Source organism: Carassius carassius, chromosome 50 (genome assembly GCF_963082965.1).
Source record: "Carassius carassius chromosome 50, fCarCar2.1, whole genome shotgun sequence".
In the NCBI taxonomy this organism is placed as follows: domain Eukaryota; kingdom Metazoa; phylum Chordata; class Actinopteri; order Cypriniformes; family Cyprinidae; genus Carassius; species Carassius carassius.
The window spans coordinates 6,847,295-6,910,706 of NC_081804.1; the positions used below are offsets into that span (position 1 = coordinate 6,847,295).

Consider the following 63,412-nt stretch of genomic DNA (forward strand, 5'->3'; position numbering starts at 1 on the left):
AAGCGGTTACGAGGGCAAGATAGCCGGCCTATATGACCTAGACCGCACCTTGGGCAAAGGCCATTTCGCTGTGGTCAAACTAGCCCGTCATGTATTCACAGGCCAGTTAGTAGCAGTCAAAGTCATCGACAAAACAAAGCTTGATGACTTGGCGACTGGCCACTTGCTTCAAGAAGTCCGCTGCATGAAACTCGTCCAGCACCCCAATGTAGTGCGACTGTATGAGGTCATCGATACACAGACCAAGCTGTACCTTATCCTAGAGCTGGGCGACGGAGGTGACATGTACGATTACATCTTGCGTCATGAAGGAGGGGTGGCCGAAGACACGGCGAAAGTGCACTTTGCGCAGATCATACGAGCAATAGCCTACTGCCATCGTCTGCACGTTGTCCACAGAGATTTAAAGCCAGAGAATGTTGTGTTCTTCAGGCAGCAGGGGACGGTGAAGCTGACAGATTTCGGCTTCAGTAACCACTTTCAGCCTGGGACCATGTTGATGACCAGCTGTGGTTCACTGGCATACTCTGCCCCAGAAATACTGCTGGGTGAAGAGTATGATGCTCCAGCAGTGGGTAAGTGATAAAACTCTCTTTTTTTCTGCATTTAGAATACCTGAAGATCACATTTGATTTCTCATTCAACTTCCCATTCAGAATCAGCCAAAAGATTGCAAGATTCATAGATTCCGAAGGTTAATAGCTCTAAAGACTCATAGATTTATTTTTTTATCTTTAGAAGATTCATATATTGTAAGATTTCAAATATTGAAAGATTCGTGAATTTAAGATTCTAATAATGAAAAAAAAACATTTGAAAGATTCATAGACTCAAAAGAGATTCCTAAGATTCGTAGTTTCAAAGATTTGTAGGTTTTACAGTTTCAAAGATTGAAATTTGATTTGAAAAGATTGAAGATTGTTTCTCTTCTATCTGTTTGTCATTTTATTCAGTCAATCAGTCTTCAGTAGATGCTAAATTGTGTCCGTTCAGGCTCTTAATTTGCATGCAGCGCAGTCAAACTAATCCACCAAGGGATTAAATCGTGAAGGGCGCAGGCCTGCACATCAAACTCTGTGTCTGTGTCACAAGAACACCGGGATGCTTCACTCTTCTCTCGTCGTTGATCCTACCCTCTCCCCACATGCCTCTTCTGAGTTTAATCGCTGTTTTGCCAAGCAGAAATCATCTACTGAATAAACAGCACATCTGTGCTCTAGCAGGGGTCAAGCTAGGAGATTTGTGTCAGGTCAGAACTACACGAGTCAATTCACTGCATTCAGAATCCCTGCAGTAAACTGGCATAAGAGCCAAATTCTCATTGAGTATCTAGAAAATTTAAGGGTAGTGAAATGGATTCCAAACATTGTTTACTTTTGACATTGACAAAAGACCATTAAAATCCATATCATCTAGCCACAGTGATGTATAGAATGTTTTTGCTGTCTGTTGTACATTTTTCTGTTGTGTCAGGTAGTGCTTTGATCTGGGACTATCTTGTGCAGTATGTGCTATAATGTTGTGTCTTTGAAAATTGTTTGGAGGATGAATGTGGCTAGCCGTGAACTCACGTTCCTTCTATCCATCATCCATTCCATTGTTCAAACCCAGTCACCTTATTAAGCTCTAGAGACTCATTGTATTGCAAAGAGAGAAGGAGAAATGAAAAGAAAGCAGATTTAGAGAGAGAGAGATAGATGTGTATGGAGAGAGACAGACAGATTCAATGAGAGGGAGACTGAGGCAAGAAGAGAGACAGAATTTAGTTTAGAGAACAGTACCATTGACTCAGACAGGAGGATGAAGTGTAACAGGACAAACAACAAATTGTTCTGTCTCTCTTTGTCTTTCCTGTTACTTGTCTTGATCCAGCTCAACAGAGCTTTCTAGAGCACAGACTTTAAACTACAGTATGTACTTTTCCATTTCACTGCTCTGAGATTCTAAGATTCAAACAATTCTAAAGATTATTAGGTTCTGAAGATCCTAGAATGCCAGTGATTCCAAATATTCCAAAGAATCTTTAGAATTCCAAGATTGTAAATATTTGAAGATTACAAATTTATGAAAATTCAGTTTCAAATAATTAATTATGTATAGATTAACAGATCTTGAACATTCAAATGATTATGCTTGATGATGCTTTTACGTGCTGCATAGATTTAACATAGATTCAAAGATTCTAAAGATTGATAGTTAAAAAGATTCACAGGTTTGAAAATTCCAAAGGCTGAAAGTTACATAGTTTCAAAGATTTTATAGCTTGATTAATAGATTTATGGATTAAAATATTAGATACATGGGTCTGAAGATTCTCATCTAAATATTCTAATTCTTCATAGATTTGGAATAGATTTTATAAGGGTTCATAGTTTGAAAGATTCACAGATTTTAAAATTCTAAAGATTTATAGATTCTAAATAGACTGAAAGATTATAGAGATGTGTAGTTGTAAAGATTAATAGATTATGAGATTCCAATAGGTTGAACAATTTACAGTTTCAAAGATTTTTAAAGATAATTTTATAGATTTTAAATGGATTCAAAGATTCTGAAGATTCATAGTTTCAAATAGTAGACGTGTAAAAACTACATATTTAAAAATATTCCAAAGTCATTAGGTTGCCCAAATGACTAATTGACTATTCCGTCTTGGGGAAACTTGAAATAATTAGGCCGTTTTTGGGTTTCCCTGATCTTGATCTGATGTGTTTCTTAGGGTGCATTCATACAAATCAAGTTCTTGTATTCAAAAATAGTTTTAGTGCAACAGAATAGAACAGAACATAGGGATCTAGGGATGTGTTTTGGAAGTTGGACTATTTTTAGCTTGACACACTGTCTTAAAAACGCAACACTCATGACAAACGCTGAAAAAATGTCCTGAAGCTGAAGACTCAGTGTATGACAAGTGAAGAGCCAGAGAGATAGACAGACTTTAGAGGACACTTAAGCTTCACGTTGTGACACAGACAGGAGGATGAAGACTATCAGGACTGACACTGAACCTGTCTGTCTCTCTTGCTGTCTTCCTCTCGTTCCAGTTCACTAGGGATTTCTAAAGCACAGATGTGTGCTGAGCTGCCATGTGTACCCTTCCGCTCCTCTGCTCTGACATTATTAATATCATATTTGTATGATATTTTCTGCCAGAGTGTCATGAGACGGAGGGACAGTAATTCTAACTGTGGCTGCATTTGCCAGGATTAGATCTGCACAAACTGGGTCAGTCTCTGCTGAGACCCAGCAAAGCGTGCAAAGGAGGCTATACTCACACATACATGCTAGGATGCTAGAAGCGTGTGAACCTGATGGCTTGTCTCACCTCTCTCCAAGCAAAATCTATCCATGATAGAACTAGAGCAGGTAGATAATGGCTGAGTAGTCATGATTTATAAATGTTTAACTTACTGGGCCAGTCAGAACGAACAGTAAACACGCATGTAAACACAATGGTGAAGCTTTCCTATAACTGTAATTTGACAGTTAGCATATTAACTCGAATACATTGAGCAATTCAGATCTCAGTGGTTCCTAATTCATGGTTTTTGAAGTTGAGAGCATGTCTCAGAACTTGCCCATTTTAGCATCTCGCTAATTTAGCTAGCTTCTACCAACTTCACAGGTGCATTTACGGTAAAATACTGTAGAATTGGACACATATCCTTTGCAGGGCTACACAATTAATCAAAATAAATCACAGCACTAACTAAGCTAAAGCTATAGCATAATTTTGCTTTCAAGTGCTATAAATATATGCACAGCATGTTTCAGAGTGAGGAATGGCAACTCGTGATCTGCAGTTTATAGTGTTTTGGTTCACAGTAAATGCTGCTTCACATGAACTTAAGATCCATCTGCTTTAAATCCCTTATAGTGTGCATTTGGGAGCACAACATGTGGCAACCATCTTGCTAAAATTCCTGAATCAATTGAGAAATGCTTATAAACTGACATTGCCTGTTGTCAGCAAAAGAGAAGCTTCAAGGTCTCCCTGTGGTTTTTCAGTCAAAATAAAAGCATTTTTGAAAATGAAGAAATTCATAAGAAAGCAGTAAATAATAGTATTGTATTGTATTTATATGTTGCAGGGTAAAATAAACCTATTATTATAAAGTAATATAATAATAAAAAAATATTTATTTTTAAAAACGTGTTTTCGTTTTAAAGTGAAATATTAAAATGGTAATATTAATTTGATCAATAATTATAAGCAAAAAAGGATATCAATATTCATAACAAATTATTAATAATAATAGGCCTGTATCTTTGACATCCATGACAACAGATATGAGAAGCTTTTTATCCTCCCTTTTGATACTTTATTTTCTATTATAAAATGCAAATGAGCTAGCTAACAATATAAATGTGCACTTCATAGTATTCTCTATTTTCATTTTAAAGATTTTTTGTACTTGAAGTGCCTATTTACATTTTATTAGCATCAAAAATAGAAATCTAATAACATAGGTGATCTGGATGTGTTTGTATTTCATGTACTAGTCTGTTCAATCCATCATCAGGACGGCAGTGCCCATCGGATGACCCTGTGGCCCACTGCCTGGTTGATTAATCGGCTACTGAAGTTTGCTGGGCACAGGCTGGCATCTGAAACCTCATCTGGAAAGCTTTCTTGTCTAGCAGTTCTAGGTCAAGCTGATGCCATTAACACCAGTAGCAGGAGAGAGAGATGGGAAGAGTAGAACATCTTTCTGGGAAGCTGATATCTATAGTTTGAACTTGTGAACAGCAAATGGTCTGTATGTTCATGTGCAATATTTTTTATTTTTTCAAGCCGGTCTATGTTTGTGCATGGCTGAATATTCATTAGCTCAGTGAGAGGTTTTATCCATAGTCAGTAATCAGCTGCTCTGCTCTAATCCACTCACAACAGTTCAGTCACTCAGTGCCAGCTCTCTCTGTGTAAGCTGCAATTGCCACTCAATGCAACATACAACATTTGAATGCATACAGGTTTTGTAGGTACCAAATGTTGCATTTCATGAGGAAAATGGCTTAATTAAAATAATGTACTGTATGCATAAGGGTTAGGGTTAGGGCTAGAAAATATATCTCTTTGTAAAAACAATAGAAATCAATGGAAAATCATCACTATGACTGAAATACCCCCCCCCCCCCCCCATCATCTATCTCTCTATCTGTGTGTGTGCGTGAAGCAGCTCAGTGTCATCAGTATTCAGGTTGCTGATCAGAGATGTTCTGAGATAGTTAAGCTGGGAGAGACTGACTCAGTAACATCTCACAAACTCACACACACAGTCAGGGCCCTATCATACATCCGGCGCAATGCGACGCAAGACAATAGACTTACTCGTTCACGTGAAAACATGCCAAATATTAAAAACAAAAGGATTAGTGTAAAAGAATATTATTGTGCAGACTACATAAATATAAAAATGTAATGATGGATAGTCATTGCGTGTATTTGAATTAGGCTACCTATTTGCAATTAAGCCTATTACTACTTATAATGATGAATGAAATTTTCTAATTAATTGAACATTCGTGCTAATACACACACATATATATTAAATGACTCATCGCGTGGAGCTCTGGTGGATTCCTGCTTGTCCCGTAGATGATCTGCTCGCGCGCTTTAACTTCGCGCACGAGCAGATTGGTTTCTTCGCTTTGAGAATCGTTCAGCTTCTCCGCCAACAAATTCAGCCATGTAAATAGCGAACCGCCATGGTGCGAGCGCATCTTGCTCTTAAAAGGGAATGGGAGATTCCAGATTTTCAGAGATTTTTAAACATTCTAAAGATTAGATGCAAGACAGTGATTCCAAACAGTGCATCTCTACTATAGATTTTATAAAGACAATTTGAGTTCTTAGAATCTGTTCAAGACCTCAAGTCCAGAGACATTCTGTTTCACACACAGTTGTCACATTATGTAATCTCAATGCAGATAAACACACACAGCAGTTCCTTGGTAGCCTTCATTGTGTGTAATGTGTACTGTGTAAACTACAGTCACATGGCACTCACACACAAGAGGTGTGCTACACTTAAAACTGAGCTCGCTCTGGGCCTCTAAGAGTCTTGCTGTGACTAATTTTATTTTAACAAGATACAACAAGAAAAACTTACAATAACTCATTATTTCTGCCACCTCCACACATAACATTTTTTGTCAAGGCAGATGTCTTCTTACTAAGAACAAACCTAAGAAACAACTGCATATCTTATATGTGTCAAAGTTTATGTCTGGCCATATATTAAGGCTGGCTCTTTATATTAAGAGCATTTGAGTGTGCTTAAAAAAAAATCTAATTTGGACCTTTCAATATAGGCATTAAATGACGTGCTGCATGTATGCGTGTGCCAGTGCGAGACATAGCGCTCATGTCTGTCTGTATCTGTGGAGGAACATGCAGAAGAGAGGGCTGATTGTTAGAGCAGTTAAAGACACTGTTTGGACAATGCTGTTTCTCTGGACTGTCTCTCAGGCTGATCCTTTGCTCTGATTCATGCTCTTTCACACAGAATTTGTACTCTCTTGCGTGCACACACACACACACACACACACACACACACACACACACACACACTGAAACCAGTATGCCAGATTTGAAGCTGTTGATTAAATGGAATAACACACAGATGGATTTACTTTAAAGGCTTTTTTGGGTGAATTGCTTTTTTCAAATACTAGGTGGGTCATCTGGGAACCAAGATAGGGTTATTTTCCTTAAACAAAATTAAACCATTAAAAAAAATAATAAACTAAGTGAAAATGATAAAAGTTTTTTTTATATATTTTATTTTACATTTAAGCACTAAAATTACTCAACCTAAAAAACTAACATCAGTGGGATGTAATGTTTGCATTCATCCTCTGGCCTTTTCTGAATTTCTATAAACGCCGTAATGGAGCTTCAAGAATACCACAGCCATATTTAACTGCCGGTTAGGTCAGTGCTACTAGACCAAAACTATGAATGAGCACATTCTCAGTACTCTTTCATTTTGTAATCAAAGGTTAAATGAAATGTTATGAATATGAAACAAGTAATCTATCTGAGAAAATCTAAACTGATCCTACTAAATCATTCCACTTAAAAGAGGAAAACCTAGACCTCTCACCCATATTTGTAAGTTTTTTTTTTCACATGCTCTATGCATGTCACACAGCTGAAAAAAATTAAAAGAGGAAGCTTGTTTTCTTGGAACGCCACCATGGAAAAGTACGCCACTAAAGCAAACACATCCCTTGTGGGACATACACTCCCCCTCTCTTACTTTTTTCTGTTTTTCTTGTCCGTTTCACTCTGTTCTTGGATTCATGATGTTCTGTAAGACTTCCTGGGATCCTTGGTTGACACAGAGTTGGATGGAGAAGCATTTCAGGGACAATTCAGTCAGAAACACATGTCTATAGGGCCCCATAGGCATAGCAATTGACGATTAATGATTGGTTAAAAGTTAATTATTGTCTGAGGACATACATTGACTCTGAAAAGGTTAAGGCTGGTTTTATTTGTGTATTAGTTTTGCTTAACCTCTCTTTGTGTATTGGTTGGTTTTAATAGTGTGAGTGTGTGTCACATGAGGACTTCTGTTTTGTTCTGTGTCCCCTTTTACACTTCTCTTTAGGGGTGTAAATATTTACTCTGACAACAATTTGATTTGGTTATGATTGCATCTTCAAATCATAGTGATGGATATTTTTTTCTAAAGTATGCTGACAAAACTAAATTTAATTTAATGGACATTTTTATATAAAGGCCTACTTAAAATTTGTGCAATATTTTACACAAACTAATGTTGCGAATAATAAGACATTTTTTAGATGAAGTTTGAGATGTTATTGTGTGTCTTTCAGATATCTGGTCACTGGGTGTGATCCTCTATATGCTAGTGTGTGGACACCCACCCTTTCAAGAGACCAATGACAGCGAGACCCTCATCATGATCATGGACTGTCGCTACAATGTGCCAAACCACATCTCTCCAGAATGCAAAGAGTACGTATGTCATCTGAGCTTTGATTTTTCTCAGACACACAACCAACTAAAAAACAGATTTCTTAGTTTTAATCCAGAAGGCTGGAGGCTATTATGTATTTATTTATGCACTGCAAAAATAAGTAAATAAAAATCCCTCTTTATCAGTATTTTTGTATTTTTTACTTGAAGCAAAATTGCATTACATATAAAGACTTGTTTTTCCTACAACATGCGCTTTATTAGTTCATTTTTCTTACGCCACTGGCATTTGTTATTTTCTTCTTTAAAGCATAAACCTCATTACATTTAAGCATAAAACAAGAGAAAATATTTGGGGTATGAATATAATTTAAGATGTATTCTTTGAAAACAAGTAATCATATGTTATCTTATGCAATTTTGCTTCTGACATAAATGAAACTTGTTTTAATGTTTTCACTGGAAAATATGTTTTTGCATTGTGTTGAAATCTCAATCATCTTCTCTTCGCCGTGATAGTAGTTAGCCATTATGTAACAAGTTTTATTAAATCTACATAGTGTTTTCTTCAGGGTCAGCAGATGTCATATATAAATAGTCTTTTGTTTCCATGCTGGCGCTGTCGAGTTCACTATTTCTGGAAAGCAGTATTACCAAGGACATGACCCTGGTAAAACCCTTTCCACAAAGATATTGCATGCTGATCTGATGCATGCCCACAAAAACATGCTTGAGTATTTGAAGACTAGTTTTTAAGATGTCCTGTGTGCCATTGTTGTTGTGTGCCATTGTTGTTGTTGTTGTTGTTTCTCTCTGAGAACTGGCAGGATGTAGTCTCAAACACCACACCCTTGCACTACAGTCTGTACCACTTTCATGCCAAACTTCATACCTATGTGTAGACCGGAGTTCATCTGAACATACTGTACTTTATCTGTTTACACCTACTTGTACCAGCCAATCACAGGTTGTGGCTCTCTAAATCATGCTTAAGCAAGCCAACTAGGCTTCTTTTTGAATGAGCAAATGTTCTTGGAGTTTGGATTTAGGAGCAAGTTATGACAGACACAGAATTTCCATCCTTGGACCAGGTGATGGATATTGAAACTAACAAGTCAAGACAACTCCCTATTTTTTTTTTTTATAAGGGCTTTAACTAGATATTCCAGCTCAATTAGATGCACTTCACTTCTTAAGCTTTATTATATTATTTGAATCATAACATTGTAATGCTCTTATGAAGGGTTGGTGATGATTTGGAATTTGGATTTGAATTGAAATTAAGTCACACAAATGTTTGCAACAATACATAATTACATGATTAATTGTTGACTAATTATGACTATTAATTCTCTTATATAGAAAACTTTTGTGCTCAGATGATGAGATTTATTTCTCAAAAATTTGTTCAGTATTTTATAAAAGATTTTACATTTAAGAACCACACAATTGATTAAATATTAAATATCTAAATGGTGCACAAGTCTGATTTTAATTGGGTTCACTGCAGCTCGATAGTGACCAGATTTTTACACAAGGCTGCCTTTTGTCAGAGTGAAGTTATTTTTAAGTGGGTTTATTCCAGGCTATTTGTAGTCAGAACATCCCCCGAGCAACAGCTCTCAGGCTTGAGTTTAGGTATGAATCAGTCAATTGTGCATGAGTGTGTGTACAAGTGTGTGTTAGACATCTCGGCTTGGCTGCACAGCCAAACATAGTGACTGGGTCACATGACCTTAACCACAATCAAAAGCTTCCTTTAATGGGAAGGGTTTTCTTAGAGGAGAACACTTGTGTCTTCAGGCATACTTTCATCTTGCTGTTCATCTGTAGTTCGCTTTTTTCCCCCGAACCTTCATCCTCACGGCTATTTAAGGTCTTGAGGTTAAACAAACCAAGAGACTCTGCTGATGTTCAAGGGCAATGGAGCACGTGGGATTATAAACACAAACACCCAGAGTCCTAAAAAATAACGCACTTCGAAAGGGAAAACATCTTCCCCTGCTGGTCATCTATGTGAGATGCACGTTTCATAAATGTGTGCCAGTACCGCAGTGAAATAAACACTCAAATGCCTTGAATAAACAAGCTGGGTGCTACAATTCTCTACAGGTGCTCATGAATATTAATCAGCAGAAAGATAAGCACTTCCTTTTCATTCCGTCTCCTCTGACGGCAAGATGCACCTGTGCAATCAACGCCTGTCAGCTAGGCAGAGAATATTTATTAAGAATGCTAGAAAAGGAAAGTATTGAAATTGCAAGTAGATGATACTGAAATTAAGTGAGATGGAGGCAAGAGTGATGAAGGGGGACAAAATCAAGTCTGTTTGAGAAGATGGGATTTTTCTTTTTTCTTTTCCCCCTGACAGAAGGTTATGTCTGATGTTCTCATTCTGCTTTGGTAAAAAAGCAATAACAATCTTTCATCATTCTCTCCTTCTTATTTTCCTTTTTTCCTCAGCTTGATTTCACATATGCTGCAGAGAGATCCTGCTAAACGAGCATCTCTCACAGAGATAGAGAGTCACCCTTGGTTGCAGGGTGTTGACCCTTCGCCTGCTGGGTACACAGTTGCCCCGCTTACCTCCCACCGCAGCTTGTTACCTGAGGAGCATGAGTTCATACTGCAGGCCATGATCAGTGGGAGCATTGCTGACCGAGATGCCATCCAGGAGTGGGTATCTCTTTATTCATTTTAGATAATTTCTTTTGGTCTCAGAATAGCCTAGCCTCTTTAGAGTTGCATTATGTAAGTTAACAATACAAATGTGTATTTTTTGATAGAGCACTGGAGGCTGACAAATACAACCACATCACAGCTACGTATTACTTGCTGGGAGAACGACTCCTTCGAGAAAAGCAAGAGCAGCCAAGTCTCTCTCCTGAACAAAGACATACACAGTAAGTTCCTGTAATCTTAAACATATACATAATTTTGGATCTGAAGGTATTTTATCACTTTATGTTGTAGAACTAATCTTACCACATAACCCTTGGTACATAAATTTTCCTAATACATTGTACTTAATATTGTTATTGGCTACGTTACAGGAGACCCATGTCAGAACCACTGGACTTGGTAAGCCAAGTGCCCCAGACTGATACACTAAAAGGAACACCTCTAGGTCCCTTAGCGCCTCTCGGTTCTGTGTCTGCCAGCTATGTACGACGTGGTGTGAGTGAGTCTGGGGACTTGCTTGCTCCCAAACCCAACCGTCATGACAACTCCTTCAGTGACTTTTGCAGCATGGCTCCATGCTTGAGCCTCAATCTGCGCCCTCCGGACCAACCTACTGTCAAGAGCCTTGGAGCCTTACAGCAGATCTGTGAGGAAGAAGAGGATGAGGATGATGAAAATGAGCAGAACAGGGATGAAGTGAAGATGGGGGCACCAGGTAAATTGGATCCTCTTCCTTCTACAGATCTCCTCTTAAAACCTTCTAGAACATCTTTGCAATCAGAGATTCAGAAGAGAACAGGGAAGCCGTCTTGTAAAGTGATGAGAAACTGTGAAACTCTGGCTGAGGAGGAGGAACTTGAGGAAGGGTCAGAAATCACAGAAGAGCAGAAGAAGCCTTTGGATTCAGTGTCTAACGTCACTTCTGGCACCATGGAACATCAAGTACAGATGCCCACAAACACTGAAGCCCATGTGGAAGAGTTAAACCACACAGAGCAACCAAGTAGAGGAAAGGACAAGAGTGTTTTCACACACCCTAGCTTGTCTTTAGTTGAGCAAGAAGGAGAACAGATTCAAGGTCCAAATATAGATGAACTTTCACCACCTCCCAGAATGGATGTTGTACAGTGCTGCTGGGGACAGAGTGAGCCTTCAAAGGACACTCTAGAAAACAACAATAACATTTTAGCCAAATCTCGACTGCTTGAAGTCGGGGTTGTGTCAACTGCTTGTGATTCCCCAAGGTCCCTGCCAAGGAACCACTGTGTGGACCTGGGTCCTGATGGGGTGGAGATGCGTAAGAATGCAGGTGAAGTTGAAAAACCTGAGGAGGTACAACCTAAACCTCAGAAAGGCCTCCAGGGAACCAGGGACACAAATATTGACCCTGCTGTCCGGGCTGATCCCAGCAAGGTTAAGAACGTAAACTTGCGAGAATGTCTGCTGCAGTTCCCACTCTGTGAGAAAGCCTTGTCCTTCAACATTCAGCCCACATCTAAAGAAAAGCTTCTCCCATTTGCACAGTACAACTGCTGCCATGTGTTGTAGAGGTTGTAATCTGAGTTCAAGGAACAAACTGATGTCAACAGAAACCATCCAACCTCTACAACCCTGCAACTCTCTGGAGTTGTTCAGACAAAAAAAATGTGTGTTCTCACCTCATACTGTAACCTCAGAGGTGCTTTTCCACACAATCTACTTATTCTATATCTTTATTTTCTTTCCCTACCCGGCATTCCTTGCTGCTTTCCTGTATAACAGTTATCCTCTTGGCAATGCTGTGTGTATGAACACCTGTATCTACTGACACTGCTCACTATATTCTGTGCTATCTCAGAGACTTTTATTAGAAATGGCGTATGTCTTGCTAGCGTAGGAGCTTTAATTCAATAACTTGTCATTTTGCACTGTAATATCTTTACCACAATAAGAGTTCCACCGAGTTTAGTCGTATCGCTGAGTGAGTTGGTGAAGACCATGCTTCAGAAAAACACATAAGAAGCCAACACAAAAACATATGATAAACAATCACAACAGTGGATGTTTAGATTCAAGAACTAGTGGCTAATTTAGTAGTCCTGACAAGTTTTTTGTTTTCATTTGGTTTGTTTTTGCAGGCAACTTTGAGGCAGTGGTCTTGCTCTGAACTTTTAAGAAGTTGCATGCTGTGGCATTGTTTAAGTTGTTCCCACACCACTGTCTCATGCTAGCATGTTTGCTAGCATCTGTACCCTCAGGCAGTGGGGCAGGAAGCAGAACTCATCGCCACATTGATACAGTGACAGTTTGGGAGCATGGTTATGAGAGCATGCTTAATCAGAACAGCTTAGCGTAGCATTAGTATTTTGTGAGCAGGGGACTGAAAAAGGAAAGATGCTAAATATATCTGTGATATATTTTCAAAAAAAACAAGAAGAGGGATCGAACAGAGATTATTCTGAGAGGTTATGACAAGAGACTTTTTGTGAAATGGACACAAAACAGAAGACTGGTCTTCCTGGAGCTATATTTTAGGGTTTGTTTTAGAACTGCTAATTCTTTTAATATGGATTAATATTATGAAGCTTTTATCAAGTATTAGAGAGTTATCAAGGGTTTTTTGGAAAGATGGTGACAGACATTTTTTCCTTTTCTTTCTTTTTTTTACATGAGATAATAGAGGGAGAATTATTACATAACATTCTGGGGGGTTTTTTATCGTCTGCCTCTGGGTGCATCTTTAACATGCATTGTAAGGTTATAAGCTGTTTGAAACATCCAGTCATGTACAGTGTATATAATCTTTTGGACATATTATGCTATTGGTAAGATGTTGTATTTTGACCATTGCACCATATACATACCAAGCATTTCAACCCTCCATTTTAGATCTTAATCAGTGAACGTAGCAGTTTGATTACAATAGTTGACTGACAAAAAGGTCATATAGTTTCTTGTGTCATAGTTGTAAATACATTTGAAAAGTTGTATGCAAACGTAACGCTAAATAGTGTATCTGAGTATCTTAAAATGTACATTGAAAATCCAGCCTTCGTATGATGCAATGGTATGAGTGAAGCTAGCGGTTACTGTTGTTTTTACCTCCTAAACAGCCTAAACACATCTTAAAAATTTAGATAGCAAATGTGACTGTGGTTACTGTTACTTTGGTACTCTAAAAGACATCAAAGCAATTCAGTCACTTCACATGTTCATAAGTTTCTGCGCACCTGTCACCGGTGAATTAAATTTTTTGGTCACATGTAGACAATGAAAGTGCAAATGTCAAATACACTTATTTTGTTGCAATATCATGGACCACAAATAAGCTTGACCAAATGCACAAGAATGGCACAATAATGTTAGCGGTGCTTTGGGGAGAGATAGCAAGAAATATAGACAAATTTCATCCCAGTAAGTTCTGAAATTTGAATTTTCATTCCCTCACTATGTTTAATCAAGAAACAGCCATCCTGACCTGGGATGATTTGTAAGTACAACCTTCTGGACCAATCAGAGGGCAGAATGATGTAAAGTTAGACATGCACTATATTTTCATAATCAGCATTTTATTTTCTACTTATTTTGAAGTTTCTCATTTGACATGGGTCTCAATCCATCAAACATCTGTAATCGCTTTACAGCGAAAGTTGGATTTGGGTTTGTCTATAGTCCCATTGACCCTTACTAAACTATGACTCAATGAGATTAATTTATTTTTATATTTATTTATTAAAACTGATTAAACTGCCTCTTGTGTTGTCGTTTTGTTTTTTTTAATAATTAGAGCACAACTCCCTAGTGAACTTCATGTATGGTTATTTATTGTATGATGTGGTTTTCTCAGTTTCGTCAAGCCCACTTACATCACTAAACTTTCACATAACATATTCAGTGAAGCAAGCATTGGGTATAGTTATTTATACCAGCAAACTCAGCCATAATAATACAGTCACTTTTGATGAAATGTAAAAATACAAAGGTTAAAATCATCACAATATATTAACAAAAAAATCAAGTAAAAGCAAATAAACAAAACAATATCAAGAAAAAATATAAATGAGCTACTCTATAGTGATTGTGGTGAACTTTTGTTTTAAAATCATTAATACAGCACGATATGTCTCCAAGTTTACCCACTATCATATTATCTTCCTTGACCTTAATTATCTCTTTTCAGTAGTTTTCAGAAAGATAACACGGATGCAAACAATTATTAACTCGGGCTTAAAAACCCTGTAAACTGAAGAAGCTATCTTTGGTACACTGAGCCATATGGTACATTGGCAAGCTAAATATGACTTTATAGCCAAGAGCCTCCCTTCTTGTGGTTGTCTCTATGGAAATAGTCTTTGGTCACTTTTCCATTTAGGCCTTCGAAGGGAGTTTATCATCCACACGAGAGCGCATGATCCTCTGTGAGGAAGAAAACTGTATTTAATGACATTTCCGGTTATGTAAACAGTCAATAACGTACATTAGATTTTAAATAATTTGTTGGTTAATCACATGAGGACTTCAGTCTTTGATAAGCCAAGAGAAACAGGATTAAATTTCATAATAAAGTAATAAAAACAGATTACATTTTACCAGCATTATTATCAAAGTTATAAAATATTTAAAAATGACAGGCCAGTTCTTTATGGTTAACTATATGCTAACAGCTAAATCTAGCGTAATGTTGACTACAGCACTTTTTTTCCCACCTTTGTATATAAATAAACAAAATACTAGCATGCTAAAATACTAACATTTAACATTAGTAGATCAATTTACCTGTTTCTTAAGTGCTTGCATAGAGTGATACTCAATTTGTTCTCTCTTGATTCGGACCCAGTCCGGTTCATCAGGGATCATGAAGGCCAAAATCATCTTCACCATGATCAGAACATGCTAGAGGATCCAACCAGCATTAAAAAATTTTTTACTTTTTCAGAACAGCTAAGCTTTAGTATTTTGTTTGCATGGGGAGCATACTTGTAATTACAACTTCGTGATGGCGTCCATGTGTGTTCACACAGTAAACAATCTTTCCAACACTACTTGAATGCACCATTAGTCACATTGAATTAAAGAGACAGTTCACCAAAAATGAAAATTCTATCTTTTTTTTACTCTCATTTTGTTCCTATGGAGCCCCGCACATGACATGCAGGAAAAAATAGTAGGCTAAAACGTACACACGATTACTATTGCATTCCCTCAATTTACTATTTCGTTCATTCGATTTATAAATTATGCGCACGATTTACTAATTCGACCACAATAGTAATCATGTGCATGTTTTAGTACATTGAGGGAACAAATTAGTAAATCGTGCGCACAATTTATTTATTTTTTCTTGCATGTCATCTGCGGGGCTCCGTATGTTCCAAATCTCTATGCTGATATTATCTGTTACACAAAAGGCAAATCTTGACATTTTTGTCGCAAATTAAGCATGTGGTCACTTTTTTGATCGGCTTTTCCCAAGGCTGTACCAAAATCTTCTCTAACCTCCACAATGATGGCAATGACGAGAACTTTGCTGCTGCTGAGACCGGCGTCCTCTGTGAGTTCCTTCACATGTGGGGACAGAAGCAGCAGCCAACAGTTAGACATGACCGAGATGAAACTCAGCACTTCAAATGCCGGCTATAAAAGAAGACAAAGACACACATTAGGACTCACAGTGTCATAAAGCATTTTAAACATCCATATATATACAGTACAAATTTCAGTGTGACCTGCCAAACGCCCATGTTGGCCACAGGGGCAGAAAATGGCTTGTTGAAGAGCTTGCAGAGCTTGTAGGCATCTGTGCGGATCTCTGTGAGGTTGTTGAGCAGTAACAGAGGCGCAGTGAGAGGATAGACGCAGGAGAAAAGACTCAAGTAGCCAAACTGAACCAGAAGCTCGATGTATTCAGCAAACAGTCCCTGAAGAGAAACAAGATTGAGAATTTATGGAAAATACAATTCCTGTGTTCTTGATATTTGAGCTCATTTGATTGCTCCTCACTGGGAAAGCTGGCAGACTGCCCTGAGCCTGGAGATGGTCCACCTCTGGATCATCTTCCTTCAGGGTCCTGTCTGCAGATGTGAGGAAACGGTCCACCAGGAAAGGGACCACCACCTCAGTGAACTGATTCACCACTTGGGTCACGATCAAAAGAGAGGACAGTCTCTGTGGAGGAAATCACGGATATTGTGTGAATGGAAATTTTAGGATTATATGCGAGAACGGTTTCTGAGAAAATTCCCACCTTGCGCAGAAGAGGCAAGTCCTCCTTGAAGAAGGCAATGTGGAACAGCACAGCAAAGTTATTGAAAAAGGTGAACTGAATGAGAAAAAGAGATAAATATGGAAAATGAGACATTTTTAATTTAGTATTATGAAAGAGCCATGCAGAACATTCTGGTCTAGACATATACAGCTATCAGCATTTAAAATACACTGGAGATCTCTGAGGTAAAACACCTGCTATGAAGCACACACTAACAGGTCATTGAGAAAATTAGGTTAAAAAAAACACATCATATGGATATGTAGGGAATTATAAAACTCACCACAAGGACTTTGGTGGTATGATGATAGTCAAAAGATGATTCCTCCCTATGATTTTCTGAAAGACGAGAGAGTCGGTTGTTTTTAATGTAGTATAATATGTGTGTGTTTTCTGATTTCTAAAACTGTTATTTAATTATTATTATTAGAAATAATTATTATTAGAAACATTTAAAACATTGATAAATTCCATATTTTATATATTTGTAATAAAATAACTGATTTAATAAAATTGTTATTGCATATTATTCTGTTATTGCATATATATATAATAAATTATATGCTAGATTATATAACATATGAAAGATATATAAAAAATATGACAAAATATGACAAAACATTTTCAGTAAAGGCGTTTCTTTTCTGTGAAAATAAGAAAGAATATTAAGTTAACTATAACCAGTTAAGAAGCAATCGTTAATCTGAACATCTAGTTAATCTGCAGTGTGCATTTTAATTATTTCTACAGAATACATATTCCAATTATTATATTATATAATTTAAATATTTTTTCTATTTTATTAAAAATATATATATTTTATTTCTTCATTTTTATTATTAATGGAATATTTTGCAAAATATGAAAAGACAATATCATCAATATATCATATTTATATTATAATTATGTGTAATAATGTGTTACTGTAGCTCAATTGGTAGAGCACTGCGTTATCAAGCGCAAGTTTGGGGGTTTGATTCCCCGGGAACACATGATATGTAAAAATTGATAGCCTGAATGCACTGTAAGTCGCTTGGGATTAAAGCATCTGCTAAATTTAATTTAATATATAATTACAGTTAAAATGATAATAATAAGCCATTTGAAATTAAAATTCACAATTTAATTTAGCAAAATAAGTTAAAAAATACACTTTCATTATATGCCGTTGTTTTGACAACTAGAATTGAGTAATATTGCCTCTATCAAAATTATAATCAGGTATTTTTGCCTGATCTTTTTCTTACCTGCTTCTGTTAGCTTCAAGGCCACGTTGCGATATATATTCCCAAGCACATTGGTGTAGAGAATATGGGCTATAGAAGGGAGATAAAGCAGGACTACTGTGAAGTGTGAACCAGATGATTTGTGCCAGCCTGAGACCAGGCATTCAAAGAAGTAGAAACCTGCCATCCCCATGACCACTAGACCCAAAAACACCCCAACCACGGGCACTGACACCAGACCTATCCAAAGCCTCCTCTTCCATTCAGGAAACAGTGGCTCCAGTCTGCCCGTGACCGGATTGGTGCTGAGTTCTCCATGGAAACCCGGTCGTGGCTCTTGATATTGGTCAGCTAAATTGAAAGTGCCCCAGTGATAGGATAAAGCCGCACTCCTCCTCTTCCACAGCTCCATGAACACCGTGGACCACAGCATGCTGAAGACTGCCTGAACCATGTAGGAGCTGACTGAAGGCTGGCCATCATCCTGCTTCAGCAGTGTCGGCTTGCTCTCAGTTTTATTTCCATTGGAGAAGTTTGCACTAGGGAGGAAAAAGGTGATGAAGAGGCCTAGGATGGCTGGAGGAAATAATGACAAAGTGTAGAAATCCAGGAAGCTGAAATAATAGGCTATAGTGCCACCAAAATAAGTGTGGATGGAGTCTGCAGAGAGAAATAATGATTTATTAGTGTAATAACAATCAAATAATTTAATATAATATTTAATTCAGTTATTATATTTTTATTATATATTTTATGTATTTTATTTTTTTATATTTTATAAATAAATAAATATATATATATATATATTTTATATATATATATATATATATATATATATATATATATATATATATATATATATATATATATATATATATATATATATATATATGTATGTATGGCCAATAATCGGTATCAGACGATAAAAGCAATTATTTGCATTATGATTCGCCGATTTTTTCTTGTGTCAAATTTCTCGCTGTCCAAATTAAAGTTATAACGCCGTTAATGCTGGTTCTGTTTGACCCTATGAATCACCCGTAGTTTCAGTTCAAACTGCAGAGCGGATCGCGAGTTTCTTTCAGTACTGTACAAGTTATCGCGCAAAAAAGAACATTAAGAAAAATCAAAAGGTATGTTGTAAGATATTACCGAAATGTCTCATGTAATCACTCAATTAGCGTTTCAACCGAAAGAAAGATGTCAAATGAAACAGCTTAAACAATGTCACTGAACGATGCATTTACCTCAGAAAAGTTATCTAGTGTTCACAGCTGGTTAAAAGTCAAGTTAGCTATAAAAACACTAGAGGAATTTTTTTTACTGTTATGCATGTTTAAATAAATCTGTCATGAAGATTTGAGTGTGATGTATTATTTTTGGAAAATATATTTGAATATAATTTTTTGTGGTAAGCTAACGTTAGGTTACCTAATGAAAGAGTGAACGTAAGTTAGTTTACATCATTAGTTGGGAGATATATATATATTTTTTTCAAAAAAAAAAAAATGAAACAACGGCAGATATTATGAGTTTTGCGGACTTTTAAATTTAATGTTCCCTCCTGGTGAAAATGAGTCCTTAGCCATCTTTAAGAATCATCTTAAAACCATACAGTCTATGCTTAAAACCCATCTCTTCCATCTTTATTTGACCCTCTAACTTTAGCACTCACTATTATAATTGTATTCTTAAAATATATATATATATCTAACTACCTTTCTAATCTTTTTGTATTCTATTTTCTTTTCACTTATTATAAAATTATAAAAAAGACCTCTAACACTAGCTTGCTCTATTCTTTTTCTAGTCTGTTTTCTTTTTATTTATTATTGTGATAGCACTTATGTATCATTGCTCTTTTGTTGTTTTTGATTGCTTCCACTGTCCTCATTTGTAAGTCGCTTTGCATAAATGTGTCTGCTAAATGACTAAATGTAAATGTAATATATATATATATATGTACATAAAGTTAGGCCTAAAAAGAATGAAGACCCCCAGCTTCACAGTGTGGGATATGAGGCTGTGAAATTAATTATAATTATATAATACATTTATGAGTTTTAGTCAAATTACTTCAGAAAGTTTTATTAGTGCCTCCATGATGGCCATTAAAATGAATTAAATGGTCCTGAACAAAAGATAATTGTGCATAATTTAAAATCTGATGGGGAGGCATACTAAAGTCACTTAATGTCTGTGTAGTTGAGTGATGAGAGTGTGTTTGTGTGTGTGTTTGTACCTAAAGGCTGTCCCCACAGACTCTTGTGAGAGTACCACTGCTTCCCCAGAGCCGACAGCAGCTTCTTGTCATGAAGAGGAGTGATGTTACGGATCACGCCTGCTTTCTCCAGCTTCTGTACTGCAGCAGAGAGAGAAACGGATAGATAGATAGATAGATAGATAGATAGATAGATAGATAGATAGATAGATAGATAGATAGATAGATAGATAGATAGATAGATAGATAAATAGAGGGACAGGACATTACCATATTAGGTCTTACTTTGGGAATACCCTTGGGAGTCTAGGCAGCATGCAGTGACTAAGCAGTTCAGAGAGAGAGGAGAGTGGAGCCTACTGGCTACTCATGGAACTGCATGATCTAAATAGTGTACTGGAAAACTGTTTACTGCATAGTGTGTATAATGCACAGTATAATGCCTGCTATTTTATAAAAGCACAATTTGAAAAACTGTATGTAACCTTAAAAGTTCTAAAAACATTTCCAATGCATAAGCTGCAAAATAGTATGGGTAGTATGATATGCTAATTTGAGCATAGCCATAAATATAATTATCTTTAAATTTGATCATATTTAATGCAAAAATGTGCAAATTGTGTCAGTCCAGTCAAATGAGTACAGAAGGTGTTAAAAATGCTACATACAGATACTCACAGATGCTCTCTCTGACTTTTAACCTCCCTTTGGGTGCTGGGGTTCCTGGGATACGCTGGTCTTCCATGGCTCTCATGGAATCCAATTCGTGTTTAATGATGTACTGCCTCTCTGCCAGCGTCAGGAACTGCTGCATGTTGTCTGCAGAAACAGTGAAATAACAATGAATTTTAAGCTAATGACATTAACCGGATGTTAAAGTTTATGCTAACATGAACACTCTGTAAAATGTTTCAAAACTTAGTTTTTGATTTGTTGTTATGTCACGATACTGGTGTATTGTCTTATCACATAGTCACCAGGGAAGTACACACTTTTAGTGCCTAGTAGAAATATGCTAATTTAGATGCAGGCACAATCTATTATTTCATTTATCAAATATTCACCAATGTTGCAAAAGTTGTGCCGGTCCTCGAAGGAGAAGGCCGTCATGTTTCCGTCCTGGTAAGTTTTGCAGAGGCCCAGGTCCTCAGTCACCCTGAGAAGGGTACAGCGAGGGGCCGCCACAACTATCATGTCCCCTTTCATGTCCTCACCAGGGTGAACCAACAATTGAGCCCCTAAACACAGCAGAGAAGAAGGATACTGAGATTTAAAAGTATATTTAATATTATTACTACTAATAGTTAGATTATTAATATTACTGTTCTTACCTCCAGCCTTCACAGGTGCCGATATCATGGACATGATCCACTGTTTGGTGATGGGCTGGACATTCTCAGCCAGCTGGATCAGAACTAGAGGTTCTATAGGACTGGAGATACAGCAGGGGCAACTGACCCGGGACCAGGAGCTGGGACCTGTCACCTTGGTCAGGGTTGAAAGTCCCTCCTGAGGTTCCCCCTGCGACGTCATGGTGTCCCTGTGAACCTGTAACCCATGAGAGAGTATGTATCTGCTTTTTATTTTTTTTAGAAGCATCTCAGTGTTTTCCTAATTTTACTGTTCATTTCATTATAGTCAACACTTTCCAAGTGTCAAGTAATTATTTATTATTATTATTATAATTATTTGAATTATTGTTTAATTATTTATTATTAAATGTCTTAATAAATATTATAAATTATTATTATGAAATACTATAATATATATATATATATATATATATATATATATATATATACACATATATAAATGTTTTTTTTTTTTTTTCATTGATAGAGATTTCTACGGAGCCACGCACATGGCATGCAGGAAAAAAAATAGTAGGCTAAATTGTGTGCACGATTTACTAATTAATTCCCTCAATGTACTAATATATGCACACAATTTCTTTCTTGCATGTGATGTGCGGGGCTCTGTAGATTTTAGCCACATGACTGGTTCAAAGACCCAGCGGGCAAAACATCCATAGAACTGCAGCACAAGCCTGACGATTTTCTATCTGTTTCAATCCAAAAGTATTTAGATCATGTCTCAAAAGAATAAAACAAAGACATGTGAACAAAATGCAAGTTTTGGCCATTTGCAATCTATATAATCACCCACCGCAATATTTTCATCTCTAAAAACAACGGTACATTATAAAATGTTTAATGTGAAAACACTTAAAGAGCCTTTAAAACAGTGATATTAAAAGTTGAAATTAGTACACACCTTATTGATGATGCGTGCTTTATACAGGCAAACAGATGAGCTCGGAATATGAGTGCAATGTGCTAAATGGTTAAGCGTCTTCTTTATAATGGTGTTATTTGGGAAAACATTTAATATTAAACTTTGCACATCTGCTTGCCTGTACAAAGTATGCATCATCAGTAAGGTGTGTACTGAATTTGGCCTTTAAATGTCACTGTCTTACTACATTACTACTTAATGTAAACCTCATAAAAATAACTGGTGCTCAGTGGAGGAAAGCCTTGTTTTAATCTCCATGTGGGCTTTCCAGTAAGGGTCATGTCAAAACTATCAACAGTCGTCACCTTCCATAATTCTGATACAAAATGGCCTAAAATTTTATTAATTATTATATACTTATTTATGGTTAATTATTATAACAACTAATATGTTACAATATTTTTATTGTTATAATAATATTATTCAATTTTGTAATACATATTAATATTGTTTTTTGTGGTTGTTGAGAAAACAACAGCATTTGTTTGCTGACTATGAAAGTTTGTTACCAAACATTGGGTCTAAATATATTTAAACACTCAGATTTTTGGGTAAATTTGCTATTTTGTGGCAACAAAAATATTTATAAATGTATTATGTTTACGTGTATCTTTTATTATACGTGACCGTTATGTTTACAATTTATAAAATTAAAAATGTAAAATCAGATTGTCAAAAAATATTTATTTAAAAATATTTAATAATAACATGTTAATTATATATATATATATATATAATTGTAATTATAATTCTACTACTTTTCACGCCCTGTTAATTGTATGTTAAAAAAAGTATTTCGGTTTATTAATACAGTAGTAGTTTTCATTAAAAACAAAGTGAGAGAGAGAGTGATTTGTGCCTTTGCAATTGGAAAGTGCCTCTAAAAAGTGTCTATAAAAATTTACCTGCAAGATTAAAGTCAAAACTGTATAAAATAGGCAAATAAAGAGGCGAATGGAAACAAAATACACATCAACAGTTCATTCAAATCACCTCCGGTAATTGCAAACGTGAGTGAGTTTGAAAAAAAAAATAGACAAGCTCATACCAAACAAAAGGCGCTTTTCCAGTGTGCACACAAACATCAAGTACTTAACTATATAATTCAAGCTAATGCAGAGAGCTTCAGGCACTTGAGAGAAAAATAGCATGCATAAAGTGCTGTTAAATAAGGCTGCACCCTCTAATAACAGCCTTAGTTTAAATTTTTCAAAATGACATAAGTTGTACTTTAAACTCAAATGATAGTGAAACTAAAACATAAACAGGAAGTGAGCGAGTTACAGAACGAGAGAGAAATAGATGGAAAGTAGATGGAAAGGAAACGGTTCTGCAGGCTACCTGTCAAAGCCAGGGACCTTGTTCTGTCAGAGCGCTTGAGTTTTGATGATGTTCCCACCCCCTCCAGTGTGCTGTTTTAAACAAATTGAAAACTCACAGTCAGCGTGTACGACACACTTCTGGGATGGGTTGCTCACCACACTCACTTGTTCAGAGCCAATCCAGTCGCTGGTTTACTTTGACAGAAGAGGAATGCAGCTGAAAGTCTCTCCTCCCAGTCTTTAGGGTGTGGAAGGACTTTTAGTTTTTTTTCCTGATGGTGGATGGTGATGCTCTTCTGCAGTTTGAGCATATCAGGGTCCTATTGCCTGCCATGTTTGTTTTTGAAAATAGCATAAGGCTTATGTAAGATACTTTACAATTACAGTATATGCCTAATATGACATGCAATATAACCATATTATATATGCCATATAACAGAGTATTATGAGTGAGCGTTTGCAATGGACTAAAAGGAGTAAATTAGTTTCTATTTATAACACTTCACTCTATGCCTGTTAGCTTCAGTTTAGCTTTAGCTTTATTTTTCTAACATTTAGTTTTTTTAACTGCAAAAAATAATGCTTTTAACTAATTTAAATGTTTTTATGATAAATAATATGCAAACTTTTGTAATATAATATTAAAATGTATTATAAGTATATTATATTCATTTATAAATAATTATACATTATAAATATGTCTTATAAAATAACAAAGCTAAAATTAATTTGTGGTAATTTATTTCATCATAGTTTTTTTTTTTGAGTTACTGCTAGAATATTTACTGTAACATCCACATTAATTCACTTTCTTTTTAAAGACTTTTGACACCAAATGACACACTAGTGACATATTTACATTTTTATTCTACAAATGATTATACTTCTCATATCTTGTAAATGTGCATATCTAAGGTAACTTGTCAATTATTAGGCAGTTTCCATTCCATTATTATTATTATTTTGCTATTAAAACCACTGAGAGGGTGGAGACATTAAGGTGGATGAACAGTATTGTTGGCTTTGTAAATACGTTCATGCACATGACCAAAAGAGCTTGTGTTCCTCTAAAGAAACGGTAGGCATGCCTTAATGTACATAAACTGTGTGTGCTGCTAATATAAATATTTTTTGCTAAAAAGTTTGGGGTCAGTAAAATTTAATTTGAAATAAATTTATGTTTTTAGTTGAGCAAGGGCAAAAATGACAGTAAAAACATTTTATCTATATATTTAGTTTAAAAAAATTGAATAAATGCTGTTCTTTTGTTCTGTTCATTATATATATATATATATATATATATATATATATATATATATATATAATTTTTATTTTTTAAATATATATATATTTAAATAATATGTAGCACAGCTGTTTTCAGCATTGATAAGTAAAGCTTCTTGAGCAGCAAGTCAGCATATTAAAATGATTTCTGAAGGATCATGTGACACTGAAGACTAGAGTAATGACTGCTGAAAATTCAGCTTTGCATCAGGAATAAATTATATTTGTAAAAAATTAAATTAAAAAAAAGTCATTTTAATTTGTAATATACAATATATTTTTTTTTACTGTATTTTAGATCAAATGCACCATTGGTGAGCATAAGAGACTTCTTTCAAAAATACACAAACTTCATACTTTTGAATGATAGTGTACAGTCTTTCAAACATTTTTGTTGTTTACTTGCTTGTCTTTTTCTTAAATAATAAATAAAAAAAAAACACAACAAGATTTCCTCAGAAATACACAGTTTATTTACAAATACAATTGCATTTGCATAGAAATTTAATTTAAGAAATTCCAAAATAAAAATACATAGTAAACAGATTTATTATAGGCATCTATAGCTGAAAATGTTATCTGAATTAAAAAGCTTCCAATGTGATTACAAGTAAACAGATAAATATATTGCTCTGTTGACTTGCCTCATTTGAAAGCATTCTCCCATGACATGGGATCTGTCCAGGATGGTGTCACAGTTACAAAATAATCACAAATCATTACAGTGTCCATTGCATTTTATTAGGTTCATTGTGCCACAGAATCACGGTATGAAGAAAAGCTCTATTCAAATGCCCTTCCATGTCTTTGACTGAAACTTTCAACCAGTTATGCAATCTTATTGGCTTGGAAGGAGCAGGAAGGTAGGCAATGCCCCTAAGGCACATGAAGGATCATTTTTACTTAAATATCATATTATTATGTATATTTCATCTGAAGCATTAATTATGCTCATAATGACTGTGTAAAACAGTTACACGTGGTCACAGCTTTTCTAGGATATTTCCCAGAATTCCAACATCATTGAACCAGAGTCAAGAAAAAGGCAGGAGTTAAAACGAGCAGGAAACAACACAAAAGTGTCGGACGAGTTGAGAGATCAGCTGAGGATGTTGTCGCTCTCCTGACGCCTGGTCAGATGCAACAGTTGGTCACACCGGATGGAAGGGTTGCGCCGGCTAGATCTACATTGATGACAGAGGATTTCTACAGACCCATAACCCTATGACAGATATCGACAGCTGGTAACCCTCACCGGCAGGAGAGGCCAGTGCACCCCGCTTCACGCCCTCACCTTGAGCTCAAAGTGCGTAATGTCCCCATGTGTTAGTCAGGAGAACCAAATCCAAGCTTCAATCCTCAATAACTTGATATCTCACTGGATATGTAACATATTACTCGAGGAGCAGCTACTTTTGACGTCCTCCGGATCAGGATATTAATAAGTCGATTGGCAAAAAACACCTAGAAGTGGGCGAGATGAGAAAGAAAAACAAAACCACCAGAGCAGAATGAAACAGGCGGAGCAAAGTTCGGAAAGACAGCTCGGGCAAAGCGATGATCCGTAAGCGGCTGCAGCATCAACACTGAGAACAGTTAAAGACTTTCCTGAGTTTTCAATGGCCCACGGGGCCACCGAAAGGACCTACTTCTGCTAGCCTTCAGCTTTTTAACACTACGACTAAGAATTCATTTCCACTCGCACCTTCACACATGGTCCCCCAGTCTAAACATCTCTTTATTTTACATGAAAACTGAGTTGGATATTGCTGTGCCTCTAATAAAAGACAGATTTCATCCAACGCTTGATTCGTCAGGACATTCATACGTAGTATATAAATATTTATATAGCTTGACAATCTGTCATTCTGTTTTTTTTCAGGACCCCCCCCCCCTTCTAAATAACTGATGGCGACGATGATGATGGTGAACCTAAGACGATAATAGCTGGTAGCAGCAGCAGGGTAAGACACTGAACCTAACCCAGTGCTAAAGGGAGAATGCAGAAGAGAGTGGCTTATGGGAGTTTGTTTGGGGGGGATTTTGATTTGGTCATTGTGGCAAAAAAAAGGTCTTCTAAAACGTCTGCTCAGGAATGACTGTTTTGAAGGGGTAGTCCCAGAATCTGGTAGTGATCCCAAAACCTGGGAAAAATACAGATTGAACAGGAGGCTTTAAAAAGGAGACCAAACGAAAACAGTGCAAACAGCAGGTTAAATCTAATAAATAAATAAAATTCAACATTTTTGTAAAATATTTTCATATTAAATATTATAAATAAAATTATTTTTTAACATGAATTTTTTTTTAAATGTCATAGCCCTGAAGACACACACACATACATGCATATATACACACACAGACACACACACATACACACACAATTTTTAATAATACAAATACATTTTTTAAATTATTATTTCAATCAATAATATTACATTATATATATTTAATATTAACAATAAAATAATAGATTTTTATATTCATTGAATTAATAACATTAACTTAACATTAAATTAACTTTATTATGTCTAAAATGTAAACATTGTATATTGTAATACAATGTTTTATTTTAACTATTTAACAACCACCCCCCCCCAAAAGTAATAAACTCTTTAAATGACTTTTTTCAATACAAAAAATTATTTTTCTAAGTGCACAGTAAATAATTGTTATTTAAAATGTATACATATTTAAAAATAATAATACAAGTAATAAAGAAATAATCTCAGATCTCATGTCCTCACCTGCCCTTTGGTGTTCAAAGTGGTGTTTGACGTGGTACGCTTTCAGCCCGTACAAGTAGGAGCCCTTCCGTGGCGAGCCGTAGTGCAGGTAGTAGTGGATCATGTCGTAGACCACGTATCCACACAGACCCCCGACGAACAGGGACAATCCCAGACCCTCAGAGAACAGCTGCATGAGTGTCAGGTAAAAAGCACCAATGACGATGGCGGCCAGACTCGGAGGAAACACCAGACGAGAGCCGTCAAACGGAGACTGATGGGTAAGGAAAGAGTTAGGTAGAGGTTCGTCAATATCTAATTAATTATATACATTCATCTTCTCGATTAATTATTCATAAATCTCAAGTATCGAACAAAATCACACACACCTTGTGGTGCTGACCATGCAACAGGAAGTGCAGTGTGATAAGGTAATAATTGTGGGCGGGTGGGCGCATGTGGAAGACGAAGCGATGGATGCAGTACTCCATGAACGACCACAGGAACATGCCAAGCATGAAAATTAACGGAAAACTGTACTTGTGGACCAGAATGGAGTAGTCTAAAAAGAAATTGGAATAAAGGTACAAATAAAATGAAATCAATATCGGATGCAAAAACCTTAGCTTAAACTAAATTATACATTTTGCCTCGGCAACTAACTGAAATAATTAGGTTTAAAAATAAAACAAACAGAAATCTATATTAAATTAAAGCTATGTTGAAAAAAAATATACATATAAAAAAAGCTAAACAATTCTTAAAAAGCTGCAATTCAAAATATTAATAAATACTATAATAGTTTATAAATACTAGTAAAGTAAAAATAACTAAGTAAATCAACTAAGAATGTCTTTTCACACACCTGATGTAATAAACAGTCTTGTCCTCTCTTGTGCCAGAAACGAATAGCAGTACCAGCTCAGATAGATCACCAAAGGCATCCATACAATTGGCACCATGTACCTGCAAAAACACACACATAACAAAGTTCAAGTACCCCCCACACACAACACTATTACTTATGTAGAATGTTTAACTGAGCAAACACAAGCAGTAAATCATGTAATGTGATTTCTCTTACCAGTAAGTCTTTGTGTTGGCCTCGAAAAAGTCATTCTCGAACAGCCTGATCGGTCTGTCCACAGGCTGATGGACCCACGTGTCATATTTCTCTCCAAGGTATCCCACCTGCCAGGCCAGTGGCTTCCTCCAGTCTACCAGATCCTGTGTGGACAACGGAAAAAAACTAAATTATTTTATATTTAATAAATATTTTTATAATAATACTTCTAATATTACTAACTATACTATCTATAACCGATAATATTATTTTTAAGCTATTAAAGTATTTTGAATTATTTGTATATTTTAAGTTTTTAAATGTTTCACTTCACTTCATACTAACAACGTCATGTAAGTTAAATTTCCATCTTATCAAATATTCTGTTCATTTTCCTGCCATTATGTAAAAGTTAACCGAGTTCAGGAAGTACTGCGCACCAGGGAATGTTGGCTATCAATGATGTTAGTTTGCTGAATCATTTGACTTCCTTGTTTATGGTGCAAACTTTGACCAGATGCTTTCCCTACGTCCACTAGCCTTTCCCTACGTTCTCCATTAGGGGGCAGTATAACAATAAAAAAGGCCTTGACCTCAAGGTGGACTTAACCTGAGGCAACAGACTCCTGTCTATGCATGGGTCTGTGCGTGTAATTTATGAAATCACAAGCTGACAATCTGGCAATCATAAGCATATTAACACCTCTCCAGAGTCACGATGTAGGCCTATGCAAAGTGTGCCTGAACGACATTGCAAGTCAATGACATTATCTGGTGGGCCAATAAAAAAAAGCTTCATCATAATAGCTCTGATTTATTCAGTGTTATTTCTAGTTATTATTGCTTGATGGAATACGAAGAACAGCTTAACCGTAACCACCCACTTGACTTGTTTTGTGGAATGAGGAGGAAGACAGAACAATGAATTCAGGTTAAATTCTAGAAAATGTCTGTCACATCATTAATAGGCTGACATGTTAGGATGAATGAATGGCTTTTGCTTTACAGCAACGCTGGAATGAATGAGAGTGCGGCAATAAACTGGTGCCGAGACCACATTCCTGCTGTAATGTACCCAGAAATCTGGTCTGGACTGGCTTACGAGTTTCATTACATCGTTTATTACGGTGTTGGTTGTTATGCATAAGCCTGATGCACAGGTTATGTTATGATGTTATGTGTAACACAGAGTAAGAATGACAGTTAGAACAATTCACATGCAAATCTCAATATGAAAAGTCTGGATGGGCCATATTTTTACTGTAAAAAAAAAAAATATATATATATATTTTTTTTTTTTATAGAATAATTATTATAATTTATATAGTTAAATATAACATTATTTTTATTTTAAATATATTTATACACAAAATACTTTTAACAAATATTAAATATTTTAACATATACAATACATTTACAAAGTATGTCATATATAATAATGGAAAATTATATAAAAACAAAAGTAAAACATTTTCTAAATAAACATGAAGTAATAATGCATTATTAAAAATGTTATATTAAGAATTTAATAATAATTTCTACATATTAAAATTAACTTCATTCTGACATCCTCGTTTATAAATACATATTTTAACTTTTTTTTAATTCACTTTCTTTAAGCTAAGTCAAATTTCTTTTTTTCTTTTCTAAATTACTAGTAAATAAGGAAATACTTCTCCAACTCCACGCATGCACATATTTATTACTAGAAGTAGTAATGAATGGTACAGCGCGGATCGGGGTCAGTGTTCTCTAAATCAATGACCCCATCTGTCAAATTCCCAAAACAATCGATGCTTGTAAAAGACTTGTATGCCTCTGATAGAGGACACAGGACATTCACACACACAAAGAGAGTGAGATAAGTGTATACACAAGCATTTTTAACATATCTTTTCATTCTCAGGAAAGCACAAAAGTATTTTCGCTTCATCCAGCTTTTAGCATCATTCAACCACAAGAAAATGAAGTCTTAAGGAAATAAGTCTTAAAAGAGAATCACTGTACAAGAAAGACAGAGCAACAGAAAGTCACCTGCTCTCTTTGTGTTTCGCTGTCAATTCAAGAAAAAAAGAGGAATGGTTGCTTGTGGTTTCCTGTCATATGAACTAAAGCTTCACTTCCAGATGTCAAGCAAAGTGTTGAATGTGCGATACAGCGATTAAATGGTTGTTCTGGGTTAAATGCAAACTCAGCTCAATCATCAGCATCTGTGGCATGTTGTTGATTACCACAGAAAGCAATTTTAAGCCTATGAATGTGTAAAACTATGTTTTCGTAATGTCTTCAGGAAATAATATACATTTAAACTGGTTTAGCGTTACGTCTATCACACATCGATCAGATGCGTTTCTCATGGGCCTTTCACACAGGACGTGTAGCACTACAGTGCAAAATATTAACTTAGCTACAACTAAAACGCTAGATAAACTAGTTGACCTCACTAATCAGATAGATGGCTAATCTAACATCCTGTCTCATCCTTATTTGTGCCAAAGAAACATGCGCAGAAATGCACTTAAAATGGAAGTCTATAGTGCAGTCTTTGTATGATTGTAATAATAATTGTATTTGTATTACAAACTGGGAGAAAAGCATTTTTTGTGACTTAACTTCCAGCTTGTACTTTAATCAGGAATATGCCTGTAACATCAGTTTGTATTTAACTTTCGCATACCGTTTCGTCATCGACTTTGCTGCACTTATTGACGGCCGGAATTTCTTCTTCTTCTTCTTCTGTGGTGCTTTCTGGGATCCTTTTCCTCCGTTTCAGAGTCTAGGAGAGAAGAACAGGAACAGTTCAGAAAAAAACTTGATCCTCATGATCTTATTTGATGAGATGACATTCATCCGTGTTCAGTTTGTGTCAGCATTTGTTATGAATTTGTTTGTATATTTGACCCATGGCCTGATTTGAGATATGAACCTGTATGACATAATAAGGAAATACCGAGCTGCAGTAAATAACATCTGACTGGTCATGTGATCCTAACATGAGGTGACCTGCTTTATGTAAAAAGAAACTTTAAAGCCATCTTTTTTTTTTTTTTTTTTTTTACAAGCGCGATTCCTTACTTTAAATGTAAAAAGGTATTGAAATGTATTTTAATTAGGAAAAATGTAGTAGATTTGTATTGTTAATAATATGTAAACTACTCTTATTGAATTTGATCATTATTACTGATATTTTACTTGAATAACTATTTGAAAAACTCGCAATATTTACATAGAAATACTTAAAGCCATTTAATTTGTCAACAAATATACCAAAAATGTTAATGTGCGCTCAATTCAAAAATATATTAGTTGTGGAATCAAAATCAACATTCTGAAATATTTATGGATAAAGTCGAAAAATGAAGTTCTGTAAAGTCAGATCTGCTGTTGTTCAAAAACCTAAATCAATCAAATAAATCCTAACAAAAACAAAGCACTAAATACTTTCATTAAAATATAAAATAAAAAACATCGGAGATAGTGTACTAGAATAAGACAATCAAATCTAACAGTAAAAATTCCAACAATATGGTGCAGACAATTGTGATCATAAATGACAAATAAGCTACACCTAGCCTCATCATCATCATACCACCACACAAAGTACACAACGCCTTATTCACGATACACACATCACTGCACACATTACGTCATGCCTCATCCTGCAGGACGGAAGTGGTTCTCTTTTCTCCATAGGATCACACTCACACTCAAACACACCCTTCACAGATGGCTAGTAAGGTGTGAAAGGTAAGAATTACCTTGTGTTGCACCATACCATTCTAAAGTTAAAGAGGTGATTAACCCTGGCTCCCTTCACACTTGCGCACACACTCCATACACTCTGCCATAGAACAGTGTCAGAAGAACCTTAACAAGTAATAGAGGATGACGGTTGTATGGTTGATGTTTACACATGCCTGAGGCCCCCTGAGTTATTTAAACAGCGCAAACTTACTCAGAGGTTAACATGGTATTGAATGATATTTCTGCAATTGCATCCAGACCTGCATGCAATTTCAGTACATTATATTTCAACAAAATTCAAACATACATTAAAGACATGCATAATGGTCTGTATATTTCCCATTTCTTCCATTTCACATCACTGAATCATCAGTGAACTGACTTTAGCTGAAAAATTAGTTATTTTGTTCTTGCATCATTGAAAAACTATTTTCCTGTTTTACTCTGTAACCAGTGTTGTATAAAGTGCATTATAAATAAAGGTGACTTGACTTCACTTGATTTCTTGCGTTCTTTTATAAAACGCTACCTAGTGACCTGTTCGTAAGTCGCACTCTTAGTGAATATACGTATGTGGCGAGTGCCACAGAGCAGGCGAGGAGGATGGCGCCATGGACGCTCGAGGCGGTGGACTGGAGCGAGTTGCCGGGGACGGGCGAGCTCGCTGCCGACCGCCCGCTATCTGGAGGGGCGGCTGCCGTCCGTGAGGGAGCGGAGGAGTCGGCGCCGTTCGCCAGAGAGCCGGAGCCTGCTGCCATCCGCCTGAACGGGGAGGAGCAGGGAACGGGGGACTCCTGCCGGCTGCCCAAAACCGGAGGAGCCGTCGCCGTCCACCGTGCGGCGGAGGAGTGTCGTGCCGTCCGCCGAGGGCCGTCCAGTGCCACCTCCAGGCACCGCGGAGGAGATCGCCCAGCTGGTGGAGGGCCGAACAGCAGTGCGTCTGGGAACCAGAATTTTTAATTTTTTTTTTCTCTCCCCTCTCTCGTCTCTGTCGCTCTTCCTTCCATCTCCTTTTCTCTCGCCTTGTCTGTCCTACCCCCAGGTTCCCGCAGGTCCCCGTGAGCGGTCCCCCCCCGAGGGAGGGGGGGGGGTAGAGCGCAGTGTCGTGGGTACCCCCCGGCCTGCGAGGGGCGATGGGGGTATGTGGCGAGTGGGGCGGGGCCGAGGGACGTGGGAACAAGGAGGGAGGCCGGCAATGATTGGGCAAATCAGTGGCACCTGCGGCCCACCGCCGGTCTCGAGTCCCACGTAGGAGATGGAAGGATATAAAACTGAAGCGACGACAGTGAAGGACGAGAGAGGACCAGGCCTGGGCATTATTTTAGGTTTTGGTTTTATTTTGTGCGCACCAGTCGTCCGTGAGGGGCTGGTGCGCTGTTTTGTTTTATTTTGTGATTATTAAAATGTTATTTGATTGTCCGCCGGTTCCCGTCTCCTTCTTCCCGATGATTATTAGAGTTTAATTCATTACAACGTATAACAATTCACTCTTATGAATTCTTATGAAAATCATCAATGAGTGTCAACGATACAAGGGAAAACTACTTTTGTTTTAAAAAGAAAACTGTGGTCTGGAAAATCTCCATCAATGATGTCACTTTTTAAAGGGGCCGGAACTTTGATAGAATGATCGTGTCATTTTATGTGCTTGAGAACTTTTTTTCCCCCAGTGCATAAATGCTTATTTTATTGGTAGTCTTGTCTTGCAATGTCATTTGGCTATTTCCACTGTACAAAACATCAATTGAACTCGTGCAATTTAAATAAATATTAAGATTTAATGTGCTAATGCAAGTAATTATATTTGTATTTGATATTAGAACAGTAAGAGTAATGGGTTTACAACAAGAAGAAAGAATCGTCAATAAGTGAGTGTGTAAATAGTAGGCCGTGAGGGCCTGGTTTACATGAGCTTCAGTTTGGGTTTTGCTGAAGACCAAGCAACTATTGGTAACCTGACCACATGCTCCATCTTGTTTTTTTCAGTGTGTTCCTTCTCTTTTTCTCTCATTGAGTCTTTTACCCACTTCCCATAATCTGTCTCTGCGTATCACTTACAAAATCATAATTTTTCCTGCACCACTTCCCACTGAATCAGTTAGATATAATGAAATAGAATTTATTATATTAGGCCCCCTTCCACCCTTCACTATAACTAATAAACTTGAAAAATAGCTATATAATATATCATGTTTGACTAATATACATTGAAATAAGTCTCTAATGCTCACCATGCCTGCATTTATTTGATCAAATAAATTCATAGTGAATTGATAGGGGACTACAAAAACATAATTCTGTAAGAAACAATAAAACCCCAACAAACTAAGCCATATTCGTCTTATGGTGAACAGATCAGACCTTTAAAAAGCAAACGAGCCTGGCCAGATATTCCCGCTGGTTCCAAACATCATACACAAATGCAAACCCATCTTACGGTGCACTTATGTTGACACTGAAATCAGCTAAAGCTTACTCAGAGTCAGTCCGTGTTATCGTCACACTCAAGATAACATCCACTGTAACGTTTAACTTACAGTTTAAATAACACATTGAACAATTTATAAAATAAGAAAATACAGTACCATATCGAGTGGTCATTTCGATGTTTTGCACCTAGACATACCTAGCACGCACTATACCTACGTGACTTTTGGGGTGTTTCACTGTTTACAATGAGCCACACCAATCATTAGCTTAGAAATACACACAAACCAAGAGCAGAAAGAGGATAGGGGAATTAACACTTAAAAGAGTCAACTTCATTGGTTGTTAGTGACACTAATTCAACAGACCTGGAGAATGCAAATATCTAAAATCCCATTTTAGGTGAATTTTTAACACCCTGAAGAAACAATTCACTCACAAGCACAAATGCACACACAGAAATTAACACAAAACTAGAGCCTAGGACAAAACAAAAGGGATTGCATCTAGAAACAAACAGTTGTCGTTATAGATACAGTCACTATCAGAACGCTGCAGTCACTGAAAACCTGCAAGACAGGCCTTTCGCACAATAAAGAACAGATTAAAAAGCAGAGGTTCAATCTGACATGTACTTGCATGTTGACATCTTGATTACATGCTTTCAAGTGAACAATTCGCATCCAAGTACCAAACCTAGAAACAGTCAAAATGAAAATAATATCTAGTCTTGATAAACTCCATGACTCAGAAAGAGTCTTGTAGTGTGTGTGTGTGTGCATGCAGCAAATGTGATCCAATATGTGTGCTGCCCTTTCGTTGAGGTGAACAAGGGTGCTGAAGCGTGAACCGGATAGTGAAGGTGCAGATATGAGACGTGACGGTTCAGTAATGTGTGGTCACTTGGAAGGTTATTTAGCCAGCTTTGGGAGCTTCTTGCAAAGCATGCCTGCAGCAAAAAAGCTTAGGAAAATCAGCTGAAGAAGTCTTTAGGAAAAGCAGGGCGAGATGCAGTTTAGTAAAGTACAAAAGTCCTAGTAAGGCAAAATAATGTGCAGTTATATCAGGGTTAAAAGAAAGGAAATTAGTAGGAAACTAGAGAAGTTTGGGAAGGGTAAGGCCAATTGGAGCCTAGTTACAAACATAAGAGACTCAGAATATGGTTAGAACAAGTTGCAAATCTTCAAAAGAGACAGTAGCTGCATTGTTGGTTAAGGTTTAATCGTCCCATAATTCAGGTGGCTGTTTGGGGGTCTTTCAGAGTTCGAGTTTGAGCACAACAGAACTGTGAAGGAAAGATTGTGTCTAGATCATAGACCAGGGATCAGCAACCTTTTCGGCATGACGTGCCATTTTTTATTTTTATGGTTAACCACTGTGCCAACACAGCCCCCCCCCCCCCACACCCCGATATAATTCTGTATTTAAACGGTACATACACAATTTTTTATTATACGATAAAAAAAGTTTTTTTAACGTTTAATCAACGTTAATGCACTGCTTTAATTGATGAACGTGCACACACAGACACACACACACAACACACACCACTCGCACACAGAGATCTGAGATCGTGCTGTGCAAAAAGTAGCATTCAGAAGCTCATAAACCTATGAGTGTTGTCACGCTACTTTTATTAATCGATACTGAATCGCTACATTATATTTCTCAACAACAAAGGGGCAAAATCGCTTCATTGTCTGCAGAGAGAGACAATTTACCCCCCCCCCCCCCCCACTTTCTTTCTCTCAAAATGGCCATATTTCAGAAAATTTTTCATCACTGGATATAGCTTTAGGTCATTTAACATTTCTATGGTAAAACGTATTATTAAAAGTTGACTAATGTTAATTGATTTGCAGCTTCATCTTACCTCACTCTCTTTAACGTTAAACTGACGCTTTGCGCTCTGCTTCTGTGAACAGTAAACCCCACCTACTTTGATCTGATTGGCCATCTCAGTCATTTTGACATTGACGAGTGCTGTTAGACCGAGGCTTTGATCTGAAGCACCTAGTATGTGCAGTGTTTGCACGTGCATCCATGCAAGTTAATTCTCACACTTTAATAGTATTTGAAGCTCCTAACAGGCTGTGTGACTATGAGAAGTTATTACATCAAACTGTACGTCATTATACAGTTTTCCTTATTGCTTGCGTGCCAGCGATTATCCCTCTGCGTGCCACTGTTGGCACGCGTGCCGTAGGTTGCCAACCCCTGTCATAGACTGTATAAAAACATGGATGTAGTGTCCGTGACGTCACCCGTAGACTCCTGAAGTGTGTTTTTGAAGCCTAAAAAGTGTAGAGCGGGCCATCGCCATCTTGGCAGCGCGTCACCGCGCGACTATCCCGGACAATCAAAAATGGGCAAAAAGGCGGGAGCTAGTTGCTGTAGCCACACCCACCTAGCACGACGGCAGTGTCAGCAGCGGCAATCCACCTGTCACTCAAGTGGCTACACCCTTAATTATGCAGAACTTTAAGTCTTAATATAATTTAAACGGATGAGTTATAAAAAAATTCACCCCCCTCACAGTTGTCATGAAGGGCAAAATTAGCTATTTAGACCAAAATCATTTTTTGAACCAGGCTGTAAACATGTTTTTTCCTTCTGTAAAGTTGGGCATTTTAACATGGGGAGTCTATGGGACTGACTCCCTTTTGCAGCCAGCCTCAAGCGGCCAGTCGATGAATTGCAGTTTTAGTCACTTCCTTATTGGCCTCACGAGAGAGAGCGGGAGGTTGGCGCTCGGTCTAGATCATAGACTGTATAAAAATATGGACGTAGTGTCCGTGACGTCACTCGTAGACTCCTGAAGTGTGTTTTTGAAGCCTAAAGTGTGTAGAGCGGGCCGTCGCCATCTTGGCAGCGCGTCACCGCGCGACTCTCCCGGACAATCAAAAATGGGCAAAAAGGCGGGAGCTAGTTGCTGTAGCCACACCCACCTAGCACGACGGCAGTGTCAGCAGCGGCAATCCACCTGTCACTCAAGTGGCTACACCCTTAATTATGCAGAACTTTAAGTCTTAATATAATTTAAACGGATGAGTTATAAAAAAATTCACCCCCCTCACAGTTGTCATGAAGGGCAAAATTAGCTATTTAGACCAAAATCATTTTTTGAACCAGGCTGTAAACATGTTTTTTCCTTCTGTAAAGTTGGGCATTTTAACATGGGGAGTCTATGGGACTGACTCCCTTTTGCAGCCAGCCTCAAGCGGCCAGTCGATGAATTGCAGTTTTAGTCACTTCCTTATTGGCCTCACGAGAGAGAGCGGGAGGTTGGCGCTCGGTCTAGATCATAGACTGTATAAAAATATGGACGTAGTGTCAGTGACATCACCCGTAGACTCCTGAAGTGTGTTTTTGAAGCCTAAAGTGTGTAGAGCGGGCCGTCGCCATCTTGGCAGCGCGTCACCGCGCGACTCTCCCGGACAATCAAAAATGGGCAAAAAGGCGGGAGCTAGTTGCTGTAGCCACACCCACCTAGCACGACGGCAGTGTCAGCAGCGGCAATCCACCTGTCACTCAAGTGGCTACACCCTTAATTATGCAGAACTTTAAGTCTTAATATAATTTAAACGGATGAGTTATAAAAAAATTCACCCCCCTCACAGTTGTCATGAAGGGCAAAATTAGCTATTTAGACCAAAATCATTTTTTGAACCAGGCTGTAAACATGTTTTTTCCTTCTGTAAAGTTGGGCATTTTAACATGGGGAGTCTATGGGACTGACTCCCTTTTGCAGCCAGCCTCAAGCGGCCAGTCGATGAATTGCAGTTTTAGTCACTTCCTTATTGGCCTCACGAGAGAGAGCGGGAGGTTGGCGCTCGGTCTAGATCATAGACTGTATAAAAATATGGACGTAGTGTCCGTGACGTCACCCGTAGACTACTGAAGAGAGTTTTTGAAGCCTAAAGTGTGTAGAGCGGGCCGTCGCCATCTTGGCAGCGCGTCACCGCGCGACTCTCCCAGACAATCAAAAATGGGCAAAAAGGCGGGAGCTAGTTGCTGTAGCAACGCCCACCTAGCACGACGGCAGTGTCAGCAACGGCAATCTCCCTGTCACTCAAGTGGCCACGCCCTTAATTATGCAGAACTTTAAGTCTTAATATAATTTAAACGGATGAGTTATAAAAAAATTCACCCCCCTCACAGTTGTCATGAAGGGCAAAATTAGCTATTTAGACCAAAATAATTTTTTGAACCAGGCTGTAAACATGTTTTTTCCTGCTGTAAAGTTGGGCATTTTAACATGGGGAGTCTATGGGACTGACTCCCTTTTGCAGCCAGCCTCAAGCGGCCAGTCGATGAATTGCAGTTTTAGTCACTTCCTTATTGGCCTCACGAGAGAGAGCGGGAGGTTGGCACTCGGTCTAGATATTAAACCTCATTCTATGAAACTCTGCTTCCAATGATAAGGTTGCTATTGGACATATCCATGTACATGTATTATTTCACTCAACATCAAGATCTTAGGTTGAAATGTAAATGAACTTTAAAAATATATTTTTTTAACATTTTACTTGTTAGTTCATTGTATGCAGCGTTGAATGAATGAATTGTAAGCTTCACAGTTTTCACTTAACAAGCATGAAGATTATAAAGTTTACTGGATAGAATGTTAGATTGTGTCTAATCGTGTGAATATGGCTTGTGGTTATGTGGTTAAGTTCCTGGAAATGTTTTTCGAATGATCCACAGTCAGTAGATTTGTTCAACCTAATTTAGGTCACATAGCCACAGAGATGTATTGTTGTCCTAAGAGACAGTGGGACATATTTAGTCAGACCACTTTATGTGTACCACAAAAACACGAAGACTCCCCTCACAATGGAAATTTTAAAAGAAAAAAAACAACAAAAATAATAATTCACCGCAAAACTAACCCACTTACTATTTCCATTTCATTTCCATTTTTGTGGTCTATGCCTTTGTTATATTCCTTTACAGTTAATTAAACCTAAACAAATCTGCAATCAAATCAAGCATACATGAACTTATGTCTCTCTGTAAAAGTACACAGCGCAACCTACCACCGATCTTGTGTGTACCATACCACATTAAATCATTTTATATTGTAAAAGTGTGCTTATTTACAGAAGAGAGGCTTTCCAATTGTTCTCAGTGGACATTGAGAGAATAAAGTAAATCTGGACGAGAATAGCAATCCTTTATTGTGGTCTAGAAAGTCTAGAAAGCACAAATGTACAACATGTTCCTTATTGGTGTGAGAGAAAAAAAAGTGAAGCTCTGCATGAAGTCCAACAGAGTGGAATGTATGAAAATACAGCCACAAGTCATTACACCTAGACGACATCATTTTCCAGTGCGGTATGCAAATATCTATTGGACTAAAGCTACGACAGCTGCGCTGGCAGACTAAAAATCAAGTGTCAGTGTAGTTTACATAGTAATGTAAATAATATTGCATGAACAAGGTGTGAAAAGTGTTCAGGGTTATCCCATTGCGGTAGTCAGGATACCCTAAATTTGGACTTGGCAGACCTTGGAGCATGAGTTCTTTTAAAGACAATTAATCCAGATACATCAGACCATCTGGATTCCAGGGAAGCAGGCAGATCCTGCTACATTTTGTGTTGGTAATAGTCATCAACGAGATTTACAGTGGCGAAATGCAGAAAATTTGTGTTTGGTAAGATGAGGGCAAGAAGGAGGCCGGCACTATAGACTGGCATGGGGGCTGAAAGAATTGAATTGGGTGAACAATAAGGCTTCTTTATGGAACAGTAAGGTTCTGGGAATCTAAGTAACAGGGACACACATACATACAGAAAGAAATGTGAGAACAAAACCATGGAGGACAGAACCAGAGAGCTCGGGCTGGTACAATCCAAACAGAGCTGGCAGTGTGTCGAATGGTGTTGGGGTGGCGATAAGAGTACAGTTGGGGGTTAATAGCCTCGGACACATACACTCAAAAGGCCTAGCAGAACCCTAATTAGCTTAACTCTCCCAGTTGATGGTGATGGTAGGCAGTGCTCTTCACAATTTGCTCAAACCCACCACATTCCCCAGATAAAGATGTGGGAACAATTGCAGCCACATACCAACTAGTGGAAAACACATCCCTATTGTTCTCGGTAAGACAACATGAACAAAATGCAGACATTCAAAATCAGTTCAGCATTAACAAAGGTGCAGAAAGAAGGCATATTTGGTCATCTTTGTGCAAGCTCAGATAGTAGTTTGGATATTTCCAACCAAGCCATTGCTTATCTAATGTTTGTACAACGAGATGTTTGTTTAAAGGTACAATTAATAAGATATTTGCAGTAAAATATCCAAAAACCACTAGGCTAGTGTTATATATTTTGTCTAGCTGATTACTAACAATGTCTCTAATGTTTCAACTACTTGTAAATCATGAGAAAATTCCCATTCTAAACAGTGACACGGGGCAGTGCAGTTGCCTGTCAATGAGGTTAGTTACCCTTTGTTACCGCCTTTGCTGACGTAGAAACCACATGACAACATTGTCATGGACAAATGCGGAAGAAGTGTCTAGCGTCCAGCAAACCACTAGTTTTCTTCAAGCAGTTCCTTATATACTTCTTCTTGCACGTTTTATACTGGATTGTGTTACTTATTTATGGATAACTGTCTGCCGCTGGTTCTGTCGACAAGGACAGCTCCCATAAACGTAAGCATACGGGCCAACCAAACGACCCAAGAAGAGTTTGGGACAAGAGGAGAGAAAGCACGAGGATTAATATCGGTGTAGCATTTTGGAGAGATGGAGAGAGCTTCGCGACAAATTTCAACTAGAAAGAGATGCCGATCTCGCTTGTGTTTTACTCGACAGGTGTTGTTTTGATTCGTATCTTTACAGAAAACATATGCTATTATAACGATCAACAAGATTAGTATTATGGGACATAAACGCCTAACGCGGGGCATCGCGTCTCTAGATGGTAATTTACTTATATCAGCGGTATATCAGTCCTCGTGCCCCACTGCTGTTCACATTTCATCTTAGCGCTTCAGATGTTTGTTCTATTCGAACATAAGTGCCCTGCGAAGTGGACATCACAGGATATTCCGCCATGATTCCAGTTCGAAGCAAACGTATATGTTCCAATCAAAGTGCATTGAAGTGTGCGAGACATGAATTTAAATTGTATTTATTTACAGAGGTATATGATGTCACAGTTGTCCGTGTGTAAAGACGCTGCGCAGCACAAATCAGTGAATGAATGTTCCGAAGTGAGGTAAACTTAAACAGATTTCCTCTGCTCAGGGAGTAGGGAGCAATGAACAATGGGAACACAGTTCATGCATGGAGCTCCTTTCTAATGACCTGATTATCTGAATCAGGTGTGTTAACAAAGAGAGATGTGAAAAATATGAAGAGCAGTGGGGCGCGAGGACTGGAATTGAGAACAGCTGACTTATATTATTGGGGTCTATGTAGGCTAGTGGCAATGACCTGTAGAGTTTAGCTCCAACCTAAATTAAGCACACCTCAGGTGTCAGAATTACTAAGAAGTTCCATGCAAGTGTGCTGTGGCAGACTGGAGCTAAACTATTGGCCCTTCTGAAGCAGGATTAAACAACCCTGATTTAGATTGATTGTTGATCTGCAAAAAAAAAAAAAATCATTCATTCATCTCAGCTGGTCATCAAACACACATCATCAAACTGGATCCCTGAAGAATCTTGATGAAACATTATCAGGCATCATTCTAGAAGTTCTTACAAAATGAGTGATAATGTCAGTGGTTCTTTGGAATCAAAAATGATGCTAAATTAAAAAAATAAACTATGCGGCATTAACTCAACCATTTCAACAATGGTAGGTGCAAGAGGGTTACATGACCCATGAGGGTTCTTCCAAGTCAATAATTAACTATTATCCAATGGGTGCCAGGATACAGAATTGGACAGACTGATCCTGATAAGAGGCAGCAACTGATGGACTATTCCAAGCTGTCAAAAACATCAGCCATGGTGGCACTGATTTGGGGCAGATGTAAAACATTTGGCTTGTGTTATTCAGAGCAACACTTATGGAAATTCGCAGGCAGACATCCTTCCTCCACCTGTCCAATTCTCAAATCCACATATCTCTCTAAACACACTAGTTGTAAAAACTGTAGAAGGATTTTCCTATTCTCCATGTAGGATGTTTAGGTTTTATGAGTGAGTGACGTGACATTCAGCCAAGTATGGTGACCCTAACTCAGAATTTGTGCTCTGCATTTAACCCATCCAAAGTGCACACACACGCACACACTGTGAACACACACCTGGAGCAGTGGGCAACCATTTATGCTGCGGCGCCGGGGGAGCAGTTGGGGGGTTCGGTGCCTTGCTCAAGGGCACCTCAGTCGTGGTATTGCCGGCCCAAGATTCAAACCCACAACCCTAGGGTTAGACCTAGACCACGACTTCCCCCCAAATGTCAAGCACGGTTAAGAAAAGCAATTCGCAATGTGGGCAAGCATGAGAAAGTCCTGTAATACAAGCTAAAAAAACTGCACTCTAAAAAACGTTGGGTTAAAAACAACCATTGCTGGGGGGTTTTGGCAACCCAGTGCTGGGGAAATGTTGGACAGAACACATGCTGGGTTATTCTGACCCAGCTGGTTGGGTTAAATGTTTTATAGTAAAATATAAGACAAATTGAATTTATTTGGGTGAATAAAGTTTACAATATTACATTTAAACTTGTTTAACAAGAATTTTTGAAATAAAATAAAAAATAAAATTTAAAAGTAACATTTTAATTCAAGTGTATTCAACCGTTCTTTGTAATCCATTTTCAGCAAAATAGTGCTGATTCTAGTGCCGGTGTGTCAATGGAATGGGAGGGGTGTATTCAGTGGTAAGTGAGATTGACCCAGCCACTAATTCAATGGCTGGGTGACTAAATCTACCCAGCACTGGAAAAACAACCCAACATATGACCCAACAGGCTCAAACCAGCAGTTGGGAAGAAAAAATAACCCAGCATTTTTTTAGAATGTGGCTTCTTGTTCAACATATGTAAATGACTAAGCAAAAGTATGTTAACGCAAATGTACTGAGGGAAGGGTTGCTGAATGCATCACTGTTCTAAGATTATGAACCGTCAATATGCGTGCATGTAAAATAACAAGCCTGGTTGTTGTGTGTCACTCTTGGACATTAACTGACAAGTGTGTCCTTGTTGGTGCTCTGTTTTCCAGTTCTGGCATGTGGTTGAAATAATTATTTTGACTTGTCTCTCCTTTTTTTTTTTTTTTTAAGGGCAAACCTGAGTTTACTTACAAATGAAGTGAATAGGGCCGGGTTTTTTAAGGAATGCAAAGCAGAAATGTGTTAAGTTTGTGATTTTTTTACACCACTTACATTGATTCTTCTTTTAAAACTTATGCATTATTTGAACTAAAGTCATCTTCTGGCTTTACTACTATATTGTAACAGTTTTTTGTTATAAAAGTTATGGCAGCACTAAAACGAGGGGCAAGTGTAAACAAATTTTTATGATGATCAACATTATGGCACAAATGCTGTTAACCACAGCTTAACATGTAATAAACACAGAATATTCCTTTAATGTTTTGAATGCCGAGTTATCTGTAACTTAAAGAGTAACTAAACCCTAAACCAACTTTTTTTAGTTAATGATCTGTAAGAATGGGGCTTTATTAGTGCTGTTCATTGATTCGAGTAACTTTTTTGACATTTGAGTATAAAGTGTTTTAATTATACAATATATGGTGTAAAAACGTCTGAGTGCTGCCCTCTTCAGATTGAACGGTGGCTACTACAGTTGATTTTTCCTATTGGATGTTGAGGTGGCAGGTGACGTAAGCAGTTTCCAGCCCCTCTGTACGAGTTACCATGCCCTTGGAAGTATAAAACCATCTTGTTCCGTCAAAATCACTGACTGTAGTGAGTCAGGAGTTGGAATTGCGAGTATTGAAAACTACCAGGATAGACTATTATAGCATCTATTTAGCATAGCATTTATATATTTATTTAGATTATTTCGTGTAGCCTATGTAGTTAATTAGCATAGTTGTTAGTGTAACATTACTACTGTTAGAAGCATAGTTAGTTAGGAGCCGATTGCATCAGTTAGGATAGCTTCAAGTTGGCGTAGATTCATCTGTATTAAGTACAGTGGTCAGGATGGTACGTAGGTGTAGTGGTGCTGGTTGCGACAACACTGCTGGACTGCATAGTTTTCCAGCAGACTTTAAAATTAGGCGCCAGTGGTTGCATGCACTTGGCCTGGAAGACCGCGAGTTCCCGCCTAGAGCTAGAGTGTGCAAACTGCATTTTATGCGGGATTGCTTCTCCAACGCAATGGAGGTGGAAATGGGCTTCTCCACACAGCTCGCGCTGGAAAGGGACTTAAGACCGCAGTTTGAGCCAGCGGCTCGAATTGATATGGCTCAGGCCACAGACACCTCGACATCATCCACTTCAGGTGAAGGTGGGGGAGAAAAGTCCTCTACTTCAAATGAACGCTCTGTTGCAAAGCTACTTGCGTCACTATAGTCACTCTCCATTTTAGCGACTCTGACAGCAGCTGTCAAGCAATCCGTCACTGCGGGTCTCATGTTCACGCCCCACCCGCTCAGCCCCGCCCTCGGTTCATCTCCTCTATCTCCGCTGTGCTCTGCCCACTTTTCAGCATTTTTCAAATATTGCCAGTGGGAGGAGTCAGGCTCTGACCAGTGCCCGGTTGCATGAAACTCCTTAAGTGAGGGTTTCCCTGAGGGAGAAAAAAAACCCTGAGGTAAGGGATTTCATTAAGAGCGTTGCAAGAAACCTCTTAACTGTCACCCTTACCTAAGTGTTTATAGTAAGTGTTTCACTGTAGTTTCTGACAACATACGGCAAAGATCGCCGCGGTTGCTATAGTTACTACCGCTAACAGTAAACAGAACATAACGAACCACAAAGCCAAATCCTTGCTAAAATCACACTTTGTATTAATATATTTTTGCTATGGAGAGTACAAACATAACAGAAAACAAAAAAACGTAAACCAAACTGGACAGAGGACGAAAAGGCAATTATTGTTTTCGTAAGTGGTTATAATAATAATAATAATACTTTTCAGCCTTTCATCAACCATTCATCGTCTCCAAGGGATTATTACGATCATTAAAAAAACACGCCTTGGTATTTCCTCCTCTTCAATTAACACTAAATCAGCCATCGTATTTGGAGTTTAAGTTGACTTAAGGGAGCTGTTTTGGTCCCTTAAATTTATTAAGGTGAAATGGTCACTAAGGACTTTGTAGCAACGCTTAAGGGAACACTTAATTAATTAAGGGGAAAAACTTAATAACAGCCTTAAGTTCCTTAAGGAAACCTTTAGGGTTTTTTCTTGCAACCCAAGTTTCACTAAGGGTACCCTTAACCTTATATCTAAGGGATTTCTTAGCTTAAGGAGTTTCATGCAACCGTGCGCAGGGGTTTAGTTGCCCTTTAAGCATTGCATTCAAATCAATGCCTCTTTCTTAAAGCTCTCCTCTCAATCATCGTTCCACAGCTGTTTTTTGTTTTGCTTTTGCTTTTCTTTGCTCATGAAAGACACTAGTCCATTGCCGAAACTGATCTCAGACCTGTTGTTCTGGAATTTAAAGTGGTAGGCAGGGTTGATTTCCATTCACCATTACCATAAACAGGGATGTTGTTGGTTGGTAAACTGCATCACCCAGAGAACTGGTGGAACCTGCTGGGCCAGATACTTGGAGTCCTCTGAAGCATTTTCTCGCTCTTTTTCTCTTTTCCTTCATTCCTTTCCTCAATCGTCAAGCCAAGTTTAACATCAATGAGCAGTTTCATTATCTTGGGGTTAGCAGATTTGAGACAGATTAGTGTGTATAGTCAGACAAAGGTTGTTGTGAATTTTTAGCATGATATGGCATGAAACCTATCAATTTCAATTCTAATGTAAGAATAAATGCGATTTTAAACCAATAAAAGTACTCATATTTGCATAGCGCAAAGGGCAAAAAAAAAAGAAACTGAAAAGGCTAAACTTGAGAGCTGTTGACTTGTAAAAAAAAAAAAAAAAATAAAAAAAAAAAAAAATCTACATGCAATAACACTTTTTTGGGTCCCTCCCTTCAAACAAGGTTGCAAAGGTTTCTTCATTTGCAGGTCTCTACACATATGTGTGTCCTATTGTACAGAGTTCAGTGATCAAGAGCCTTCTCACACATAAAGAACTTCAATCCAGGAAGAGCTTCAGCAAGAAGTTTAGAAATCTGTGCAACAGGACGAGCATGTCTGAAGTTCACAGATTCAAAACTCACTATCCTTTTTCCTACATCTGCATCCTGGGCCATTTTTTCCCATTTTGAGATTATTTGTGTGATTTTGAGTTCGGTCAAGCCTTTATGAATGTCAAAATACTGGGACTTTGGTACAAAGTCAATTGATAAAAAGGTGTAACAATACCACTCTTTTCCACAGTTTCGGTAGTATTTAGAAACAACACCAAAAAAATATGACCGTTAACCTAATTTGTATCTATTGCCTGCAATTGTTACATTCATTGACTTTCAATTCCCTTATTTGGTCATCTTCCTCTTCTTGTTTGGTTAATTGATTAATCCCCACCTGTCTCCGTTCACCTGATTTCTTTTGAGTTCCTCCTTGTCCGTGATTAATGTTGTATCCTACGTTTGTATATTGTATTATGTTGGATGTGCCCTTATTCTCCTGCGATTATTAAAAGTACCCTTTTTTAGATCTTCTTCCTTGTGCGCCTTCATTACACACCAGCAACCCGTAACAGCAATTAGTTTGTAATTTTTTATTATACAAAAATAATACAATTATTTTATTATTTATATTTAAATCTTCTTGAAAATCTTCAAAAGCATTTGTCACTTCATACTCAATATGTTAATATTACATTAATATTGATAATACACAAATGTGTTCATTTACAGTACATTCTATGATATCGGTATCAAAAAATTAGAAATTCTGATACCAGTGATTACTGTAAATGTGGTATAGTGATGCATGCCTGTAGTTTAAAGTTTAATCCTCATCAAATATTCCCCAAGCAGGCAAACAAGGGTCAACTTCTCCATTAAAGAGGAACATCTCAGCTTCAGGTTCTCTACAATAAACAACTGTCTGATGCAGGTATCTTTTGAGATAAGAAGAGCTCTAAAAAACCAATAGTTCTATCTGAAAGGCAGTGGCACATGCATTTGAGAACATAGGGGACAGGGGTAACACACATCCTACCGAATCAATGACACTGAACACAGTTTTCCCACTTTGACGTGTCTCCTCCATTTGTATCTCTTTTGAAGACTTTGACAAGCTGACCAATCCAGGTTCTTCTCTACTGGCCGAAACTGTTAAAAACTGAATCAGCACACCGTCAACCACCTTTCAAATACCAACGTTACAAAAGCACCCAAGTCATAATGAGACTTCACAAAAGATCACTTGAGTTCTTAGAAAGACTCCACCTGATTGTTTTAAATATAACCTTCTCTGGTTAAACTTGTTTTGCCAAGTATCTTTGAGAACCTTTCTGACACACCGTTTTGATTTCAAGCTAAGATCTAGCAGATGCAATGGAGTTCAAACAGAGGATCGTCATACGGATGAAGATACAGGTGATTCATATGATTAAAATATTACAATGTTACATACAACAACATAATCAATGTGTAGGTTGGCTCTGCTGAACTTCTACGGTGTCTGCTTGGAAACAATACACCCTTTTTCTTTGCGAAGCCACAAATCGGGTAGGATTTATAAGAATCGCACTCATTCAGTTCGCACAATGATTCTCTATGCATTGTATTATAAGCAGTTCAATTAGTTGCATCGAAACCATGTGTGTGACTCATGGGAGTGTCAGTGTGAAATCTGACACAGTCAAGCAACGGTGCAAGAGTTTCCTTCCGGAGTACATTTTCGCTTATGCACTGATTTCCCTCTTTTACATTACGGAAAATAATTGGTTTGTCCTTAAAACCAACCTTTGCCATATTGTGCATTTTGCTACATTAGACACTGAGAGCTTTTCCGGGTCCCAGGGTTCCATCCAGAGCCATGGCAACAATTGTCTCCTGTGACGCCAGGCTTATGAGTTTTGTAGCATGCTTCTCTCCTGGGGACCGTCCAGTAGCTTGATGCAATTAATGAGCGAGCAAACCTTAGTTACCTTAGGGACCAATGTTGGCCGAACCATCTGCATATAATCTATCAGTGACCTACATTAAAATCCATCAGTGGGAACTTTTAAGCATCTTGTAAAATCATACCTTTGGCTCCCAAATGCCTTGTGTTCCCAAGGTGTAATTCACCAGTCTAACACAGTCTCCTTGGGGAAAGACAATGGGGTGTTACAAAGCAAAAAGGTTTGATGACACCGGAGAACTAAGTGATGCGGTCGTCCCTGTCAGCATAGCAGCCGGTAGTAAACATTTCTCCCACCAGAGGATACCTGTTCATCCTATAGTCTTGTGGTTATAGGCATACTTAGATTATAGCATTAACTACACTGATTCAGTATGAGGTTTCATCACAAACATGAGACAATGTTATGGCTCTTGATGGCCCTTGGTGAGGGTTGGCATGCTGCTTTGTGGCTGAAGCCACTGAAAACAAAAAGGCTATTGAAGGAGAAATGAGATAATATCCGCAGAAAGAATGCATTCCAGAAATCCATGCCTCTGCCTTATATGTTCTTATTAAAAATTAACTGGCAACTAAACCAGTTCACAATGACTTGGTGAGTGGGAATGTGGGTGTTACTTGAGATGGCACCACTACATGCTGCGAAAAACATCTGTGTGATGTAAATAAAGGTGCTAAAGAAGCCTTTGTTCTTTCACCTCTGTACAGAGTTATGAACTGACGTGATGCCATGCTTTACAATACTGAGCATTACAATCTTTCCATTCTAGTTACAAGGAAACTAACAGCCTCAAGGCCAGTTGTTTCATAAAGAACAATCAATATATCCATAACCCTAACAGGTATTTAAACATTCTAAACATTCATGCATCACTTCAGTCATCCATTTATCTCGTTCCCCTCTTTCAAATTCATGCTTGTTCAAGAAGTGGAACCGCCTGATCCCATTTTGTCAACACACCCATAACAGGTCATTGCCTTGTAATACCCTCACTAGATGCGAGTAGATGGACTACAGCCCTCGCACCTTGTCAACAGGTCCAGCTGGTTTCACGAGTGATCAATAAGAAAGAGAGACAGACGATCCCCCAGATTTCTTGGTCATTTGTTTTTGCTGCCTGACTAAGGCCTTTTGAGTTTGTCCTTGCAATTTCATAACCATTAATACAACAAATACTTTCGACTTTCAAAGTTTATAGCAGGTCTAGCCAGATTTTTCAGAACAAACAGAAATCAATGGACTCAAGTTCTCAGGGAGGAGCTTGTTTGAAAATGAGTATGAAATAAAAAATGATAAACATAATACAATTTTACCGAACTTTTGAAGATTGTGCTGGTTTAGGGATATCTTCTCTTTGAGAAATCTTTAACATTTAAGATACTCTACCATGAAGATCAACCAATGAGTATGTAATGATTCAAACGTGATGTGGAAATGCACAGGGCTTCTTTTTATTTATTTATTTTTTGTTATGTCTTATCAAGGCTGCATTTATTTGACAGTAAAAATAATAATATTAAAATAAAATGGGAAACATTTTTACCATTTAAAATGACTGATTTCCATTTTAATATATTTTCAAATATAATTTATTCCTGTCATGCAAAGCTGAATTTTCAGCATCATAACTCCAGTCTTCAGGGTCACATGATCCTTCAGAAATAATTTTGATATTCTGATTTGCTGCTCAAGAAACATTTCTGATTATTATCAGTGTTGAAAAGAGTGGTTTTGTTTAAAATGTTGTTAAAACTCAATTTTTTTTTTAATCTTAAATATAAATATTCCTTGTAAAAAATCCTTGTTTCTAAAATGTGCTTCTATTTTTGATATTTTGATATTAAATATCTTACGCTCTGAAAGAACTGGGACTGAAAGAAAAACATTTGCTATAAATAACTCAATAACTACTGGGAATTTTATATTTAAATTTGTATAACATACTCTGATGTCAGATATCAAAGGTCTAAAAACTGCAAATCACCATGACAAAAATACACATTTAATCTTTGAGAGAAATGTAGTAGGAATTTTGCATTGAATTAAATACATTAAATAATTAAATATATCAACTTTATAACTTTTTTTTTCAATTAGCTAGTTTGAAATCATTATGACTCATTAAAAAATAATAATACAATACTTTTTACTACAGCAGTATTTATCACCTGAGGATGTTAAAACATGCTTGTGAAACTATGTGGAAATATAGATGTCTCAGGCCAAGCTCTTGTGTTGAGTGGTGGAGATTCAAGTCGTCACACTGTTAAAAGGATCAGACTGTTTACACTGCAATCATAGCTGCTGAGAAATGTCTTGCTTCAGGACGGGTGACTCAAAGCCTTGAAGTAAAACGCAGAAATTCTAATTGGAATGCATGCTAATTTAGTTTTTTTAGTGTACAAATTTTCTAACCAATCACAACTCGCAACAAAGAACAATGCAACTTTTAATACTCCCTTATTTTATACACATATATAGTCTAAATGGGCCAAGATACCAGCAAATAAGTTTAGCTTGATTTCAATCAGAAACTAATTTTGAAAGTATGAAGTGACAAGTAATTATAGCATAAAGATACTTCATATATTAACCCTTTCATGGGAATACTGACAGTACTCTGTGTGTGTTGTGTAAAATTGTGTTTTGGGTCAAGCCGGAGTATATACCACTGCTTAGACAAGACAGACCGGTTTGACTGTCTCACACACACACACACACACAAAATGAAAATAATACATAAAGCTGAAACTGAAAGGTGAGGTACCTTGTCCTTTCCCCCGCTTTTTCCTTGGGGAGTCACAGAGGAGAGGCAAGCAGGGACAGAAGGCTTGTCTGTCTATCTATCTATCTATCTATCTATCTATCTATCTATCTATCTATCTATTTATCTATCTATCTATCTATCTATCTATCTATCTATCTATCTATCTATTATTGTCTACCTGCTGGCACGATGCACAAATATCACAACGATAATCTATGCGTTTCTTATGTAATGGTTTTCAAATATTAATTTTAAAAAACCTGCACAGGTACAAAACTGAGATAAGAAAACTGAGTTCGCTAATCGTTAATTTTAAAAAATCAATTCGGTGACTCCTTTACGTCCTGACGAGTTGCGTCATAATGTGTGATATAACGGCGTGGCGCATGATTTGCTCTAAAATGTGCATATAGAAAGTATGTAGCACATATTACTTTTTATTTGTTTTTTCTTAAATAGGTTGTATTAATAACAATGTTTATTGTAATTTTATGAGTCCCAGTTTATTTTATTTAATCATTAGAACCACCGTTATAAAGTTCATATGATGTTGGATGTTGGATATTGGACAACTATTTTGCTGCAAAACGTTTCACTAGATTCTTAATACACACACACAAGCACTGCTCACTTATAGAATAAGCTATTTAAATAAGCTATACTGTAAACAAAATATGTCATTATTATTATAGCCTATTATTGCTACTAATACAATCTTTGCATAATTTAAAAAATAATTACAAACATTTCTCGTTTCATCTTGAATCTAAAGGACGCAGTAGGCCGCTTCCTATTGCAAAAAAAAGGGACTTTAAAAAAGTGTGTTATTAAAAGTTAAACCATTAAATAAAATAATTTAACACTGTATGTGTTTTACTGGTTGTGGCGAATGGGGTGGGGCCGAGGGACGTGGGAACAAGGAGTGAGGCCGGCAATGATTGGGCAAATCAGTGGCACCTGCGGCCCACCGCCGGTCTCGAGTACCACGTAGGAGATGGAAGGATATAAAACTGTAGCGACAACAGTGAAGGATGAGAGAGGACCAGGTCTGGGCTTTTAGTTGTGTTTTGGTTTTTATTTGAGCGCACCAGTCGTCCGTGAGGGGCTGGTGCGCTGTTTTGTTTATTTTGTGATTATTAAAGTTTCATTTGAATGTCCGCCGGTTCCCGCCTCCTTCTTCCCGATGATTATTAGAGTTTAATTCATTACACTGGTTAATAGGAAGTGTCTATCTATATAAAAAAAAGTTTGATAGTAGTTTTTGTCTTCTTACAATTCCTAAGACAATGCAAGTAACCTTTATTTCTTCAATTATGAAACAAGTGAAAATTATGTTAATTAACTGATATACTTAGCTAAATACTAAGCTTTTAAACTCCAACCAAGCAAGCGCAAGGTAACAATGGCATTGAAAAAAAGATTTTTTTTTATGTTGTTTTACTGTCAAAAGTACGGAGCCCTTAAAGGGACACAGTGATGGAAAAAATCGGAGGAAAAAAATATTTTTCAGATCTTTTGCATTCTCTTGCAATATCCCCTTGCAATGATATTTGCATTCTTTTGCAAAACCAATGCAGTGGTTCAGCTCCATACGTTCACAATGGAGTGGTACGTAGAATTTTATACAAGTATTACAAGTATAAAGAAATGCCGTCAGTGTTTAGTTCAAGGCACTGTTTTGGGACATTCTTAAAACACTTAATGTGGCTTAATGTACTAAAACGGTAATATCGGGAGACCAAATTCCGTATTATTATTAAACTATTAATATTAATAATGTTACTGTTAATGAAATTCTATTTACAGCCAGGCAGAATAGCCCAGAATATGAACGCAATGCGCTAATGCAAATTTAAGGGTTGTTGATTATGATTTCACTTTTTTAACTTTAGTTAAGTGTGTAATGTTGCTGTTAGAGCATAAACAATATTTCCAAAGTTATAACGCTCAAGGTTCGATGCAAAGGGATATATTTTCTTTTAAAGAAATCGCTGTTTAAGGACTACAAAAAAGGCTGGTAGGGACTACAACATGCTTCTTCCTGGGTTTGTGACATCACCAACCCTGATGTTTACATAAACCCTGCCCCCGGGAACATGCAGCTACCAGTAATGGTAATGGGCCATGACATGTCCGGACAACATGCACGTACGCGGTCAGCGAATCACAACACACTGGGCCAGCTAACCAATCTGATTTCTGAAGGAAATATGTGAAAGAATAATGGTAAAATATGTGTAAAGAACACCTTTTTTTTAATCGAAGCATGAAACCATTACACTGCACCCCATAAACACAATCAAGCCTTCCAAAAAAGCTAATCAACTACATCTTTAAGCTTTTTCTCCCCCATAGAAAACCATTATAAAGAAAATGCTTAAGGTAGGATATTAGACAAAGTATATTGATATAAAAAGACCAAATCTGGTATACAGTTTATTAATAAAAGGCCCAGGAAAGCAGATGAGCACTCTTTAAAAGGTTTTGCAAGATTTTTCGCAATTGTTGCTTTCAATAACATGTTTTGTGCTATAGTTTTGTGAATAAAACAAAGCATAATTTTTTTTTTCAGTAACCAGTAACAACACAGCATTTAAAGTTCAATTAACTTATGTATTTTCTTTGAAAATCAATAACATGCCTTGTGCTATAGTTAAACTAAATGTTGTTCCAAAAAATAGTAGGCTATATGTATTTTATACAAATTTATTAGCACATCTAAATCTCAATATCGTTGCTTTTGCATCACTTATGATAGTAATTAGTAAAACCAACTGAAAACAGATTTTAGGACCTACAGTAGTAACAGAACACACTATATTAATTTGGGATTTAATTTTATTATAGTTTTTACACAAAATGTAAAACGTATTTTTTCTTAATAACATTACTATTACCAGTATTTTCTGACTGTGTGGAGTAACAGTTCCTGAACCAAAGATTGACATCTTAAGATATGACATCACGTAGGCTACTGTAAACTTCCTTAAAATAGTTCGTGTGATTAACTGAGTGACTTTATGTTGCTATTTCGGGAATTACCTCCGTATCTTCATCTATGCTGTTTTTGCCGAGTTCACCAATGTAGTACTGCTCCATCCACCTCCGAGCGTTCTCCGAGTGCCGGTGTGGGGGTCCTTCGATCTCCCGGCTGATGTCCTTGCCAGAGCGGCGGAGGATGAGCGCCTCTCCGCCCGGGTGCATCCGGAGGAACCCCGTCACATCGTAGACGCGCGTCCCTAACAACACCCAGCACGAATCCTTGGTGCAATGTTTGGATACCTCCTTTTCGGAAAAAAAGCGAGGGGACACCAAAGGCGACATTTTATTATTCATTTAGGGGTGTCCACAAGGCGAATAGAGAAGGGTAGGCTCGCAGTGTGGGACCCCCACTGACTTTCTCCAGCGCTCGTGGACTAAAACTACTGACTTTCGACTTCGAGTCTGAGGAGAGTTCATACCAGCCTGCTCATTATGCATCTCATGAATAATTCATGACGTAGTCACTGCTGATCCGAGCACCTGTTGAGCGTGCAAAAATATGTACATGCTGTGTTTGTGTCGTTTTTCTAGTTTATAATTCACATAACAAAACTCATTTTGCCTTTTATTTAAAAAAAAAAGAAATTACACTAATCCCAAAAGTTAACTCTTCACGTGAACTATCACTGCTTGCTCAGTGTACTTCCTCGTTGTGGGCGTTGTTGGTGTCATAACCCTGTCGCTGTGTTTGCACACAGGGCGCGACTCAAACAGGCGCTCAATAGCGTTTTATGGCACTGTGAGACCTGACTCGATCGGTGAGATTGTTTTAGGTTTTTATTTAACTTAACACGCAAAGAAACCGCCTTTGACTAAAAAGAAAAAAAGAAAAAGCACTGCTGGTTTCCCATAGGCTACTGGATGTTTTAAATATCAGGACAGTTTTATAATTAGATTTCTAATTTGCTGTACTTTATATAGATGGAATATGGAATATAAATAAGTCAGAATGCCTTTTAAATATGATTGTTTATTTTTTAGGTTTACTTCACCCGCGCAACACACTTAGCTACGTCCATGAGCCACACCAGTTAAACAAACAAACAGAAATATAAACTAATAAAAATAATAATAAAACAGACAGAAATTAGTATAGATGTTACAGGAAATTAACATAAGTATAAAACAGTGATTGATTGATTAATTGATTGATCTACTCAGATTTTATTATTATTATTAGGCTATTAAGTAAGCCTATGAATAATCTAAAAATCTTGAATAACCTAGTTTTTGCATTTTACCATCAGTAATGGAACCATATAACACCTAAAATAAAATAAAAATAATAAAGGAATTTTAATTCTTCCATTGTTGTTGTTTTTTAGGACATCACAGTTTCGTCTCAGGGTGGCAGTATCGTTAAGTAAATATGCCTACATTACGCTAAGTTTAACGTTTTCCATGTTTTTACAGAAAATACATTATTTAATAGAAAATCTTACATATATTTAATCTAATATTGTATGTAAAGCAAGCTTAAATAGTACTAAAATTACCCAAATTATAAATCTAATATATTAGGCTAATAATTGGAATCGGAAATTAAGGTAGGGCAATATCAGTAAAGATAGTTAATATACTGTAGATTATGATAAAGGCTGATTTAATAAAAGGAGGAGTTAGGAAACAGGAAGGACATTTAGCGGCTGTTGTAATTTGCACTGGTGGTGCACTGCAGCTCCACATTTTATGACACTGGACCATATACAAATTTATAGCCTGGGAGAAGATATTGCATGATCAAAAAATGTACAAAAGTAACACCAAAATATTAAAGAATAATATCTATTCCAAACTTTTTTTCTATCTATCTATTGAATTGATTTAAGATTATGGTAGGGTTGGAAATATTATCATGATCATTTCTGCAGTATAGGCCTGATTCAACAATATTTTTCACACATTTTGAAGGTTGCAGATCTGCTTTTGTTTGATTACATGAAAGTGGCTTCTGGTTTTTGGGTAAGCTGCTACGCCTTGCAAAGCTGGTAAGGCCTGTCTTGAGGTTTTTAAAGGTGATGATTAGTTTTCATGAAACTAATGACAGTTAAACAAGGCAAAAAAGCCATGGGTGTCAATTGTGCCCGCAAACGTATGCCAACACAGATGTGGTGTGGGTTTGTGATTGTGTCATTTTAAATAATGAACTGAGTTTTAAGTCTTGCTAATACTGTGTCTAAGACATCACTTCTCATTTTCACTGGTGGATGGCTGCCAAGAAATTGTTTCTTTACTTCGAGTTTACATTTCTGTTGTAGTTCATTTAAAATGGTTACCATGTAATTAGGATTGATTTATGGTTCTTTTACTGGGTTTTAAAGTTCTGAATGCACTAATACTAAATGCATTTTTGACTGTCTTGTTTTAAATCTTGCATTTATTTATTTACATGATAAATGTAAAAAAAAATCATACTGTGAGCAAGTGAACCTGCATTTCAAAAACCAATATGTCTCACAAATAAAATTTCCCCAATTAACTTGAGCTCAAAATAATATCATTTTTATTTGCTTTCCAATTTATTTATTTTTAATGACTGTCTGTCTAAATGTGATCCAAATCATATCATACTTTTATTTATTTTGTTTATTTTGTTTGCTTTTCCTTTCATTTGCTTTTTTTTATCCATCCGTCAAATGTGATCCTAATCTACTAATAAGTTGTTTTAAATCTTTTATTTATTTATTTACTTACTTCATACAAAGCAGATTTTTCAGAAAGCCATTAATTCCTAAAAATAAAAAAGGCAAATAAAATTAAACAAGCTCAGAATATTAACATAAAAAAGTCGTTTTGTTTTTGTTTCTGATTAATATAGGCCTGCTTTATGCCACTGTATTACATTTTTATTTGCTGTTCCGATTTCTGAAAGTTTTTTGTTTATTGATTGATTGATTGACTGACTGATTGTTGTTTTTATCATTATTATTATTAATGTTGTATTAGTTTTCTTTTTCGAATGTTTTCATACTTTGAGGAAGCGTTTTGAACTGCATTTATGAAAAATCCTATGCTTAAATTTATTTGTGTCCCAATGCCATTCATTCATCAACCCCTAATCATTTTCATGTTTTTATCAAATTGTCTTTAATTCACATACCCATCTATGAACTAAACACTAATAAACACACACGTAACCCTTGACCCATTGTCATGGTATAGCAGCATCATTGTCAGTAAAGTTTAATTTTTGTTTGTAGGCAGCACAGAGCTTTTCTCCCAAGAGCACGTCAACCAATTCATAGCATGCGTTGTTCCTAGAATGCTCCTTTGTTCTCTCCTACGAGATTCTAAATTTACCCACAAGAGACAAAAGGTAGCTTGATAATTAACTGCATGTAACTGCTTCGGAGGCACTGAAATGCGAGACAGCCTTCTGGCCATTGTTGTGTCCAGTTTAAAGCAGTGGAGGGGTGACATCACTTGGTGATGTCAGGTTCAGAGGGAGGAACTGAGCGCAGGAAGCCTGTGATTGGTCACATCATGTGGTACCTGGGAAGACAACAGGTATAAGGGTTGAATGCTCGGTCAAGCCGGGCAAAATTTTACACATAATTCTGCAGCATCCCTTTGACGCCCTGAACTGAGTTGGTTCCCATGGCAACTGTTGTGCCGGTGAGTATATGGGGATTAAGAGAGCTTTTTTGTATTGTAGATGAATTGATGATTATTCACTTTTAAGAACGTAAGATGACTTCACATATGGCTGGAGTTCAATAAAAGATGATCCAAACAGAAGAAAACTGAAATCATTTTGGAAGACAGATTTTGATTTTAGATTAATTTAAAAGATGCTTTAGGTGTTAAAAGGGATTTTTTTTTTGTGCACTATTGATTACAATTGTGTTTTTGGTAGTGATACTAGTGAAATAAAAGACATGCCTTGGATCACTTAACATGATGAATCTTATTCTTAGTTCAGTTAGTTGGAGCTATCTTTCTTCTAGACTGGGTCATGTTCTATCAACGCTATTGGTGTGGATGTATCATGTCTGTGCTATGGGCCGATCAAGTGTCAAGTAAAACAATCTGTGTGTCTTCAAGCTTGTTGTATAGAGGCGGTGTGCGTATGTGTGTTTAAAAGGTTTTGGTTTCTTAGGATGTAGTTAATTAATGGTGTTCTTGGTTTGAAACCAGTAGCTTGGTGAACGATTTGTTATCAACTGGTTAATTGATATAAAAGATCTCCAAATGTTGATTTCAAACAAAACTATTTTCTATCTTTGTTCTTGTTTTTCTTTCAGTTTGCATCCTGCTATGGCAGTGGCAGTGTTCAGCTCTTTGGGAGGGGGCCTGATGGTGATTACATATCCCTTTTCAGTTACCGAAGGCCCAGAGGGGCTCTTCCCCCACATCTGGTCTGCCAAGCTCCGAAGATGACACTGCGTCAGATTTGTCGCATGTTGCGTATAATGCGCCAGCTGCGTAATAAAGAGGCAGCGGCAGCTGCTGCAGCAGCAGCAGCCAGGTGAGGCTTACTTTCCCATATACTCATAATAAAAGGGACTATTAAAAACAAAGAAATTCTAAATTATTATCTTCTTGTAGCTCTAAACCCATGCAACATTTCATCTGTGGAAGACAAAATAAATAGTTAGCATAATTTCCACAAATATAATATAAATACTAATAAAAATCTTTTTTTTTTCTTTTTTTTTTTTTGCAAATTTATGAAAAGTAAACTGGTAAAAAAAAAAATATTTAATTTAGTAATCAGATACTAAGTTTAATAAAATAAAATTGTATATATTATTTGATTTAGTTTTATTTTATGAGTCTATGAAATGAATCATATGAATCAGTTGATTCAATAAAAAATAATGTCTTAATGAATGAGTCGTTGAATCATTTACTCAACTGATTAGTTGATTGAACAATGATTCATTCCCAAATGAAACATATATATATATATATATATATATATATATATATATATATATATATATATATATACTTCATTTGCTGTTCACACATAATTTGCCAGTTACTTTGTTTATTTTTGATTCATCTGTGAAAATAGTTCCAAACAAAGCCACTGCAGTTAATAGTTGTACGTTCCCAAACAATACACATCAGTGTAGAACAGATTCAGAGTGATTCAATCACATTCATAAAGACATTTAACTCCTCAATGATTTGGTGTTTTGGACAAATTAGTTATTCAAAACTCAAAAATACCTATTGGCATAACTTGCAGACTGACTGTTTGAATAGAACGTGCACAGGCAACACATTGGAGTGATGAAAATACTGCAAAGTCCCACTGCTGTTTGTACTCATCAGAAACTGTTGTATAGATTGAAATAAATGAATCAGCTGATTATGTTATCATTGGTTTTTACTTTCTGTGTTTCTGATTTACAGAAAACAAGCCTCTCCTCCAAGCTCACCAATGATCAAATCGGAAAAGCATTGCTTACCAGCCTGTTTCCGGCGCAGACGTAGTAACAATATCAAAAGAGTGAGTTAAGCATCCAGCATCTCCAAAACCTCCCAAAAAACTTCAGCCATGTGGGAGATTACAAACTAATGGAGCCAGTCCTTACTCTACACAGAAGAGTTAAAGTGAGGGACCAAGACATCGCTCTACAATCTTGTTGAATTCTTTTGTTGGGAGGATTTAACATGCAACAAATCTGGCTTGAATTGGAAAGGAGCAGATCTTTAGATGCCCTGAGTGCTGGAACTTTACATATCTTACTGCTCATAATGACACGGAGGAGTTTTTTTTTTTTTTTACATGATATTTGATATGATATGTTTTCTTGGACTTGTTTGGGCTCAGTGAACTCAAATTGTGAAATCTATGAAATTCCAGTTGGGTCAAACACTTCTATCTGTAATTAAACCAGTGGAAAGTCCTCATCAGGTTGGGAATACGACACAGCTATTTGTTTGTTTATTTATTAATCTGTTTGTTTGTTTGTGTGTGGGATAGGGGGCTCAAGGTTCCCTCTCTCTCAATTAGGTGTGATGGAAACGTAGCTACCGGTGTGCATTACTGTGTTGAAACTAAAACATTGTGTGTGACAACATTGTGAATTTACTGGTTTCCTGTTTATCTGCATTTGAATAACCTTTCAATAATAAAACACCTATGGTTTCAAAAGTTGAGTGAGTTCAGCACAAATAATCATTAACTCATCTTCAGATTACTTCCACAAGCTTTTTAGTGCATAAACAAGTCCTATATCATGGAGCTTGAAATCTGTTGGTCACCATCCACTTTCTTTATACGGTATGAAAGAACATAGTTCTTATGTTCCATTTCACAGAAGAATTAAGTCATCCGAGTTTAGGGTGACATAAAAAAAGTGAATAAATAATGACAGAAATATTATTTTTGGGTAAACTGTTCCTTTAAGTGGTTAAACTCACCTCATGGTTCTGCAGCTTATGGAATTACAATGGCTTTCCACTGACATAAGGCAGGTGCTGGGGTTGTCATGATCACGGCTGACCGGACACAGATTGTGGTACAACCAAGCAGTGCTGAACATTTAATGGGGAAGATGTTTTCTGAACGTGACCAGCCTGGGAGTCAAGTGTAGGATAGGAAACCAGGGATCAGGTGACTTCTTGAGCAGGAAGTTTATCTTGCATCAAATTACATTAGCTGCTGTCCTGTAGTCTGAGGCAAACAAACTGCTGCTATAAATAAACACGTTTTAAATAAGTTTGAGTAATAAAGAAAGAAAGAAAATCAAACATGACAACACATGAAAAAGTAAATGTCAAATCACTAGGTTTGATCTGATTGGCTGACTTCAAGTTCACAACTTTTTAGAGTCTGGGTGCACTTTTAACTCGTTGGTCTGAAAACAAAGTTGTTTACTAGCCTATATACTGAGCTACAAATGTGCTTTAAAAAAAAAAGTATTCAGATATATTCTGAGTTTTGCTTTTTTTAACTATATATTCATTATCACCACTGTGTAATCAACACACTTTCATCTGTTTTTATTTTAGAGCAACTTGCTTTCCTAATGCTATTGTGCTAACATTCTGTTTCCTCAACAGCATGCTTGTCTGTTATGATGACATCAGTGATTTCAGAATTCCCTGCCTCAAATTGTGTAAAAAAAATAAACTGTGGACGGTTGCATGATTTGCATGTCTGTTGGATGATCTCTTCCTGCCTTTGCAGGTGGTACCTAGTCAGAATAAGCTTTCAGGCAAACCACAACATATGTCAATAATCACAAGTCTGGTCACATGAGGCTAACGACTGACCAGTCAACAAAATTCCAGAAAACAGTATTCTAAATGCAGTTGTCAGTTTAATAACCTTGGTATTTGATAGTGCAGCTATAATCCAGGAAAGGTGTGGAGATTAATCACCATCAGTCAGATGAGTGTTTCTCTCAACCCTTCTGTTTGCTCTAGATATAGTATCAGTGAGTCATCTTGTAAGAATGTTGTCACCAGACTAAAAGTATGTTCTGACAGCTTCTGTCAGAAAATGTTTTATCCAATTCCATCCTCACACTAAAATAAAATAGCATCTCCTCTATGTTGGTTGACACCAACAACCCCTTATTTTCACAAAATGGCTTTTCTTGTTACCTTTAAATGGATAGCTCACCCCCAACAGTTCAGCCGCATATTGTTCTAAAGCTGTATGATTTTTTTTTTTTTTTTTGGTGGAACACAAACAAATATATTTTGAAAAACATTTTTGGACGCCATTAACTTTCATTGTGTGGACCTCAAAAATTCTTCTCTTGTGTTTGCAGAAGTATGGACATACAGGGTTGGAATGACAAGAGGGTGAATAAAGTGTGGGAGTTATAATTTTTGGATGAACTATCCCTTTAAGTGACCTTTTGGGGTTTGTTTACCCAACCTTACTCCCATTCATCAGTGTAATTGCTGGATGTGGTTTAAGTTAACCAAATTGACCCAGGGTTCCTTTCACCTCAAAATATAACCATTGGGAGCAGCCCAAGTCATTTAATCAAGTTTTGGAACATGCAGGTCATGATGTGGCTGGTAATGTCGCTAAACCTCATTTTAATTTCAAGGATATGTATTTGAAGTCCTGTGAGATCTATGCTTCACATATATTCTCTCAGGCCTCAATCTGGTGAGAGATTCATTAATGTCAGAGTCTTGCATGGAGAGCTGTTGGTCAAGGTCAGGGCCACTGAGGGCAGAAGTAACCACATGAGGCCCGGACATAATTAATGAGTCTCTCTGTTTAACTTGTTGAAATTGAGAAGAGGGTTAAAAAAAGAAACTAAACACAGGTGCACAATGACCTGTGGAGGTA

At 37.1% G+C, this 63,412-nt stretch overlaps 3 protein-coding genes across 4 annotated transcripts in view; 1 reads left to right on the forward strand and 2 right to left on the reverse strand.

The window, feature by feature from the left end:
• Positions 1-14,363, forward strand: part of LOC132133748 (SNF-related serine/threonine-protein kinase-like) — a 20,700-nt gene extending 6,337 nt beyond the window's left edge. For both annotated transcript variants that reach the window (XM_059546685.1, XM_059546686.1), the window contains exons 2-6: positions 1-575; positions 7,849-7,990; positions 10,415-10,627; positions 10,738-10,854; positions 11,005-14,363. The exon at positions 1-575 is cut by the window's left edge and continues 103 nt beyond it. In XM_059546685.1, the coding sequence (XP_059402668.1) occupies positions 1-575; positions 7,849-7,990; positions 10,415-10,627; positions 10,738-10,854; positions 11,005-12,181 (2,224 nt within the window). In that variant the 3' untranslated portion in view covers positions 12,182-14,363. The remainder of the gene's footprint in view (positions 576-7,848; positions 7,991-10,414; positions 10,628-10,737; positions 10,855-11,004) is intronic.
• Positions 14,364-14,414: 51 nt separating this feature from the next.
• Positions 14,415-21,857, reverse strand: LOC132133749 (anoctamin-10-like). The gene is made up of 12 exons (XM_059546687.1): positions 21,656-21,857; positions 21,389-21,562; positions 21,003-21,143; positions 20,346-20,465; positions 18,125-18,763; positions 17,161-17,216; positions 16,857-16,931; positions 16,613-16,777; positions 16,339-16,530; positions 16,109-16,246; positions 15,389-15,505; positions 14,415-15,028 (listed from the first exon to the last, which is right to left on the reverse strand). Exons 1-12 carry the CDS (start codon positions 21,855-21,857, stop codon positions 14,981-14,983), a joined length of 2,067 nt encoding a protein of 688 aa, XP_059402670.1. The 3' UTR covers positions 14,415-14,980.
• A 5,353-nt stretch (positions 21,858-27,210) lies between these two features.
• On the reverse strand, positions 27,211-55,562 carry LOC132133165 (fatty acid 2-hydroxylase-like). Its single transcript, XM_059545906.1, has 7 exons — positions 55,141-55,562; positions 31,692-31,790; positions 29,036-29,178; positions 28,817-28,917; positions 28,341-28,513; positions 27,973-28,225; positions 27,211-27,369 (listed from the first exon to the last, which is right to left on the reverse strand). The coding sequence occupies exons 1-7, from the start codon at positions 55,432-55,434 to the stop codon at positions 27,302-27,304; spliced, it is 1,131 nt and encodes a 376-aa protein (XP_059401889.1). The 5' UTR covers positions 55,435-55,562; the 3' UTR covers positions 27,211-27,301.
• Positions 55,563-63,412: the final 7,850 nt, after the last annotated feature.

Bases quoted from the DNA above. Each gene is read 5' to 3' on its own strand.
- LOC132133749 (XM_059546687.1), bottom strand. From the start codon at position 21,857: ATGACGTCGCAGGGGGAACCTCAGGAGGGACTTTCAACCCTGACCAAG. The intron at 20,466-21,002 runs GTGAGTATCTGT...TCTCTGCTGCAG, and splicing joins AAAAGTCAGAGAGAGCATCT to TACAGAAGCTGGAGAAAGCA. The intron at 16,778-16,856 runs GTGGGAATTTTC...TTTCCTCCACAG, and splicing joins ACTTGCCTCTTCTGCGCAAG to AGACTGTCCTCTCTTTTGAT.
- LOC132133165 (XM_059545906.1), bottom strand. From the start codon at position 55,434: ATGAATAATAAAATGTCGCCTTTGGTGTCCCCTCGCTTTTTTTCCGAA. The intron at 28,918-29,035 runs GTAAGAGAAATC...GTGTTTTTGCAG, and splicing joins GCCAACACAAAGACTTACTG to GTACATGGTGCCAATTGTAT. The intron at 28,514-28,816 runs GTGTGTGAAAAG...ATTTCTTTTTAG, and splicing joins AAGACTGTTTATTACATCAG to ACTACTCCATTCTGGTCCAC.